The sequence below is a fragment of the Leucoraja erinacea genome, chromosome 25 (assembly GCF_028641065.1).
Source record: "Leucoraja erinacea ecotype New England chromosome 25, Leri_hhj_1, whole genome shotgun sequence".
In the NCBI taxonomy this organism is placed as follows: Eukaryota; Metazoa; Chordata; class Chondrichthyes; order Rajiformes; family Rajidae; genus Leucoraja; species Leucoraja erinaceus.
Genome location: NC_073401.1, coordinates 6,093,072 through 6,165,160, shown reverse-complemented (window position 1 = coordinate 6,165,160; position 72,089 = coordinate 6,093,072).

The following is a 72,089-nucleotide window of genomic DNA, read 5'->3' as shown; positions in this document are numbered from 1 at the left end:
ACGGCTGTATCTGTTCTATTCTGGTTCCCTTATGCATCTACCTGATCTACCTAGACTATGTGCGTCTACCTGATCTATTGCTCTCGTGATTGTATACACCTTGATAAGATGGGGATCATTGAGGAATGGTGGTGGAGCACTGCTGCTGCTGCTGCTGCTGATGCGGAGGCTGCTACTGCGGGTCTGCGGACGGCGGCACCGGGAGCCCGTGGCTCCCTGGAGGGAGACCGCTTTTCAGGGCTCCTGCAACGGTGACTTCTCCCGCCCAAGTTGCGGGGTCGAAGAGCTCCTGGAGCGGGGCCTAACACCACTGCCCCGCGCGGCTTGGAATGGCCGCGGGACTCTGCGAGCGCACACCGGGGGCTCTAACATCAAGACCCGGTGTGCGACCTTGCACCACCCGGCGTGGCTTTAATGGCCGCGGGACAATCGCCATCGCCAGCCGGGGCCTTTGACTTTGACTCTGTCATCGGGGGGGGGGGGGGGGGGGGGGAGAGTGCAGTGGAGAGATAAGTTTTTTTGGCCTTCCATCACAGCTATGTGATGGATGTTTATGTAAAATTTAAATCATGTTGTGTCTTGGGTCTATTTGTTGTAATGTATGGCTGCAGAAACGGCATTTCGTTTGGACCTCAAGGGGTCCAAATGACAATTAAATTGACTCTTGACTCTCTCTCTTGGAAGGAGCAGATAGAGAGGGAATGGAGAACACCCTGTGTGCAGATGGGAGAGGATTACGTTCTCAGATTGATCCATGGAAGGCTGTGGGAGGTGTAGATCATGAGCTAGTGGGTGTGTTGATGAAACAACCTGGGCTACATGCCATTTGTTCCATTCATTTCTCTGCGTGTGAGCTTGTCAGGCACAACCTGATCCTCCTGAAATGTTCACCCTACCACTGCTTGCAGTACTCCAGGGGTGGTCTCACCAGGGCTTTATGAAGCTGGAACATAACATGTAAACCAGTCCTTCGCTTGCATACGCACGTATCCCACTTGCATTCTGATTATTTTCTGCCCCTATCCATGACAGTTCAATGATTAATTAGCTTCCACTGCTTGTAGCTTTTCATCATTCTTTTCTACACTTTAAGGTCCTAAGTCATGAGCTCATACTTGCTTAAGTTCAAATCCATTTACCACAATTTTGACCTGTCAAAGTTTCCATCTATACCAGTTACATTGCCATAGCTTTCCATGATTAGCAAATCTAGTTACATGGCTTTCTGTTCATTAATACAATGACCAGTTGCTGCGTGAACACAGGTTCTTGCTTGACACCACTAGTCTCATTAATTTCCCCGTTATTGGCCTCTAATTCCACAAGTGTATCATTCAGCCATTGGGTTTATGTGAAGCACTTTATCAAAAACCTTGCAGTGTCTGCAGATATTTCCACTGTTTTCGTAACTGCCTCAACGGGAATCAATCTGGTGCACCTTCATTGCCTCTCCTTTACAAATCTCTCTTGATTCTCCCCACTCAACCCAAAACTTTCAAAGCATTCTTTCTTTAATTCTAGACCCGTGTAATTTCCCAAGTATGAAAATACATGTTCGGAAAGGGTGTAGTTACTCAGCGTCTTGAGCCTGCTCCGCCATTCAATGAAATCATGGCTGATTGTAACCTCAATACATTCCTGTCTATTTGTGGTAACTCTTCACTCATCAAGTATTTATCTAGCTCTGCCTTAAAAATATTCAAATACCTTGTTACCACCACTCTTTGAAGAACAGAATTCCATAGACTAATTTGGGAGGAAATATTTTACCGCATCCTTGATTTAAGTGGGCAATCCCTTATCTTTAAACAGTAGCCCATATTTCAAATGTTCAAAGATTCAATGATTCCTTTATTATCATGCATACCAAAGTACAGTGAAATCATTTTTTTGTAAACAGATTAGAAGATTATTGCCAAAACATGTACGATTCATACATAGATTCATACAATTTTTTTTTTTGTTTTTTGTTTTTTGTTTTTTGTTTTTAATCGACTTGATTTTTAATCAACTTGATTTTAATATTGATAAATGTATTGTGATTTTATGTCCTGTAAGGTGTCCTTGGGTGTCCAGAAAGGCGCCAGCAAATAAAATGCATTATTATTATTATTATAGAAACAGCCCGCTGAGTCAAAATGCAATGGTCTCCAGGTTTACTTACACGATTTACTCACACGAGGATGTATCCTCTCAAGACTTTTTCCAACACTTACGTTTCAATCGTCCCTTCTCACTCTTCTTAACGATAGAGGGTACAAATCTAGGCTGGCCAACTTCTCCACATAACATAATCCTCACACACAAGTACTAGTCCAGTAAACCTTCTCTGAACTGCTTCCAGTGTAACGCCATCCTTTCTTAAGTAAGAATACCAACACTCTACCTTGTACTCTGGATGTGGTCTCATCCTATGACTTACAAAATAAAAGCATAACTTTTCTACTTTTATATTCAAGAATCAGCTACATACGTAGACATTCTGAATTTCAAGAGGAGACAAGATAATGTGAATACATTGCTCTCAAAGGGTTTGATCTAAATGTTCCACAACTGAAGAATAAGACAGAGAAATATTAAAAACGTTTCAACATTTTCAACATTTCAATGTACTCAAGGGCATTTATCAGGGATTGGAAATCACGTACATGTTCTCTTTACATTCTCTACACATGCACTACACATGCAATTAAGGGCAAGGAATGATTCATGGAATCACGCAGTGAAGATGCGTGATATCAGTTATTAATATTGGCCTGGACATTGCAGTGAGCAGCAAAAGACAACGTTTTGCTTTGAGCTTTGTGTACAGTTTCAATAGACTTGTGTTTCGCTGGCAACAGAGGCTACAGCTCCTCTGTGCTTGTTCAAAATTAGCATCTTCTACAGGGGATCTTTGAGCTGTCAAAACAACGACAGTTTTCAACTAATCTAATGATAAATCCTCAATGTGATGCCCAGACTTTAAATAGGAAGCAAAAGGCATGCCTGTGGTATACCATGAATACTGAATCCAGCTCTCTATGGGGAAGAATGCTGAGAATCTGGACCGAACACATAAGTTGTCAATTTGATAAAACCACCAAGGAGATACTTCCATCTAATCTATTTCTTACAAAATAGTACTGAACTAGTAACAGAAAGACATTTAAATCAACAAATGGTAAATCATTTGAAGTTATACTATCATCAACAGGTGATTTTTAGTTCACCTACTATCCATGACTCAGTCAGAAGCAAAAATGATATAATAATGATTGTTTGAACCAAAAGGCAGTCATTGTATTCAATCTGCTAAAGCAGCAGGTTGCTTAATGTTAAATCAAACTGTTAATGTGCAAAAGTATTGGAATCATTTCATACTTCACATGGCTCCCTACATCACTGAAACAGTGCACTGTTTTGATAATGGTGAGATAACTATTTGCCTTCAATCCTACCAAGAATTGAAAAATTACAGGTCTGCCTTACCAATAAAATAATGGTTCTTCAGGACAGAGACTGTAGAACACTACAGCATAGGAACAGGCCATTCGGCCCACTATATCTATGTCAAGCATGATGTCAAGAGAAATGCTATGAGCCTGCAAATAGTCCTTATCCCTCCATATGCCTACTCCAAATGCCACTGTCGTATCTCCCTCAACCATCATCCCCAGCAGCATGTTCTAAACACTCACCATCCTTTGTGTAAAACAATCCGTCTTGCGCATCTCCTTTCAACTTTGCCCCCTTCAACTTAAAGCTAGTATTTTTTTTTGGAAAAAAAGTTCTGATTGTCTACACTATCTGTGCCTGTCATCATTTTATATCGTACAATCAGGTCTCACTGCAACCTCTGGCATTCCAGAGAAAACAATCCAAGTCTGTCTGACCTCTCCCTGGAAATACCTCCTAATCCAGGCATCATTCTGGTAAACCTCTGCACCCCTTTTCAAACCCTCCATATCCTTAGTGCAATGGGGCGACCAGAACAATATACAATACTCCAGATGCATTCTAACCTAATTCCTATGTCATAACTTCCTGACTCTTATGCTTAATACCCCATCCAATGAAGGCAAGCATACTATGTACCTTCATTATCACGTTATTCACTTGCATTAACATTTTTAGAGGGTTTAGGGATGAATCTGTGCATGGATACTATTAAAGGCTGTGCCATTAATTGTATATTTTCCATTTACACTCGGCCTCCCAAAGTGCATCACCTCACACTTGCTTGGATTACATTCCTTCTGCCATTTCTCTGCCCCTTTCTGGAGCTGATCTATAATCTCACTGTATACTTTGACTGCCTTCCTTTACATTCCATGATCCCAACCATCTTGATGTCATCTGCAAACTCAGCAACCTTTACGTCCAAGTCATTTATCAGCATCTCAAACAGCAGAGTTCAGTTTAGCTGAGAAATACAGTGTGGAAACAGGCCTTCGGGGCCATCAAGTCCATGCCAACCAGCGATCCCCACACACTAGCACTATAACAAACCTGAGACAATTTCCAATTTCTATCTAAGCCAATCAACCTATAAACCTGTACGCCTTTGGAGTGTGGGAGGAAACCGGAGCACAACGGAAAACCAACGTGGTCACAGGGAGAACGTACAAACTCCACACAGACAGCATCCGTAGTCAGGATCGAACCTGGGTCTCTGGCGCTGTGACGCAGCAACTCTACTGCTGCACCACCGTGCAGAGATCCCTGCCGAACTCCACTGGTCACAGATCTCCAGCCTGGATATTATCCTTCAAATTGTTAATCCCTGCTTCCTATCAGTAAAACAGTTCTGAATCCATACAACCAAGTCACTGTTAATCCCATGCATCCTAATCTTCTGGACAAGCCTACCATGGGGAACTTAACATATGCCTTCAATAAAACTCATGTACTGTAGAGGTTAAGGGCATTGATTGTCTCCAGTTATATATAAAAGTATGATTCCCTAGACTTTGGCTGTGATTCTGACATTCCATGATAAATTCTAACTTGATCCAAACTTCCCGATCCTGACAAATGCTTTAAACAATTTAGAAAAACGGTCAAAATATATTTTCTTTCCTCAACAGCTCATTGGCTTACTAACTGCCTCTCTGTTAAACGGATGGTACACTGACTCTACCACTGCAGGGTGATGTACAGTGAAATTCACCTACCCTTATGAAGTTACTAATGCAAAGCAAATATTCAGATGTGGGTCAGCCAGCATCGATAATACCCTGTAGAAACAAGGGACTACAGATGCTAGTTATTGCACAAAGTGCTGGAGTAACGCAACAGGTCAGGCAATATCTGTGGAACAGAATCCACATTCTCCAGAGATGCTGCCTGGCCCGTTGAGTTACTCCAGCACGTTGTGTCCCTTAACAATAATGACCTAATCGCCAATACACTTAAAACAAGGCCACAAAGAACAATCTCTAGCCCATGTGATTAAATTAATTTCAGGAATCAAATGCGTTTCCCAAAATGTAACCACTGTAGACTTAAAGCCACTGGTCCCCATCGACGTTATATATGAAAGGGCATTAAATGTGTGTGCCCATCTGCAGCATTACCAACTGATCCATCACTGTATTGCAGGAACCAGCAACATGAGAATTACCACCATAAATCCCAGAGATCCAGCAGTATAAGCGTTGAGAATATTAGTGCTATCTTTAAAAGATGCAGTAATACCTCTACCACAGCCAAAATTCTACGCCTCTTCCTTTCTTCTTCCATTTAATGAAGGGCTAGAATGGTTTTTGTGCAAATATTTTTTTAAACTAGATTTTTTTTTAAACGTGCCAATTCTGTTAACATAAATATCAGAGGAAATTTTAGAAAATTAGAAAATTACACTAATGATTACCTGCAGATTGTTATATAATAACTTGGGCGTGTTTTCAAACCATGTATACTACGATGAACCTTGTGCTTCCAAATTACTATGAAAAGGCAAGCATATAATGGTACCAATTCCATTGACAGCAGCAAAATAGTGTGCAGCACAATACAATCTCTGTTTTCATAGATCATATATCATGTCTGTTCGTATGTACAAGCTAATCCAAATATGATATAATTTAATAAAGAATGATAAAGGTGGAAGGTTATGCTGATTTTACATATTGTGTCAAACCTGTGACCACCACGACCAAAGATAGACTCAAAATGTTGGAGTAACTCAGCAGGACAGGCAGCATCTCTGGAGAGAAGGAATGGGTAACTTTGCATATTGAGACTCTTCTTCGGACTGATGTCAGGGGAGAGGGTGATAATAGACAATAGACAACAGGACAATTGGTGCAGGATAGGTCATTCGGCCCTTCAATCCAGCACTGCTATTCACTGTGATCATGGCTGATCATCCACAATCAGTACCCCGTTCCTGCCTTCCCCCCATGTCCCTTGACTCTGCTATCTTTAAGAGCCCTATCCAGCTCTCTCTTGAAAGCAACCAGAGAATTGGCCTCCAATGCAGAGAATTCCACAGATTCACAACTCTTTCCTCATCTCAGTTCTAAATGGCCTACCCCTTATTCTTAAACTGTGGCCCATTGTTCTGAACTCCCCCATCATCAGGAACAAGTTTCTTGCCTCTAGCGTGTCCAAACCCTTTACAATCTTATATGTTTCAATAAGATCCGCTCTCATCCTTCCAAATTCCAGAGTATACAAGCCCAGCCGCTCCATTCTTTCATCATATGACAGTCCCGCCATCCGGGGAATTCCTATGCTGCACTCCCTCAATAGGACGAATGTCCTTCCTCAAATTAGGGGACCAAAACTGCACACAATACTCCAGGTGTGGTCTCACTAGGGCTCTGTACAACTGCACTGCCTGTACACATAGATAAGGAAGTGTAAGGACAGTAGGTTCATGGGATACATCTCCAGCTACCTGCAGGTTCCCCTCCTGACCTGGCCGTGTCCTTTATTATCACCGGGTTGAAATCCAGGAATTTGCCCAATGGACTGCGACTTTTCAGGAGGACAGCTCCCAACTTCTCACAAACATTTTGGGATGGGCAGTAATTGTCGGCCCTGCCAGCAATGCCCTGATCCCAAATGCAAATTAAAAACTACGTGCTGGCGACCAATTCACACCTCGTTGTATCTACTGGCTGGAGTTTAGGTGCCTGAATAACAGCAACATTAAATCAGCACCTAATCCTGTGAATGGTTTGCCTCCAATCTCAGCTCTGAAATCGACTTATCATGGCATCAAAGTTATAAAACAGTCATGTCGCCTGCACTGAAAGTAATTACTGACATTACAGATTCACCATGGAGATAAAAAATATAGATATCAGAAAACAATTTTAAGACAATAACTTCATTTTAGGATTTGAATGCAACATAAAACTATAAGGGAAAAATCATCTTTCCTTGATCTACTCTTTAATGGTCTACTCTTTCCTTAGTGAGTGCAGTGAGTCGTATTGTACACACTATTACAAGAGACCGCGCAAAAGGTCACTATGTCTTTTGCAGAAGTGTCATCCAAACCTGTGGACTTCACACTATTAAAGGCCAAAGCCAGTCAGCGCATGGAAACACTCTCCAATTTAGTTCAGTTTAGTTTATTGCCACGTGTACCGAGGTACAGTGAAAAGTTTTTGTGGCATGCTATCCAGTCAGCAGAAAGACAATGCATGATTACAATTGAGCCATTTATAGTGTGTAGATACATGATAAGGGAATAACGTTAGGTGCAATGTAAAGCCAGCAAAGTCCAATCGAGGATAGTGTGAAGGTCACCATTGAGGTAGATTGTAGTTCAGCACTGTTCTCTGGTTGTGGTAGGATGATTCAGGTGTCTGATTATAGCTGGGAAGAACCTGTCCCTGAATCTGGAGGTGTGTGTTTTCACACTTCTATAACTTTTGCCTGATGGGAGAGGAGAGAAGAGGCAGTGGCCAAGGTCGACTCGTCCTTGATTATGCTGTTGGTCTTGACGAGGCAGCATGAGTTACAAATGGAGTCAATGGAAGGGAGGTCGGTTTGTGTGATGGTCTGTGCTGTGTCCACAATTACTTTTAATCCCGTCATCTAAATCATTGATGTATATTGTAAATAGCTGCGGTCCCAGCACCGAGCCTTGCAGTGCCCCACTAGTCACTCCCTGCCATTCTGAAAATGACCCGTTTATCCCTACTCTTTGTTTCCTGTCTGCCAACCACTCCTCTATCCATGTCAGCACCCTACCCCAAATACAATTTGCTCTAATTTTGCCCACTAATCTCCTATGCTTATCAAATGCTTTCTGAAAATCCTGGTACACTACATCCACTGGCTCTCCCTTGTCCATTTTCCTAGTTACATCCTCAAAAAATTCCAGAAGATTAGTCAAACATGATTTCCCTTTCGTAAATCCATGCTGACTCGGACCGATCCTGTTACTGCTATCCAAATGTGTTGCTATTTCATCTTGCTATTTCATCTATTATAATTGACTCCAGCATCTTCCCCACCACCGATGTCAGGCTAACTGGTCTATAATTCCCTGTTTTCCCTCTCCGCCTTTCCAACAGGAACTGAAACAATTACAGTATGTGAGCATCAACCAACTATCCCTATTCTTCACATGTGTATGGGTAAACCGTCTGATGAGAATTGCTATCTAAATCATAATCCATGCATATTCATATACAGACTGGATAATGGCGGTGAAACATTTGGAAACATAGAACATAGAAGCATAGTAAAATAGGTGCAGGAGTAGGCCATTCGGCCCTTTGAGCCAGCACTACCATTCAATATGATCATAGCTGATCATCTAAAATCTGTACCCCGTTCCTGCTTTCCTTTGATTCCTTTAGCCCTCAGAGCTAAATCTAAATCTTTAAAACTTTCTTTGCGTACATTCTCTTTTATAAACTGGTATCCATGAAGCTGGTTTTATCTCTACTCATAGTCATAGAGTCATAGAGTGATACAGTGTGGAAACAGAACCTTCAGCCCAGGCAATTACAATGCCCAGACCAGCCAACATGTCCCAGCTACACTAGTCCCACCTGCCTGCGTTTGGCCCATAACCTTCTAAACATGTCCTATACATGTACCTGCCTAATTGTTTCTTAAATGTTGCAATAGTCCCAGCTTCAACTACCTGCTCTGGCAGCTGGTTTCATACACCCACCACCATTTATGTAAATAAGTTACCCCTCAGATTCCTATCAGATCTTTTCTGCTTCACCTTAAACCTATTTACCAGCAGACATTGGTAAATCGAAGGTAGACACAAAAAGTTGGAGTAACTCAGCGGGTGAGGCAGTAGCACTGGAGAGAAGGAATTGGCAACGTTTCGGGTCGAGACCCTTCTAAGGGCCTGAAGAAGGGTCTTGACCTGAAACGTCGCCAATTCCTTCTCTCCATAGATACTGCCTCACCAGCTGAGTTACTCCAGCATTTGTGTCTCCCTGCACTTCATGTCCAGTCAGGTCTGGCTGTCCTGGATGACCTCCCAGTAACCAAAGTGCTGCTCCCTGTGTGTGGGACCCATCTTTATAGAGCAACATGTAAAGTGATCCCCATCACTCATCTCATCTCTAACAGAAATATAGGGAGCAACAGTGGTCGGTAGAAGGGTCTCAACCCAAAATGTCACCTATTTCTTTTCTCCAGAGATGCTGCCTGACCCACTGAGTTACTCCAGCATTTTGTGTCTATCTTCGGTTTAAACCGGCATCTGCAGTTCCTCCCTCGCAATAGCAGACCTCTATATAGCGGATTTTGGTTATAGCGGACCGAGGCTCCCATTGGACCGTGCCCCCACTTCTGTCAGTTACCATTTTTTTTACCCAAAAAAATTTAAATCAAATATTTACATGAATAATATGTACAATACAAGACAATACATTGGGCTGGCAACGCATGGCGGGAGCTTCTGTCCCCCGGCGCACTGCGTGTGAGGCCCATGACTCTGTGGGGCCTTGGCTTGTCAATTCCCACTGCTGTTTACCGGAAACCCCCCCCCCCGGACCCCCAATGTCCCATGTTTCCTCCCTCCACTTCCCCCGCCTGCGGGGTTGAAGAACTTTACCCCTAACTCACTCGGTTTAGCTACGGGATAATCGAGCGCAATAACGGACACCATCTCGGGACACCCCATCGCCAGCCGGGGCTTTCCTTTGACTTATAGCAAGGGTTTACTGTACCCAAGTTACACCAAAGTGAAGCCAAATTAAATTTACTTCAAGAAAGACAAGAAAGAGTATGGTGTGCAACTGATCTTTACAAATGACGTTGCTGTAGCTACTATCAGTGTGTATTAATTTCCTTATGAATTATGGCCATCAAATGAACGAGCAGACATAAGGTAGTCAAAGCAAAGAACATAGTGTATCTGAAGATGGACACAAAATGATGGAGTAACTCAGCGGGTCAGACAGCATCTCTGGAGAGAAGGAATAGGTGACATTTCAGGTGGAGACCCTTCTTCGGACAGAGTCAGGGGAGAGGGAAACGAGAGATATAGACGGTGATAGAGAGAGATACAGAACCAATGAATGAAAGATGCTAAAAAGTCACAATGATGAAGGAAACAGGTGATTGTTAGCTGTGTGTTAGGTGAGAACAAGTACAGACAATGACTCAATAAGATGACTTTGAAGCTGGTATGACTTGGGTGGGGGAGGGGTGGCTTGAAGTTAGAGTGATCAGTACATACCACTGGGCTGTAAGCTGCAGAGGCAAAATATGAGATGCTGTTCCTTCAATTTGCATTTAGCCTCACTCGGACAATGGAGGAGAGCTCGGGCAGAAAGGTCAGTGTGGGAATGGGAAGGGGAATAAAAGTGTTTGGCAACCGGGAGATCAGGTAGGTCCAGGCGGACTGAGCACTGCCCCTCACTGCTAATCATGTAAAGCTAAAGATATTAACCCACCTGTAAACCGCGCTGACTAGATTGTGTACAGGAAAATCACAAATGCCTCTGCACAGCCTCTCTGTCTTGATTAGTTTCCCATTCAAACTAGAGTTGAATAAAGATGCTAGCCTGGAATGGAATGAGGGATGTGGTTTGCTGGACAAATTGAGCAAAGAGAAATTGCAAAAATGCACATGTGGGCGAAGGAACAGATGCTTTCATTTCTGTCTCTCGCATGCAAGGTCACTGAAGCATGTCTGCTGGAGAATTGTCCTTGAACAGTTTGTGTTCTTGGAAACCCCGCACTCTCCCACTGAGAAAGCAAGGCCGTCCCCTTGGATTTTGTAATTGAAAGTCAGGACATGAGAACATTGCTGCCTCCTGCTGTCACACCGTCACCCCGCCCTACCCCACCCCACCACATGGTGCAGGTCAGAGTGAGTACCAGCAGCCCTCACCAAGAACACATCAGCCCAGTGTCCATACTTCCCGACAAATCTTTACGGCTTGCAGCTAAGCTGGCATGACAGATACATAGCTGCACCATAGCAATTTTCTTTCTCCTGTGAGTACATGAAAATTGCCTTGCTTGTAAAAATTGAGGGCAGAGCATAAGGTCCAAAGTTGGTTTTAGTTTAGTTTAGAGATACAGCGCGGAAACACCGAGTCCGCAATGACCAGCGATCCCCGCACATTAACACTGTCCTACACACACTGGGGATAATTTCCATTTATGACGAGCCAATTTCCCTACAAACCTGTACATTTTTGGAGCGCAGGTATATGGGACTAGAGGAGAATATGTGTTCGGCACGGACTAGAAGGGTCGAGATGGCCTGTTTCCGTGCTGTAATTGTTATATAAGTGTGGGAGGAAACTTGAAGATCTTGGAGAAAACCCATGCAGGTCACAGCGAGAACGTACAAACTCCGTACAGACAGCACCTGTAGTCAGGCAGCCATTGGTATTTCAGGAAAGTAAAGCAGCCCAGTAACTGATTGGCAAACTTATCCACCATTATAGATCACAAAGCTACTTCCATAGAATAAATCCTTCAGGAATTCAGTAGGATGCAGAGTGGGCAGCATTAGGATCTCCGTATCAATACATCTTAAACCACCACACAGATTCTCCCTCAGATGAAGTCTTCTGACCAGAATCAGATCACATAAAATTTCAAGGGTTTTAAATTTCAATTTCCATTCACAAAAACAGTTTTATCGGCCAACTAATTTCCAGATATGGAGACACAAGAAAATGCAGATGCTGGAATCTTGATTGGGGCATAAGAGTGCTGGAGGAACTCAGCAGGTCGGTCAGCATTTACAGAGGGAATGAATCTGAAGAAGGGTACTCACCCTGAAGAAAGGCTGTACATTCCCTCCCCAGATGCTGCCTGACCCACTGAGTTCATCCACCACTTTGCGTTTTTTTTAATCAAATTTCATGACATCTGTATCTAGCACTCCAAGTGTGGCCTAACCAACCAAAGTATTAAAAATATTAAAAAGCTGCACTATGACTTCCTGAGTCTTATACTCTCCAACTTTTATACTCAATAACCCAACTGTTGAAGGCAAGCTTACGTTACACCTATGTCACCCTACACACTTGTGTTGCCATTTTCAGGGACTTGCACACTTTCCTCTTGTATTGAACCTCCCAAAATGTTACACTTGTCTGAATTATACTGTGTCTGCCATTTCCTGGTCCTAGTTTCTAACTGAGTATCATTTGGCAAACTTTCTTCAATATCCACAATTTCACCAATCCACCAGCATTGCTCATCAGACGAACGACTTGTTTTGTCCCAGTCATCTATGTAAATTTCAAACCACAGAGGTTTTAAGCACCAATCCTTGTCAGAAAACCATCCTTCCACCATTAACTTCTACCTACTGTGAGAAAGCTCATTTTGAATCCAACCTATCACTTACTGTGGATCCCATATTACTTAAGGGCCTGTCCCCCTTTCACAACCTAATTCACGACCTCTTCCGAGTTTGCCCTTGACTCATTCTCACAGCATGGTCGTCACGAGGTCGTAGGAGGTCATAGGAGATCATAGGAGGTTGTAGGTAGGTCGTAGGTAGGTCATGATACTAGTCGTAGGTACTTGTGGCATCAAGTAGGTCAGGGCGTTTTTCTAGCCTGATGAAAAATGTCCACGAGTAAAAAAGGTTATGAATTACGTTGTGTAAGTGGGACAGGCCCTTTAATCTTCTACTTCAATCTACCATGGGGACTTTGTCAATGCTTTACCAAAGTCCATGTAGACAACATCTACTGCCATGCTCTCGTCAATTATCTTCACCACCTCCTCAAAAACCTCATTCAGGTTTGTGAGATTCGACATCCCCCATAGGTAGCCATGTTGTCTCTTCCTAAGTCCATGACTTTCCATATACAAGGAAATACCAAAGTTGTTCTCCAATAATGTTCCTACTATTGATGTAAAGTTCTCTGGCCTATAATCTGCTACGTTAACCCCATTGCCCTCCTCAAACAAAGGAACAGCATTAGCTGGACTGAAAAAGCTGGAATAACTGAGCGGGACAGGCAGCCCCTCTGGAGAGAAGGAATGGGTGACGTCTTCGGGTCGAGACCCTTCTTCAGACAACAACATTGGGGGCTGTTCTGAACTCATCGGGGACTTTGCCTCAGGCCAAAGAGATCTTTGTCACAGCCCCAGCAATCTCCTTCCTTGCTTCCTTCAATATTCCTTCAGGACCTGAGCACCTATCCACCATAATGGTTTTTCATGAAACCCAACACATCCTCCTTCCCCTCCTTAATATCAACAGGCCCTAGAATATCAAGATACCCCTCCCTGATCTCACCATTATCCATGTCCTTCCCCTTGGTGACCATCAACACAAAATATTGATTTCCTACATTTCCCACTTCAATGGCTCCAGGCATAAATTCATTCCTTTGTTCTTGAGTGAATTTCCCCTTTTCCTGGCTACCGTTTTGTATATGTATAAAATGCTTTGGGATTTTCCTTAATCCTACTTACCAAGGACATTTATTGGTCCCTTACAGCCCCCTAGCTTCCTAGTATAAATGATTTCCTGCATCCTGTATATTTCTCAAGGGCCTTGTATGGTATCAGCTTCTTCAACCTTACAAATGCTTCTCTTTTTCTTTTTGATGAAGACTATAATGTTTTTTGTCATCCACGCTTCATGAGCCTTGCCAACCCAAACTTCCACCTTCACAGGTCCACGCTGGACCTCCGCAATGAGATCAGGCCTACATTTAATCAGAATAGACATGTTGGCCAATTGGCCTCCTTTGCACTGCAATATTTTTTGATCCCATGATCCCATAAAACTGTCCTAAGATACCTCAGCAAATGAAAGGCATTTGGACCAAACTTCTGCCATCGTTGTGACATTCCTCTCTCTCACCCAGGAAACTTTGCTACAAATCGACGTGCATTTCCAGGGCTGTGAACTTATTCTGTAAACTCAAGACACACATGCAAAAAGACCCTGTGACATCAACCTGTTACATACGTATACTCTATTCACGGCTCCTCCAACTCCCTGAATATTTGGGAAGCGTTGTGACATCCCTCTCTCTCACCCAGGAAACTTTGCTACAAATCGACGTGCATTTCCAGGGCTGTGAACTTATTCTGTAAACTCAAGACACACATGCAAAAAGACCCTGTGACATCAAACCTGTTACATACATATACTCTATTCACGGCTCCTCCAACTCCTGAATATTTGGATGGTCAATCCAAAAGGACTTCGTCAGGTTTCTGCATTGAACCAAAGTTCAAAATGTTGGTTTTCTGCCTTGTCAAACTTGACTTTCATTCCACTATAACTAATGGCTTTTAGAGTGGTTGTCAATCCATGAATCCAGTTCTGAATTAATTCCGGAGTTTTCATATTGTTCACCATTTTAAAATGGACAAACTAAGGTCAAGCCGAGGACTTACAGATGTTATAGTAATTTTACATTACATTGGAACGTCAAAGCCATATTTCCTAATACTCCATTACTCTTTGTACCATACTCCAGGCGTTGATTACAAATGCTTGGAGAATTAGTCAATATAACAAACCCAGTTCCACCACTTGTGAAAATACCTCCCTCAGCTTCACTTCAGACAGTACATTCCAGATTTCAACCACAAAGATTTGTACTGGTGAAAAACCTCATACTCAGACACCCCTGTCAACTCCTCACCTTAAGAAAAACGCAGCACAACTATATTTCAATTCCATTTAAAATTAAATGTGGTGTTATTTAATTTGAGCTTTCTATCCAGTGCTTCTTAAAAAGGAAATTTCACTGGAGATCTTCAATACCTCTGCTTTGGGGAAAAGTCTCTCGCTATGTATTCCATCGTCATCATGTATATTTCTATCAGGTCCCCTTCAATGACCTCTGCAAGGAAGACAAACCCAGCCTCTCTTATCCCTCCTCATTTATGAAATATTCCACCTTAGTGAATCTCCGCTGCATTCTCTCCAGTAAAAACCTTCCTGTTGAGCGGTGATCAGAACTGTGCACAATCTTCCAGTGATGGTCTGGCCAATGTGTTATAATTATAGACCAAGAGCCCCAGGCATATTTCATGCCTCAGATAATGAAGACAAACACCCCTTACATCTACTTCACCTGGGGTGTTAGTTTCAGGCATCTTCAGGCTGGTACACCAGGGTCCCTTAGTTCCTCAATACCACCATGTGATCTACCATTCAACGTGTATGTTGTAACCTTATTAGATCCCTCAAAAGGAAGCACCTTAATTTTTTTAGGCTAAAATTCTATCTGCCATTGCTCTGTTCAACTTACTACCAAGTGACTCGAGATAAGTTGATAAGAGATCAAAGTAACTTCAGTTTCAGTTTATTGTCACGTGTACCAAGGTACACTGAAAAGCTTTTGTTGCGTGCTAACCAGCCAGCAGAAAGACACAACGTGATTACAACCGAGCCATTCACAGTGTAGATATACATGATAAGGGAATAACGTTTAGTGCAAGGTAAAGTTTAGCCAAGTAAAGTCCGATCAAAGATAGCCCGAGAGTCACCAATGAGGTGGATAGTAGTTCAGCACTGCTCTCTAGTTGTGGTAGGGTGATTCAGCTGAAAACAGTTGGGAAGAAAGTCCCTGAATGTGCAGGTGTCCATTTCACACTTCTTTACCTTTTGCCCGATGGGAGAGGGGAGAAGAGGGAGTGGCCAGGGTGCGACTCGTCCTTGATTATGCTGCTGGCCTTGCCCAGGCAGCGTGAGGTATAAATGTAGTCAATGGGAGGGAGGTTGGTTGAACTTAAATGTCGATCTGTGATCTATAACCAACATATGCTCTGCCCAGAATATTGTCATCTGCAACAGAATAATGGTGAGTCCTAAGCAGAGCTCTCCATTAAATAAAGTATTTTTCAACGTCATTCATCGCATCATCATTTTTAAAAAATTGTTTAGTGTTAGTTAATGCAAAGTTTTACCACAGTGCTTCAGAAAAGAAAGTTTCACAAGAGAATCAGTATTCCATAATTGCATAGTTATCCAAAAGAAATGAATATACAGAAAGAAAACGTTTTGGATTCTGTTATGGGATTCTGTGGCTCTTTTAGATGCCATTGATAAATTTCCTACGATGTAAACGATTAATATTGCCACCAAAACCAGGAAACAATTCAAATTAAACCACAATATTAATCCCAAAACAATCTGGGGCTATAACCTCCAGTGATTTGTGAAAAAGTGATTTGTGAAAGGCAAAACAAAGGTCCAGCTGCAGCAAGGGATTCAGATGGTAAATACTATGCTGGCCTTAGATGTAAGTGGGTTGGAGCATTGAAGTTAAGAAGTCATGCTGTAACTATGGAGAGCTTTAGTGAGACCAATCCTGGAGTTTAGTGTAGGAAGGAACTGCAGATGCTTGTTTAAACATTTCTGACAGCATTTCTGGATTGAAGGAATGGATGATGTTTCTGGATGCTGCCTATCCCACTAAGTTACTCCAGCATTTTGTGTCTATCTGGAGTTTTGTGCATTGGATATTAGTATCAAAGGAAGGACAAACATGTCTTGGAATTTATACATTATAGATTCATTGGATTAGGCAAAACAATATTATATATACTTGACAATTATTGAGAAGTTATTCTATTTAATATTGAAGTTAAAAAAATCTCTTGTTTACCTTTCCCCTGACTTCCAGTCTGAGAAAGGGTCTCTATCTGAAACGTCATCCGTTCCTTCTCTCCAGATATGCTGCCTGCCCCGCTGAGTTACTCCAGCATTTTGTGTCTATCTTCGGTAAAATCACGAACTACTGTTGAGTTTCATTGAAGGATTAAAATGCAATACACTTTGCCATTCCTACCAAATGTTTCATGATTATGATGACAAATCTCTTCAGCTGTGGATCAATATGGCAATACTGCCACCAGCCAAGCACTTTGACAGCCTGGAAAGGCAGGGGTTAACTCCAGCCCGTGACATTTACCCGTCAAGGAAGAACGAACAAAATTGGAAAATACGGGGCAAAGTGAAGAACAAAACAAATGCATAGAAATTGAATGATAAGGCTGGTATTTCTTCACTGTTTTTTGACTGAACGTGCTTAACCCAGAGTAAATCATGTTTGTAACCTTTTCCAGGTCAAATCCCACCAATCATGAAATCCGCCAGCCACTTCACGTTTTAGGCTGACCTTCGACATTGATAGAATTTCCATGTCGGAAGAACACATATTATTTTTCATGCAACGCTTGAAAATTACAGGAAATTGGGCAACATTGCCTTGGGGGGGAAGTTGCCTGTAATTGGGCACTCTGGGGCAATATGGTCCTAATCTTGAAGAGCTAACCTGAGAGGTAGGTTAACACTTCAACCCTTGGACCCCTTCAACCCTTCATCGCACTGGGAATCTTCCCCCAAACTCCTGCTGCCACCAACGTGCAGCCAATCTTCAACCCCATGACTAAAGCTTCCTCTCTCCTTTGACTGCACAAACTACCATTCTGGCTTGATTTCCCAATTTGATGCCTGTTCCCCTAACCCTCACCTCAATTACAGTGTGATCACTTTAGTCTAGTTCGGGTATACAGCTTTGAAACAGGCCCTTCGGCCCACTGATAACATGCTGACCACCAATCCCTGCACACTAACACCATCCAATTAACTAGGGACAATTTTACCTGGAGAAAACCCATGCAGGTCATGGGAAGAATGTACAAACTCCGTACCGACAGCACCCATAGTAAGAATCAAACCCAGGTCTCTGGCGTTGTAAGGCAGCAACTCTACCACTGGAGTAAATCAGGCAGCATCTCTGGAGAGAAGGAATGGGTGACGTTTCGGGTCGAGACCCTTCTTCAGACAGATGTCAGGGGAGTGGGCGGTATAGAGATAAAATGCAGTCAGATACAGTAAGAGAGGTGGGTATGAGTATGTGTGTGTATTGAGCATGTGTGTGTATTGATTGTGTATATGTGGGTATTGGGTATGTGTGTGTATTGTGTATATGTGGGTATTGAGTATATGTGGGTATTGAGTATATGTGTGTGTATTGAGTATATGTGGGTATTGGGTATGTGTGTGTATTGAGTATATGTGGGGGTATTGAGTATATGTGGGTATTGCGTATGTGTGTGTATTGAGTATATGTGTGTGTATTGAGTATATGTGGGTATTGAGTATGTGTGTGTATTGAGTATATTGTGGGTATTGGGTATGTGTGGGTATTGAGTGTGTATGCGTATGTGTATAAATACACATTGAACTTTTTTCTTTTTTTTCCCGTTATGTACTATGCTGTGATGCAGCAAGTAAGAATTTCATTGTCCTATCTGGGACATATGACAATAAAACACTCTTGACTTGACTTGACATAAAACCCTACTGCAGCAAATTCAGCACATTCACCTCATTTCAGGTTATCCTTGAGATTTCTGGGGAAAAAGTTCGTTACGTTAAGGGTAATCAACATACTGCCAACAAATGTAAAAGCCAGGAGACGGCATTCATGTACACAGTGCCGGCAAGACTGTTAATGTACCACCGGTGACAGGAATATCTGACATCCTATGAAAATTTGTTGGAAAAAAACCCACAAAGTTGTAACTGCACAGCACATTTTTCATGTTAAGTAATAACAGTTACACAATTATGCTAATGTGATACCTTCACCAGGAACGCTGCCCTTGTACAGGACGTTACTGAAGAATTTCATTAATCACAAACCTGACCTGACAATCCAAAGGCCAAGCCTATTCTTTTCCGCATCAGTCTGAACTCTGATTAACAAAACCCAAGGAACTAGGGATTCCTACTTGAATTTCAGGATGATGGATTGTCACTGTGCAAAACTGTAATTTCCAATGGACTTGCACTGCCCTGAGATATTCCTGGCTTGGAAATCCTCTTTAATTTCACACTTTTACAATGAAATTTCCCACACTAGATATGTAACCACACAAAATACTACTCGATATCTTCTTGGCTCAAAAATTGGAAATTTCACCCATCCCACCTCAACAGATATTTAACGACCCCTCCCATTCCCACGCTGACCTTTCTGTCCTGAGCCTCCTCCATTGTCAGAGTGAGACCCAGCGCAAATTGAGAGAACAACACCTGATATTTTGCTTGGGCAACTTACACCCCAGCGGTATGAAAATTGACTCCTCTAACTTCAAGTAACCTTTGCCTTTAATCTCTCTCATCCCTCCCCCCTTCCCAGTTCTCCGACTAGTCTGACTTTCCTTGTTTACATTCTATCTCTGCTTGCTTTGTTGTCACCTTCTCCCAGCTAACAATATTCTACATTTTCCTTGATCTCCATCCCCTTTGTCTCCTTTCCACACCATACACTTCCTTATCTATCTCCCTCTCCCCTGATTCAGTCTGAAAGAGGGTCTCGATCCGAAATGTCACCAATTGCCACCCATTCAGAGATACTGCTTGTCCCGCTGAGTTACTCCAACATTTGTGTCTATCTTAGATCCAAGATGTTACTATCTTAACCAGGAGTGGACCACTTCAGCCATGCAGGCACCTTCTGCCATGTGGGAACTTGGTTCACAGCAATATCATTGCATCTTGCAGGGAATTCTGCATAAATGCCTTGGCCTAACCATGTATTCTCTGGTTTTTATTTAAGCATCTTGCTGGAAAGCCTCTTTTCCAACTTGCGAACGAACTGTTCGGTTAATGAATAGTTTAGTTTAGAGATAGTGTGGAAACAGGCCCTTCGGCCCACCAAGTCTGCACTGACCAGCGATCCCCGCACGCTATCACTATCCTACACACACTAGAGACAATTTACACATACGCCAAGCCAATTAATCTGCATACCTGTACTTCTTTGGAGTGTGGGGAGGAAACCTAAGATCTCGGAGAAAACCCACGCAGGTCATGGGGCGAACATACAAACGGACGTACAAACGTGGAGTGGTGTGGTGAGGGTGGTGTGGTGGGTGGTGGGGGGGGGGGGGGGGGTGGTGTGGGGGTGGAGTGTTGAGGTGCGGTGTGGTGGTGGTGTGGGGGGGTTGGGTGGTGTGGGAAGGTGAAATGGTATTGGGAGGGTGAGGCGGTGTGGGGTGGTGGAGGGGTGGGGGAGTGGGTGAAGGTGGAGGAACGGGGGAAGGGTAAGGGGAGGGGTAAAGGGTGGATGTGGGTGGAGAGACTCCACTCAGCGGCCACCGGCTGCGACACCCCACAGCACCTCCCTACTCCACACACCAGCTTTTCCAACTCCAAACAGCGGCTTTCCCAACTCCACACTTGCGGACTCAATCAGCATGGCACACAAACTCATTTTATTCTCCAGCGGGTGCCGGAAGGGGTGTTATCTTCATGGTGACAGACAGGTGAGAAGACCAATCTGCTGAACTCACGATTTTTTAAACCTTCATAACTTTTGTATAATTCCACCGATCGCAACAAAACCTGGTGTGCTTGGAGAGAGGAGAACGGTGATTAAGGTGGCAAAAAAATCCTAGTGATAAAGGGTACCGTTTTTGCTCAAATTTTTTAAAAAGCAAACCGGAAGTGGTCACGATGAGAGGATAGATAGATAGATAGATAGATAGATAGATAGATAGATAGATAGATAGATAGATAGATAGATAGATAGATAGATAGATAGATAGATAGATAGATAGATAGATAGATAGATAGATAGATAGATAGATAGATAGATAGATAGATAGAACAAACGCAATCAGGTGGAACTAGTGTAGCTGGGATATGTTGGCCGGTGTGGGCAAGTTGGGCCAAAGAGCCTGATTCCGCGCTGTTAAAATCAACAGATTATATAAAATTCATATATGCAAGAGTTAAAAAACAAATCCTCTGTCATTTAGCAAAATAAATTAACCAAACTATTTTTCACTGTGCTGAACGTAAATCTCTCATGCCGCCAAATATTAATGCCTGATCACGTGTGTTGCTGGGATCAGTCAGAAGATATTATTCATTGGAGTAGACTTACATAATTCAGAAAAATGATTGTTTGTAAATTAATTATATTTCATCAATGTGTAAGCATGTGTAAGTTGTAGTTCCACATTAAAACAATCCACCTCTGGCACATACAAGACCTTTTCAATTTTCCAAACTGAATTAAGTTTGCATAATTTTTCTTTGGTAATGTGGCTACAATCTGGCCTGTATTCTTACTTCAAGAAATGAAATAGATAAAGGCTGATTTTGCTCACCCTCCATACTTGCTATAGAATGGCACCTTTCTCCCATTTATCTTTGGTTATCCACCATAATGAAGTTTTATCATTTTAACTCCCCTTCCACATCTCATACTGACCTTCCTGTCCTGGACCTCCTCCACTGTCACAGTGAAGTCTCATGCAAAGTGAAGGAACAACATCTTATATTTTGCTTGGGAAGTTTATAACCCAGTGTATCGAATGTTGATTTATTTAATCTTTCATCAATTCTGCATTCCCTCCCCCCCCCCCCCATTCTTTAGTCATCCTACCAGTTTGGCTGTTTTCAACCATTGTATCCCTCATGTTATCTCACCTTCCCCAGCCAACAATGGGCCATTGTGGGCTCCACCCTTCCTGAGGTCATCTGTTGCTGGCCCTGAGTTGTTCTGGTCTTTTCTCACTTCCAGTTTATACCCTCCCCCCCATCCTCCCCACCTCTACTTTCAGTCTGAAGAAATGTTCCAACCCGAAGCATCTCCTATCCTTTTTCTCCAAAGATGCTGCCTGACTCGCTGAGTTAAGGGCCTGTCCCTCTGCGGCGACCTAATTCGCGAGTTTAGAAGAGTTTGCCCTCGACTCATACTTGCAGCATGGTCGACAAGGTCCTAGGAGGTCTTTGTAACTCTCCTTCATGCTTGAGAGTAGTCCCCGCGTACTCGAGGCCTCAGCTTGGTCGCGGCGTTTTTTTCAACATGCTGAAAAATGCCCGTAAGCAAAAAAAGGTTGCCATGGAAAAAAATCGATACTTTTTTACTCGTAGGTTTAGTCGAGGTAGGCCGTAGTAGGTCATAATGCTATCGTCGGTAATCAAAGGACAATCGAAGGTTGGCGAAGGTAATAGCTCATTGAGAAAAAAAAGGTGGGTAAACCGACTGGTAATGTTAAATGCCCGCTAAACTTTATTAAAAGTTGGCTGGCTTCTTAAAAGTGTCTCCACTCTTTCTCACCCCCCCTCCCGTTCCTCCCCTCCCCTTTTCTCCCTCCCCTTCCTCCCACTCCTCCCCTCTCTAAAGGACCTACCGAACTGTGCAAGCCGTCTTTTACCTTCCTGTTCATCGCGGGTGTGAATTTCAGACAGCGCTCCCCCGCTTTCCCTGCCCCCCACCTTTGCGTGTGTGTGTGTGTGTGCAGACGGTTGACCCGGCTCGCGGTTTCATCGCTGACGGTCGATCCAGCTCGAGGTTTTTCAGGCGAGTGCCCTCGAGCTTGAAGGTTGAAGACAGTTGCTGAAAAGTCGCGTCAGTGAGACGGGCCCTTAACTCCAGCATTTTGTGTTTATCTTCGGTATAAACCAGCATCCGAAGTTTCTTCCTACACACGGCGAAGTGCCTTCCTCGACCTGCTCAGAGAGATTGTGCAATGAAGTAATCTGATCCCATGGTCAGGCCAGAGTAAGCCTCACCCACAAAACTCCTGGGAAAACCTTCAGATGATGGCCAAGAAATGCACCCCCTCCCCCCAGCAGTTTTAACTTCTGCCAAAGCTGTCATTCTTTCAACAAGTTGAACTGTGCCAAAGCTGAGAGTTCATAAAGAATTAAGCATGAAAAATAAGTTTTAATATGTGATTTTTAAAAATTCAATAAGTACTTAAGTCAAATTGTCATGAAACATATTGGGACATTCTCAAATAATAACATAACTACAAACACAAATAATTAAAGGATTATACATTCCAAAAAAAGGAATAACAGACTCATCTTTTTTGTCGGAGCAGGAAGGAACTGCAGAATTCAGACTCTGATAAAGGGTCCTGACCCGAAATATCACCCATTCCTCTCCAGAGATGCTGCCTGTCCCGCTGAGTAAAGGGCCTGTCGCACTTACGCGATTTTTTTCGTCGACTTGCCGGCACCCGCCATAGTCGCAGCAGGTCTCAGAAAATTTTCAACATGTTGAAAATCCAGCGGCGATCAGAAAAAGGTACGACTCTTTGGGCGACTACTCATGACCATACAGGCTTCACCCTGCGAACTGGATTTTCAACATGTTGAGACCTGCTGCGACGATAACGGGTGCTGGCAAGTCACCGAAAAAAACGCGTAAAGCCCCTCCCTGTCCCACTGAGGCGATCTAATTGGCGAGTTTAGAAGAATTTACCCTCGACTCATACACGTAGCATGGTCAGCACAAGGTCCTACGAGGTCTTTGTAACTCCCCTTCATGCTCGAGAGTAGTCCCCACGTTTTCGAGGCCTCAGCCAAGTCATGGCATATTTTTCAGCATGCGGAAAAATGCCCACGAGGAAAAAAAGGTTTGCCATGGAAAAAAATCAATATTTTTATTTACTCGTAAGTTTAGTCTAAGTAGGTCGGCATGTTATTCATAGGTAATCGCGGGTAGTCGAAGGTAATCAAAAGTAGTCGAAGGTAGTCGTAGATATACTTCTTCAACATATATGTCTTCAACATAGTCGAAGGGAGGTCGAACGGAGGTCGAAGGAGATCGAAAGAGGTTGTCTTCACTCTCCACTATTCGGTGTCCAATTTTCCTGAAGCTAGTCGTGGCTAGTCGTGGCTAGTCGAACCTGGTCTTCAACATAGTCGATGGAGGTCTTCAACATGACACTTTTTCAAACTCTCCTAAACTCTTCTAAACTCACCAATTAGGTCACCGCAGTGGGACAGGCCCTTCAGTGGGACAGGTCTCAACTACAGCTTTTTAAGTCTATCTTCGGTTTAAACCAGCCTATGCAATTCCTTCGGACAATACCCATGTTCCTGTCGAACTCTTTCTTAAACGTTGGGATAGTCCCTGCCTCAACTACCTCCCCTGGCAGCTTGTTCCATGCACCCACCACCCATTGTGTGAACGTTACATCATTCTAAAGATTCATTGCCAATGATGGAGGAGCATTGATGAACTGGTCAGTAAGGATTCCCAACCACCTTGACCATTGCTTCCACCGAATCTACATCATTTTCATTTACTTATCAATTTGCCCTCATCATTCTTGTCTCATATGTGACATTCTGGACTGGAGAAATAGACAAGTATTTAAGCACAATTTTTATGAAGAAAACAACTATCAATTATCGTCCACAAATTCTGCAGTGGAAGAAAATAAAAAATGGTTGCAATCTCCCCATTTATCAGGCCAATGGAGGTGTTAATCCTGGCTAAAACAGAGCAGCCATGGCATCAACATTCAGTACGGGCTTATGTACTGTTAGGACATTTTGGTGAAGTCTAATGTGCTCCATAGAGATAAGACAAGCTGCTGAAGGGTGCGGACAAGTCTGGGGCCCAGATCAGTGTTGCAGAGAATGAATGGGACATCTGCAGTGATCTTACAATGAGGTGGAAATTGCGTAGAGTTGATTAGATCAATGCAAACTGAGTGTACATAGTATAAATAATGTGGCGAGATGGTTACCCTGTTAATTGTTGATTGGTTGAAATGTTGAGCCTTGGAGGAACTGTTTGAATCCCAGGGCACATGTTGCACTATTCATTTGTGTTGGCTTCCTTCTGGAGGCTTCTTCCAAATACAATGTATTCAAGATTGTATTATTGGGTTGGGGAATTGTCAATTATGTACTGTTATAATTCAAATGTTTAATTGGATTATCAAGAGACTACCCCCATGTGGTTCGGCCCCTCAAGGTCCGGGGACCTATAAAAGGCAGTCCCCACGAGGTCCTTTGTCGATCGTCTGGAAGAGCGCTTGACTGCGTGACCTTTTGGAGTGTCTCTGCTTGCGGTGTTTAGGTATCGTATAAGGGAATTTGTTGTGTTTTACAAATATTAAGTTTAGTTGCTCAAGTGCTTGAATCAGTATTTTATTGACTGAACTAGACTGCGGGGAAGCATAGAAAGAGCTATTTACAAAAGAAGCTATTTACAAAAGATTGCAAAAGGAATGTTCTTGGGGTAGCTTTTATAACCGGCTCAACAGCACTCCTTTCAACTTCAGGATGCCTTTGGAACTATAATTACAAAATACCCTGCAATTTGGTATGCCAGAGTTATCAGTTCCAAATATAAAGCTGGATGCAACCTCGAATATACTTATTCAAATGGTTAGATTAGGCTGAAATGCCTGACAGGTTCAAAGGCAGACAGCAGATTTTGAAACCTTGCGCACATGATTCTACATCCTGTCAATAAACTACCCCACGGAGGAAGTAGTTATTCCTCCTGAAAGGAAGAACCATGAGAATCTTAAATGTTCAACCTGAACCTTTTTGTTCTTCATTGCTGGGAGTTTTGTTCAGTGTCACACTCTCATTCTAATGAGCATCATGGAAGTGAAGTAGTTATTCCTCCGCGGAAAGGAAGAACCATGAAGCTCTTAAATGTTCAATGAACTGGGTTTTGTTCAGTGTCACACTCTCATTCTAATGAGCATCATGGAAAAATGACTTCACAACACAAGTTGGGTATTAACATGATAGGAGACTACTGTGACGACATATAACTTAGTTGTGTTATCCTGAATTTCAAGAGGAAATTTTTACCCTGGATGACTTGTTATCTTTGTACACTAAGTGGGTGAGTTGAATCCCATTCAACTAATTGATCCTTACAAACAATTTACCAGCGTAGAGTATGGAGCAGTATATTGCAAGGTCAGGCCCTCAATGTCTGGATCGAACATGATGCCAGCATGGGCTCCATGTCCCTCCATTCTCTGCACAGTCGTGTGTCTGAAAAAAGCCTCTAAAATGCCACTATAGTGTAGTTTAGAGATACAGCGCAGAAACAGGCCCTTCAGCCCACCGAGCCTGTACCAACCAGCGATTCCCACACACTGACACTGTCCGACACGCACTAGGGGCAATTTACATTTACACCAACCCAGTTAACCTACACACCTGTATGTCTTTGGAATGCTGGAGGAAAGTGAAGATCTCGGAGCAAACCCACGCAGGTCATGGGGAGAACGTGCAAACTCCATACAGACAAGCACCCCTAGTTGGGGTGGATCCCGGGGGTCTGGTGCTGTAAGGCAGCAACTCTGCTGCTGCGCCACCGTGCCACACGGCTTATAACACCACTCCTGGCAATGCATCCAGGCACTCACAACTCTCTGTGTAAAAAAAACTTGAAGTGTTGATGCAATCATTGGTGGGACATTTGGAAGCCCCGACACACATTGGCTTTAAACTTTCTCCCTCTGACCTTATGCCCTCTAGTATTTGACTATTTCACAATGGAGATAAGGTTTTGACGGCAGATCCTATCTATGTCTCTCCTCATATTACAAACTTCTGTCAGACCTTCCCTCAGCCTCTGAGGCTCCAGAAAAAACAATCCAGATCCAAACTCTCCTCATAGCTTATCCCCATTCATCCAGGCAGCATCTTGGTGAAACACTTATGCAACTTCTCCAAAGACCTGAGGGGACGTCTTAGACCATGAACTGATGTTTTGCTTCCTCTAACGCTAGTGAATGTTAATCATTCACACCAGAAAACATTCTTGGCACAAAGTTAGGTTTACAGTTCTAGACAGAGGAATTCCAGCTATATTGCTGAAATAACAATTAAAGGCACTATTCAAGATTCAGGCATGAAAAGCATTTGGGGAAAATTAAACTAGTATTAACATTTCACTCATCTTAAAATAGCCACCTGGTTGGTGGATGCCTCATTAACAGCAAGCACTGAGCGGGGGTAGAATTTTATCACCATCCGTGACATGTGGGAGAGAGTTTAGTTTAGTTTAGTTTGGAGATCTAGCGCAGAAACAGGCCCTTCCGTTCACTGAGTCTGCGCCGACCAGCGATCCCCGCACATTAACACTATCCTACACACACTAGGGATGATTTATATTTATACCAAGACAATTAACCTACAAACCTGTACGTCTTTGGAATGTGGGAGGAAACTGAAGATCTCGGAGAAAACCCACGCGGTCATGGGGAGAACGTACAAACTCTGTACAGACAGCATCTGTGGTCGGGACCGAACCCTCGTGCTAAAAGCTCTGTAAGGCAGTATCTACCGCTGTGCCACCCTCAAATCCAATACAAGTGGAGAGAAGAGATGAGTAAAAGGAAACCTTGGAAACATAAAGAGAAATAGGTCTCAGAAGGAACCCCATTGAAATCACTGAGGAAGTAGCGGAAGAATCAAAATTTCCCAGAGCACCATAGTTCAACCAGCTGTATGCTCTTTGGAAGAAAATCTTTGATTTGACCACACAAAGAGGCGTCTCAAGAGCTTTGTGTAAAATGTTCAGACTACAGTTCAATGTCTTTAATCAAATCCATGTGCCAAAGTTCCAATGGGTAGGAGTGAATACAATGCTATTCCATCGCATTAGCATTTAAAGTTGGAAAACTTGGGGAAAATAAGCATGCCGGCAAATAAATGTTAAAAAGTACGTTTTTTTAAAAACTTGCTTTTTCAGCTTTGAAGACACTGTCATGCATGATTATTATTCAATCGCAGATGTTCCACCTTACAAAGACACTTTTGTTAGTTTGGGAAATGGTGCAATGTTGGATAAACACCTACCGCATATATAGTTTATTGAGCTTTTGAATACTGAAAGTATATTGGTTTGAAATTGGAACACAAGAAGATATAGTGGGAACTTCATCTGTAATCGGACCTACTTGAATTGGTATTTAAAAAGGAACTGCAGATGCTGGAAAATCGAAGGTAGACAAACGTACTGGAGAAACTTAATGGGTGCAGCAGCATCTATGGAGCGAAGGAAAAAGGCAACATTGCCTATTTCCTTCGATCCATAGATGCTGCTGCACCCGCTGAGTTTCTCCAGCACTTTTGTCTATTTGAATTGGTAATTTGGTCCACCATATATGTGATGACAGCCAATAAAATGTTTTTGAATTAGAGTCACTGTTGTTATGTATCTAATTGCCAACATCAATGTGCACATTTTACAGAGAGCATTGAGATAAGTTATCGGATATTGGGCATTAATTCATCCTCAGTCAACAGTGTTAATCAACATGGAGATAGACACAAAAAGCTGGAGTAATTCAGCAGGGCAGGCAGCATCTCTGGAGGAAAGGAATAGGTGATGTTTCAGGTCGAGATATTTCTTCAGACTGAGTCAGGGGAAAGGGAAACAAAAGATATTGGTGGTGATGTAGAGAGACAAATCAATGAAAGATATGCAAAAACGTAACGATACAGGAAGCAGGCCATTGTTAGCTGTTTTTTAGGTGAGAATGAGTTATTGACAATGAGACTCAACAAGACGACTGAAACTGATGCGACTTGGTTAGGGGAGGGATGGAGAGAGAGGGAATGCAAGGGTTACTTGAAGTTAGAGAAATCACTATTCGTACCACTGGGCTGTAAGCTGCCCTAACAAAATATGAGACGCTGTTCCTCCAATTTGGGTTTGGCCTCACTCTGACAATGGCTTGAACAATGGATACAGTACATGAGGTTAGAGGAGGTGCAAGTGAACCTCTGCCTAACCTGAAAGGACTGTCGGGGTCCCTGGGCAGTCGAGGGAGGAGGTAAAGGGACAGGTTTTGCATCTTCTGCAGTTGCATGGAGCTGCAGGGAACGGAGGAGACACATGTGAGGGCCTAATCTATGATGGGAGAGGGGAACCGCCGTACCCTAAAGAATGAGGACATCTCGGTTGTCCTGATATGGACCACCTCATCGTAGGCTCAAATACGGTGTAGACGGAGGAATTAGTAGGGGATAGAGTCTTTGCTGGAAGCAAGGTGGGAAGAAGTGTTGTCTAGATAGTTGTGCAAGTCAGTGAGTTTGTAATAGATGTCAGTTGATAGTCTATCTCCTGTAATGGAGACAGTGAGATCAAGAAGGGGAGGGAGGTGTCGGAGATGGAGCAAGTGAATTTGAGTGCAGGATGGAAATTGGTGGTGAAGTTGATGAAGTCCACGAGTTCTGCATGGGTGCAGGAGGTAGCACCGATGCAGTCATCAATGTAGCAGAGGTAGAGTTTGGGGATAGGGCCAGTGTATGCCTGGAACAGGGATTATTCAATATACCCTACAAAGAGGCAGGCATAGCTAGGGCCCATGTGGATGCCCATAGCAAAGCCTTGGGTTTGGGGGAAATGGGAGGAGTCAAAGGAGAAGTTGTTAAGGGTGAGGACCAGCACTGCTAGGCGGAGGAGAGTGTTAGAGGGAAATCAGCTGGTTCTGCGGTCGAGGAAGAAACGGAGGGCTTCCTGGTGGGGGATGGAGGTGTAGAGTGACTGAACGCCCATTGTAATGAGGGAGTGGGGGCTCGGAAAGTGGAAATCATTAAAGAGACAAAGGGCGTGTGAGGTATGTTGGACATAGGTCGGGAGAGATTAGACCAGGTAGTCGAGGTACATGGAAATGATTTCAGCGGGACAGGGGCAGGCAGAAACAATCAGGGCAGTAGTGTTTATGGATTTGGGGGAGAAGATAAAACTGGGCTGTGCGGGGCTGGGAAAGGCAGACGCACATACTGGTATATACCAAAGATAGACACAAAGTGCTGAAGTAACTGCGAGTCAGGTCGAATCGCTTGAGAAAAAGGATGGGTGATGTTTCAGGTCGGGACCCTTCTTCAGCCTGAAACATCCAAACACCCGAAACATCACCCATGCTTTTTCTCCAGGGATGCTGCATGTCCTGTTGTCTATTGATCATGTAGAGTTGTAGAGCACAGCAGTCAAGCATCATCTCTGCCCAATATGGTTTAATGATATTCATAAACACGGCATTATGAGATTCCTGGGAATTTATTTTGCTAGCACCAGGAGAACTTTTTCCGACCAAGTGCACTGATCATTCGATAGATATGCAGAAACTCAGTCCAATTGAATTTCCTTCAATTCTCCCTGGCGTGACTTGATTACACATCACTCTGATGGAGGTGACGGTTGTACCTATCAACCAAGGCAAAGACTTAGGAGTTCCACATTTAATAACACTTTGTGAAAAAGTTGTCTCTTGATATTCAGATAGCCTAATACCATCACCAATACAGTCCTTTAAAACCTACAGGCACTTCATAAACAACAAATGATTGAGTTGTTTGTCCCAGATATATCCAGCTACATGCAAATCTCTTTCCTAAATTAACGATTCAGGTTCACAACCAAGCAGCAGAAGTGACCAGTTACCTTTTTAAAATTAATAGTTAATTGATGACATTAAGTAATTTTGTAATTTTAATGCTAAATCTTCAACCTGATGAAAAATTAAATAATTATATATTTCAGCACAGTGATAGTAGAGTTGCTGCTTTACTGCGCCAGAGACCCGGGTTCAATCCTGATTACGGTTGCTGGCCGTACAGAGTTTGTACGTCTTCTCTGTGACTGTGTAAGTTTTCTCCGAGTGCCCCAGTTTCCTCCCACATTCCAAGGACGTGCTGGTTTGCAGGTAAATTGGCTTCTGAAAATGATCCCTAGTGTGTAGAACTAGAGTACCGATGATCGATAGTTGATGTGTACTTGGTGAGCTGATGGGCCCGTTTCAGCACTGTATCTCTAAATTAAACTAAACTAAACTAATTTCTATTTCACCAGAACACAGAACAATTATCCAAAAATAATCATTTCAAATCCAGCGCTGTTCGCATATTTAATTAATCTGCTGATAACTTAAAACAATAATTACTATTTGGAAACAAGGTTATAATGGCAAATACTATAAAAGTTAAAAAAAAAACATATACCGGATCTATTACACATTGCAAAAACATTAGAATAACATTGCATCGGTTTTGATATCGAAATATACCAGGACTCATAAGGAAGAGGGAACATAGAATATTGGGATGTCAGAGACTCACCAAACTCCTTGAATAGTCGGAGCAACATCGGAGACTTCTGGCCTGAACTTGTATAACTTGGAGGAATACACTTTTCCAGTGCAGATGTCAAGAACTAGCCATCCAACCTCAACACACAATTGTAACCAGCAGAGTTGGGGGGGGGGGGGGGGGGTTCGGGGAGATGGTGAGAGTTTCCAGCATCTGCTTTTTGTGTGTTGCCGCTTTCCAGAAACATATGAACAAAGATGTTTTTTTTTAAAGCAGGGGGTTTATCTGCACAGGACAGTCCACATTGCTGTTCCAAAGGTAACGCAGCCCGCATAAGAAAAATATCATCGCTGTGCAAACCGATGCAGATTGTGTCTCCTGCACTCATGTCAACCCATCAGTTAAATCTGAGCTAACATTGATTATATTATTGATAAAAGTATCAAGGACCGTAAAATGAAATCTGTAATACAGCGTTTGTGAAATTTGCGTAGAACTGTTCAGTTATTTCACGGAGAGGGAAATGTGAAATTCTGCCATGCTCTAATTTAAGGTGTTACGTACTTGCAAAGTGTTGCTAAAACACTCAATTACTGTTCATGGTTCATTGACAGTGAAATTGGCCGACACCTCGAAAACAAAAAATTAAAGCCGTAGGTGCAATAGTGTAAACGTTCTTTAAACAAAATATATTTTTAAACGAGCATCAAAATTGCTCTCGCCCGTGAAAATGTATATATTTATGAAAGAATTTTCATGATTACTTGAACTCAAGCCTTGTATAGTATTGAATATTTAAGGGTGTGGATAACAGAGGGACTATCGTGGGACTGAAATTAGATCGCATTCACAGGGAACAAGTTAACACTTTTATTACACACAGCATGAAAATAAATCTTTTCCTGTATTCACAAATAGTTTTAACCAAGTAGAGGAAGGATGTCTAAGATCCATATGATATTTAGCTAGCAGCCTAGAGTCACCTTTTAAAACAATTTCTGGAGGAAGTTTCCTGTTAGTTATAATATTATATGCTGCACCAGAAAATGTTCCATACAGGCGTTAGGTAAAACAAACACAGATTGAAATGACCTTTGGTTATGGGTATGTTGAAAAAAAATACTTTTTTAAACCTATCACTGATCAAATTAAACTATTCAGGGTGTTTAACCCATCCACCAATATTTGTTTTTGAAAATGATTGAAGTTACTCAACATTATTTGAAACCTTTCTCAGATTTCTGCCTGCCTGGGGAAATGTGGTCCAGGAAAAGAAATGCAACCTGATTCCCCAAATTAAATGAAAATTAGCTGCACATTAGTACGTTGTGGTTTTGAAATGCTTCCAACAGCTTCATCGAGAAGCTTACAACTTTGAGAGAAATGTAAAGCGTAGGGTCATCTGAAGGGACTCTGTGATGTCGTCAGCTGGAAGGTTGCAAAGAGGAGTTGGTGGATTAAGGTAGACTTCACGGCCCAGCTTGGAAAAGCAGACAACATAATCAAAGTGTTCACCACCCCAGTCATTCCTCCTTCTCCTTGCTCCCATCTGGCAGAAGGTACAGAAACGGACTGAGAAACAGCTCCTTCGCCTCTGTTGTCAGGCTTCTGAATGGTCCTTCCATAAGATGTGGTACAGTCCGATTCACCTTTACCCCATTGTGGACATTGGACTTTGTGGAACTGATGTGCTACAATGTTGAGAACTATATTCTGCACTCTGTATCTTCCCCTTTGTTCTATCTATTGTACTTGAGTTTGATGTGATTGTATTTATATCTACAAATAATCTGAACTGTGGTATATATGAACTGTTTGGATAACATGCAAAACAAAGCTTTTCATTGTACCTTGGTCATTAACAATAATAATTCTAAACCCAACCCTAGAAATGATACGATCCATGGCTTTTCAAGAGATAGTTAGATTTAGCTAAGGCTAAGGGAATCGAGGGATAGGGGGAAAAAGTCAGGACAGGGTACTAATTCTGGATGATCAGCCATGATCATATTGAATTGCGGTGCTGGCTCGAAGGGCCGAATGGCCTACTCCTGCACCTATTTTCTATGTTTCTATGTTTCATGTTGGATGTTGGATGGGATTTGCACTGCATGTCGTAAATGTAAACTGGCAATGATAAAGTTCAACATATTAGCTGACGTTTCCAGAGACCAGTTTTTATTTGAGATACAGTGGGGAAACAGGCCCTTCTGCCCACCGAGTATGTGCTGACCAGCGATCCCAGCACATTAACACTATCCTGCACACACTAGGGAAAATTTTTCACTGATACTAAGCAATATGATCATGGCTGATTAACCTGTACATCTTTGGAGTGTGGGAGGAAACTGAAGATCTCAGAGAAAACTCACATGGTCACGGGGAGAACATAGAAACTCCGTACTAATAAACCGGGATGACCACCCAAGTCCTAAAATTCTGAGGTATTTGGTTGCACCATATGATTCAGGAATATTACCCTGATTACAATGCAAGACGATAGACAAATAAAGAATGGAGGAATTACATTTTGTAGTTGGAATATAAGGGGTGCCAACGAACCAATTAAGAGGGGTAAAATTTTTGCCCAACTAAATTCGTTGAAAGGCGACATAATGTTTTTGAAGGAGACCCACATGAAACAACAAACACAAATAAGATTAAAGGTGAATTGGATAGGCCAAACATACTACTCCTCATTTACTTCTAAATCTAGGGGTACAGCTATTCTTATTAGGAAAGGTATTCCTTTTAAATTAAAGAATACTATATCAGATAAAGAGGGAAGGTATATTATAGTCTCGGGTGAAATTTATGCAACCCCACTAACTTTGAGAAACTCCGTACAGACAGCACCCGTAGTCGGGATCGAACCCGGGTCTCCGGCGCTGTAAGGCAGCAACTCTACCACTGCGCCACCGTGCCGCCCTCATTAGAATTCACCTGCCAGGTAATGTTGCCCAGTTTCAATTTGTCTATAGTATATAAGGATTCTCCAGTGTGCTTCACCCTGTTGGGGACCCAAGAATCTAATCCTCTCTTTGCATCCAGTCAAATCATATCTACTATAAGAAAAGTGGTGGGGATATTGCCTCTTTGCAAAGAAAAACCCTGACTCATTTGCAACAACTTTGCAGAGCTGACTGATTCAGTCACCAGTAGTGTTTGTACCCAATACAATTCCAATGAATTCCCATCATCGCTCATGTGCCTGAACAATGGCAGGCATCCAGACAAACATTCCTTGTGCAGAAATAGATTGATGACTATTAAGAAGAAAGAAAGAACTGTAGATGCTGGTTGGTACACAAAAGGATGCAAAGTGCTGAAGTAACTCAGCAGGTCAGGCAGCATCTTTGGAGAGAAGGAATGGGTGATGTTTTGGGTCTAGAATCTCTTCAGACTGAAAGCCACGGGGAAGGGAAACAAGAGATATAGACGATGATATAGAGAGATATGGAACAAATTAATTAAATTTGAAATTATCCCGCGGTTTAAAAAAAATTCACAGGACGGCAGTCGGAACAATTCTTCAGTATTAGCTAGCAGCACGAGAAAATAGAACTCCGGCAGGCAGGAAAAACCGCATTTTAAATCCCGCCCTCCCCCCTCAAAGGCGCCAATGTTGTGCACACGGCCAGTGGCAGAACTGCAGTGCCGCTGAAGGTATGTTTTGTAACATACCTAGTGAATGCATTATCTGAAAACAACATATGGCATGCCTTCATTATCACTGCTCTTTTGCCTCTTGGCTTGTACTAAGGTCATAAGGTCATTAGTGATAGAAGCAGAATTAGGCCATTCAGTCCATCGGCTACTACCTGGCTCCCACAACTCCATTCTCCTGCCTTCTTCCCATAGTCTCTGACACCTGCACTAATCAAGAATCTGTCTATCTCTGCCTTCAAAATATCCATTGGCTTGACCTCCACAGCCTTCTGGCCGTGGCAACGAAATCCACCACCCTCTGACTAAAGAAATTCCTCCTCATCTTCCTAAAGGAATGTCCTTTAATTCTAAGGCTATGACCTCTGGTCCTAGACTCTCCCACTAGTGGAAACGTCCTCTCCACATCCACTCGATCCAAACCTTTCACTGGCCAGGTTGCATTTGGATGCATGAATATGGTAGGGCATGTGAGTTGAGGTTTTGGTACGGGGTTCAGAGGCTGTAGGAGCTAAACGTGTGATCAGTCTGAAGCAGGTTCTAAACCAAAACTACACCTATTCATTCCTTCCACAGGTCCTGCCTTTACCTGCCTTTGTTCCTCCAACACTTTGTTTAGTTTAGTTCAGTTTAATTTAGAGATACAGCGCTGAAACAGGCTCTTCATCCCACCGGGTCCACACCGACCAGCGATCCCTGCACATTAACGTTACCTTACACACTAGGGACAATTTGCATCTATACCAAGCCAATTAACCAACAAACCAAGCTTTGTGTTTTGTTTAGGCCACCCACAGCTTATAATTCAGAAGAGTGTCTAAGATGGGAGAGGAGAGAAATGGGAGTTAAGAAGAATTCGATACCTAGATATTTACCGAGCAAATGTGTCGGTGAGTGTAGTGCTTTGTGAATGGAGCTTAATATGGGAGCTTAGTTTGAATGGTATGCAAGATGTAAAATTTTAATGTGAGCCTCGCAGCAGATCAGGCTTTTATTCTGGCTAGGCCCGGCAAGTGATAGGTGGATGGTAGACACAAAATGCTGGAGTAACTCAGCGGGACAGGCAGAAGGAATGGGTGATGTTTCGGGTCGAAACCCTTCTCCAGGGCTTGGATTCAGGAGATGAGAAGTGACTGGAAGATGGGTGGAGACTGTAACAAATGCTAGAGGTGGAATGGTGTCAAAAGGGTGCAGACGTGCAATCAGGTAACCCTGTCTGATACAGATTGTTGGGAATGTGAATGTGGGATCGCTGTGTAGCATCTGCAAATGTGATGGGACTGGGGGGAGAATAAAGGGGGTTACCATAGGTGCTTGTTGGTCACCACACATGTACTAGCCCAAAGAACTTGTATCCAGGCCCTCCATGATTGAGTTACCATAACCAAATATGGCATTGGAAGATGCCTTCATTGACCTTCTTCATTTCTTTGAGGTCATTGAACTTCTTGTAGCACAGTATCCTGGTGCTTGGGGTTTGACTCCCGCTACTGGCCTCCACGGCTATCTGCTCCATTGCACTTTCATCACATAACAGGGGGGATTCTGCACTGCCATGACCTCTCTCCTACTCCTCACCTCATACCGCCTGCACAGACCATCTGAAGACCTCGGAAACCTTTCTCGCCAATGCAATAGAAACCTAGAAACATAGAAAGTAGGTGCAGTAGTAGGCCATTCGGCCCTTCGAGCCAGCACCGCCATTCAATATGATCATGGCTGATCATCCACAATGAGTACCTCATTCCTGCTTTATCCCCATAACCCGTGATTCCGTTTGCCATCCTTCAATGTTTCTCTGGCCAGACGCATTGTGCTCCTGGCTTCCAGCAACAGCTTCAACCAGAACACACCTTACCCTACACGAGATATAGACTGACCAAAGTGAATTGGAGCCAGGCACTCGTAATGTTGTCTCTCTTACCTCCTGCTGATGTACCCAACCAATTGAAAGTGCAGCTAGTGAAGACTAGATGCTGAGACCATTACAATGAGCAGGTGAGTGTTTTGCATCCATGGCAGTTGGTGGTGGAGGGACTCATTCTAAATCATGATCTATTTAAGAATAAGGGAAGAAGCTTTCTAGAATGGAGATGGGGATATACTTTTTCACACAGAGAGTTGAGAGTGTGGAATTCTCTGCCTCTGGAGGCCGGTTCTCTAGATACTTTCAAGAGAAAGGTCGATAGGGCTCTTAAAGAGTGCAACAGCATCTATGGAGCAAAGGAAATAGGCAACATTTCGGGCCCGAAACATTGCCTATTTCCTTCGCTCCATAGATGCTGCTGCACCCGCTGAGTTTCTCCTGCACCTTTGTCTACCTTCGATTTTCCAGCATCTGCAGTTCCATCTTAAACACAGGGCTCTTAAAGATAGTGGAGTCTGGGGATATGGGGAGAAGGCAGGAACGGGTTACTGATTGTGGATGATCAGCCATGATCACATTGAATGGCGGTGCTGGCTCGAAGGGCCGAATGGCCTACTCCTGCACCTATTGTATATTGTCTAAACCCCCCACCCCCCATCCCGCCCCCTCGCTTCCTAATAATGAAGGATAGTGAAGTGAACCCTTTCAGTTCTTAATCCATAGGATAGCTGGGGTCACTCTACATCAGTAACAGTGGAAATACTGTGCAGGCCCCTAACAAGTTGTATGCATACAGCTATTATCCATCTTCAGAATGAGGGAGAGGATGGTTCAGACACATCTCTGAAATGCAGGAAGAAAAATAACAATAACTACTTTGGGTCACAGCATAACACCAATTACCGCAAGACATTGGCATTTTGTGATCACAGTCTAATTTCAAATAAAATAAGCCAAGGTTCATGTAACACAAGGCTTCCCCGCACGTCATTCTTTCCTTGAGTAATTAACTATTCTCTCTGTTTCCATTTAACTTAAGCTGCCGTGGCCTTTTATGTTTTTTTTTTCCCCCTGCAAAAAAAAAGCAAGAATCACAAAGTCTAATTGCCGGATGCCAACTTAAGAACGCAGCAAATAATTCAACAGGAATTACCATAAGAGGCAACGTCAAAGCAATCAGCACAGGAGCATTGCCACGGAATTAATATTACAAAGTCCTTTAGCTCCACTTTCCACGTTGTGACTGGCCAACGCAGAAATGTTTGACATCAGGCTTCATAATCAGTGGATTAAGAGTTTAAATCATTTTATAATTAGGGTTTGAATACAACAACGCATCAGGGCAGTTAAACTATAGCCTTTTAATATTTAAAATAATATTCACCCAATTGAGAAAGTCAATAGCAAGCATTTAGAGCCACATTGATTTTGCATGTGACATCCACAGAAACAGTAAGTGTGTTGTTTAATGATATTATTTAAGACTAAAAGGTCTGGTTAATATTCTGTATCATATGGTTTTAATTTGCCGGAAAAAAAAACTAGACAGCAGCTGGTCTTGATATGAATGTTACATATAGCTGTAAATATTAATGATGAATGAAGAGTATTCTGGGGTCTAAAATTCCAAGACGGAGCTGTTATCCTATAAATGCTTGCCCAATGCTTACAGTGTTCAGAGCACTGCACCGCCACGAGGCTTGGTCAGCTTTTGATGTCGAGGTGTTCTTAGATGTGAAACAATATATCCAGGTCTTCGTCCATTGCAGTGAAGTAAACTGCGTGTTCACAGCCGCTAAAAGTCTCTGCCCTGGGGCAAACGGGCCACTTATCACGATTAGATCAAAGTTATGGACACCTCTGGAAAAGTCAATCCAATCAAAAGCAGGAGAAAATGTCTGTCGAATGTCTGTGCTGTTTGATCCAGAGAAAGTTCAAAGTTGAAATGATCACTGGATCCATGGCATTGTACTAACCAACTACAAACTGGTGGAACTATGCACTGCAGGTTAACGCATGTTGCTTTTGATGAATCATTGCGCACATTCTTTACAGCAATCTGTCTTTGCTCTTCACACATTTAAGCACGCAGATTCAATTGGAAATTTTGGTCGAGGATATACCTTGTGATTGAAGATGTTTATCAGGTGCGAGAGAGAAGCGAGGCGGTCATTGATCATCCCGCAAACTATTGACCTCATGATGTCATCGTTCAGTCTTGGGTGATGGCATCGAGGCATCTGACACTTGTAGCGAAAACACATGTGGAAATATATTAGTTCAAGTTCTACAGTAACTCTGGCGATGCAGCCTCCAGTCACCATCAATTACGCAGGCCGGCAAAGACACGGAAGACCAGGCACACGTACACAACTTGAGGAAGCAATTAGAACCATGGAGTCATAGAGTGATACAGCGTGGAAACAGGCCCATCAGCCCAACTTGCCCACACCGGCCAACATGTAGGGTCATCGAGTGATTTCATGTTCATAGGTTCTAGGAGCAGAATGAGGCCATTCGGCCCATCAAGTCAACTCCGCCATTCAATCAGGGCTGCTCTATCTTTCCCTCTCAACCCCATTCTCCTGCCTTCGCCCCATAACCTCTGACACCCATGCTCATCAAAAATCTGTCAATCTCCATCTTAAAAATATCCACTGACTTGACCTCCAACAGCCACCCGTGGCAATGAATTCCACAGATTCACCACCCTCCGACTAAAGAAATTCCTTCTCATCTGTCCTTTTATTCTGACTCAATGGCCACTAGTCTTAGACTCTCCCACGAGTGGAAACATCCTCTTCACATGCACTCTAGCCAGGCCTTGATCGATGGATAGAGGATGTTGGGATCTGTCTTTTTGGGCTTGGTGGAAAGATCAGTGAGTGGGAGAATGGGGTTAATATCAAGGTGAGTTGTTGGGTCGGGAGATAGCGATTTAAATGTGGTGCTTCTTTGTCACACTGTGCAGTGAAGACTGTTCTGTCCCATGAGTAACCAGGAAGAGTTGCTCCCACACAAAGCCTAATTTATCCTGTAGCAGTGAGCAACATGTAAACATAGAAACATAGAAAATAGGTGCTGGAGTAGCCATTCGGCCCTTCAAGCCTGCTCCGCCATTCAATATGATCATGGCTGATCATCCAACTCAGTATCCCGTACCTGCCTTCTCTCCATACCCCCTGATCCCCTTAGCCACAAGGGCCACATCTAACTCCCTCTTAAATATAGCCAATGAACTGGCCTCAACTACCCTCTGTGGCAGAGAGTTCCAGAGATTCACCACTCTCTGTGTGAAAAATGTTCTTCTCATCTTGGTTTTAAAGGATTTCTCCCTTATCCTTAAGCTGTGACCCCTTGTCCTGGACTTCCCTAACATCGGGAACAATCTTCCTGCATCTAGCCTGTCCAACCCCTTAAGAATTTTGTAAGTTTCTATAAGATCCCCTCCCAATCTCCTAAATTCTAGAGAGTATAAACCAAGTCTATCCAGTCTTTCTTCATAAGACAGTCCTGACATCCCAGGAATCAGTCTGGTGAACCGTCTCTGCACACCCTCTATGGCAATAATGTCCTTCCTCAGATTTGGAGACCAAAACTGTACGCAATGTAGTATGATCTGTGCATTTTGTGGAAATTGGGTCAGTTGCACAGGCTTGAAATGCCTGGTCAGATGTCTGGAGTAATGTGAAGAAATGGCTACTATCATGACTAACTCCATAGGGCATGGTGGTGCGGCAGCAGAGATGCTGCCTTACAGCGCCAAAGACCTGAGTTTGACCCTGACTGTGGGTGCTGTCTGCACGTTCTCCCTGTGACATTGTGGGTTTTCTCCGGGTGTTCCGGTTTCCTCCAAAGACGTAGAGGTTTGTAGGTTGATTGGGTTTGGTAAAAATTGTAAATTTGCCCTAGTGTGTGTAAGATAGCGCTGGTGTAGGGGAATCGCTGGTTGGCGTGGACGCGTTGGAAAGTAGGGCCTGTTTCCACGCTGCACCTCGAAACAAAAAAACCCGTACGTAAACATTGAATACAGATGGTTGCAAATGAGGACTATGTTCACAAATGACATATCATGATTCGACAGTAGACAAAAAATGCTGGAGAAGCTCTGCAGGTAAGGGCAGCATCAATGGAGAAAAGGAGTAGGCGACGTTTCGGGTCGAGACCCTTCTTCAGACTGATTTGACACTAAATTCAAGATTTAACCTGGAGGCACAAGGGTATGAACTCTTCTAATTTGGAGATGAAAACAACCGTATGGGCCAGACTGTATCTATGGGGGTAGAGGGATGGAGGGTTCTAATGTAGGGTCTGGACCCGAGACGTCAATAGTCCCTCTACCACAATAGATGCTGTCAAACCTGCTGAAGTCCTCTCCCAGTTTGTTTCTCGTATTTATATTTTAACTCTGCTATTTACATCCACAAATGGGTCCAGATGCTGTGTACCATCCTGCACCAACACCTTGACCCATCATCATAGTTTAATTTAGTTTAATTCAGAGACATAGTGTCGAAACAGGCCCTCTGTCCCACTCAGTCCATGCCGCCCGGCGATCGACCATAGGTTAGTTCTATCCTGCACACTAGAGATAATTTACAGAAGCCAATTAACCTTCAAACCGGCACATATTGGAATGTGAGTGGAAACTGGAGTACCCGTAGAAAGCTGACGTGGTCACAGGGAGAGTGTACAATGGAGATAGGCGCAAGAAGCTGGAGTAACTCAGCGGGTCAGACACCATCTCTGGAGAAAAGGAATAGGTGACGTTTCAGGTCCAGTCCCTTCTTCAGACGGAAAGGGTAACGAGAGATATAGAAGACAATCTGGAGATATATAGAACAAATGAACGTACACACTCTATACACACAGCACCTGTAGTCAGGATCGAACCCGGGTCTCTGGCGTTGGAAGGCAGCAACTCTACCGCTGCTCCAATGCGTTGCCAGCCCTCTGTAATGGACAAACCACATTCAGGCACCTTGTCCCACTCCCTATTGCAACCAACCGCACTTTACTTTTACAGGTTGAAATGAGTTCATAGCTGTATTCCTTCTATCTATGTAATTGATTCCAGCACCACTTCCTCCTCATACATTCCTGTACCCCTCAGCCTAGCCTCTTGGATATACACTACATTCATCATCTATAGATGACTCTGCCTCCATCCACTGAGGCCTCATGCTCTGGTGATCCTCTCCATTTCCCTGTCCTCATTGAAACCTTTCTTCAAAACCTTTAATCAAGGTTTGGGTCACTTCCTAACTGCCTTCTTTCCCATTTCCCCCCAATTATAGTTCTGCTTGTATTTGCTCACTGGAGGCACTAAATACATTTAGGCTACTGTAGCCGGCAATGTCTTCATGACGATCACTGAATCCCATTGCAATATTCTCTAATCTTAACATGATGAGCCATGTGAGTTCATGATTTTGTATTTATGAGAATTGTTTCGGTTAACAGGTCAGTTCACACCACATTCCGCCTCCTCTTTATTCTAGTGAACACCACAGCCACATTTAGACATGAGGTCATAACAACAGCACCTGAGTCTGTTCCATGTGAAGTCAGGCAGCAAGCCTCAGCAAATTACTCATCTGTCATAATTGTCAAAAAAAACTGATGTCCTTTTCCAGTATAAACAACACACACACACACACACACACACACACACACACACACACACACACACACACACACACACACACACACACACACACACACACACACACACACACACACACACACACACACACACACACACACACACACACACACACACACACACACACACACACTCACACACACACACACTCACACACACTCACACACACACACACACTCACACACACACACACACACACACACACACACACACACACACTCACACACAGACACACACACACACGCACACACTCACACACACACACACACACACACACAATCACACACACACACACACACACACACACACACACACACACACACACACACACACACACACACACACCCACACGCACACACACAGACACACACACACACTCTCACACACACACACACACACAAAGACACACATATTGTAGGTGTCCAGTACACACACACAAACACACACATACACACACACTCTCACACACACATACACACACTGTATGTGCCCTGTGAACAGGAGTAGGAGATTTTCCACTTTGGAACATTGAGCATAAAACGTGTGAAAATACAGTACAGGAACAGGCCCTTTGGTCCACAACATGTGTGCCGACATGGTGCCAAGCTAAACTAACCTCATCTGCTGCACATGATCCAGTCTCTTCCCTCCTTGCACATCCATGTACCCATCGAAAAGCCTCTTAACCATCACTATTATATCTGCTTCCATCACCAACCTTGGCAAAGAGTTCCAGACACTCACCACCCTCAGTGTAAAAAAAACTTGCCCTGCACATCTCTTCTAAACTTTCACCTTCAACCTATGCTCTCTACACTTTGACATTTCCACTCAGGGTTCAATTTTCAATTTTCAATTTCAATTTCAATTTTCAATTAAAAAAACTTTATTGGCATGATAAAATACATTGTTATATTGCCAAAGTATAAAACATGGCATACATATTTAAAATGCATAAGTATAAATACAAGTATATAGTGCATGGATAGATATGTCCCCGTACATAAACTCGCAATAGACCTATAGCCCTTTATTGATTGCTACACGTTCTTGCAGCTGTAAGCAGTACAACAGAATAGCAAGTTTAGCAATTCAATATTAGTTTCTTAGTGTCAGTTCAAACTCTCTACCTTATCTATGCCTCTCATAATTCTGTGTTCGCCGATCAGGTCTCGACCCCTCAGCCTCCGAAGCTCATGAGAAAACAGTCCATGTTAGTCCAACCTCTCCTCACCGCTAATACGTGGCAGATTTCTGAGCAAGAATCCACCAAGTGGAAGAAGCGACAAGTCCACTCTCACTGCCTAGTGTCACTAGTAACTCACCATTCATCAGAGTTCAAAACTGGGCCCTTCCTTCCCATATTAATCAACAATGAACTCGATGGCACATTCAATGACAAGAATGATCACGATAACTTACACATGTCCTTGTTATCATTGCATTAACTAGATCCGAAAAAACCCCGTAAAACACAGGGTTTCGGGGAAAATATATTCTAAGCATTTAAGTAAACAACTAAAACCTTCTGCTTAAGAAGGAACTGCAGATGCTGGAGAATCGAAGGTACACAAAAAAGCTGGAGAAACTCAGCGGGTGCAGCAGCATCTATGGAGCGAAGGAAATAGGCAACGTTTCGGGCCGAAACCCTTCTTCAGACTAAAACCTTCTTCTTGTTATGTCGCTACACTTTTCCAAGCCACTGCATAACGCAGGCTCTGGCACAAGGGTCGGAGACCTTGAGATCTTCTGGTTTGCGGGGCTAAAATGAGCATGCATGGTACAAAAATCCCTTGGTGGCATATGAAAGGGTTACATATGAAAATGTATTTGATGGCTAATCAAAGTTTGTCAAGGGTCATTCATCACTTAATATAATGATGAATTGTGTATGTAAAACGTCACTTGGAAATGTCAGTAAATTATCGCCTTGAACTTGTGCTCTACAAATATCTTTTGATGCTGATATATTTCACATTAGCTATCACCCACGTTTTGTGCACTGCTATTTAAAATATCGTTCAGGTTCATTTTAATGTACGTAGAAATATTTAAAAAAAAACTCCTTTTAAACTTCCACAAGTGTTCAGCGCTTGTTTAGTTTAGTTTTAGTTTTAAAGATGCAGCTCAGAAACAGGCCCTTCTGCCCACCGAGTATGTGCTGACCAGCGATCCCAGCACATTAACACTATCCTGCACACACTAGGGAAAATTTTCACTGATACTAAGCCAATTAACCTGTATGTCTTTGGAGTGTGGGAGGAAACCGAAGTTCTCGGTGAAAACCCACGCGGTCACGGGGAGAACGTACAAAATCCGTACAGACAAGTACCCGTGGTCGGGATCGAACCTGGGTCTCTGGTACTGCAAGCGCGATCTCCTGTAAGGCTACACCTCTACCGCTGCGCCACCGTACCGTTCACCATTGCTCCCCATCTTCCCACAGCAGTTAAGGAGAACCCAAGGCGAATTTTTATCCATCCTAATGAGGACAGATTGACATTCAATGGCAGTGTTTACTCAACTAGCTGCCGAACAAATCTAGGAAGAAAGGACACTTTGGAGATGACGAACATAAGAGTGAAAGGGACAGAAGAAAGACAATTTGCGAAAATATTACTTGGTGTGCCTCACTTGCGGGAACTGGGATAGACAATGCTATATGTAACTTAACAGCGTTTTAAATCCGCAGACAGGAGCTATGGAATAAATGAACATGTGATTTTCTGCAAAGAAGGGGCTGTCCCACTTGGGCAACCTAACTGGCGAGTTTAGAAGAGTTTAGGAGAGTTTGAAAAAATGACATGTTGAAGTCCTCCTTCGACTATGTAGAAGATCTCCTTCAACCTCCTTCAACTATGTTGAAGACCAGCTTCGACGAGCTACGATTAACTTCGGGAAAATTGGACACCGAATAGTGGAGAGTGAAGACGACCTTCTTCGATCTCCTTCGACCTCCTTTTAACTATGATGAAGACTATCTACGACTATCTTCGACCTCCTTCGACTACCCTCGATTACCTATGACTAACATGCCGATCTACTATGACCTACTACGACTAAACCTACGAGTAAAAAAAGTATTGATTTTTCCCATGGCGACCTTTTTTTACTCCCAGGCATTTTTTAACATTGAAAAAAACGCCGTGATCTACCTGAGGCCTCGAGTACGCGGAGCCCACTCTCGAGCATGAACGAGAGTTACGATGACCTCCTACGACCTCATGTCGACCATGCAGTGAGTATGAGTCGAGGGCAAACTCACCAGAACTCGCAGATTAGGTCGCCCAAGTGGGACAGGCCCTTTACTTGTTAATCCCTAATGATTTTAACCCAGTGTTAATACCTGTTCTTCATTAAAGAGTACAAAGTAAAATGCAGCATTCACATATTCTGGAATGGTATCAAGCAAATACAGATAAACGCTCAGACAATAAAGCCCAATTATAGCCCCGTAAAAGAGCCACAACATTATCGTGAGGTGGATGCTAACTAGCGGCTTCAGCAACAGATGGAAAACAGATTTCCATCTTGGATTCCAGATTACAATAAATGATGACTTCCAGTCAGAAATCCGACTCTGCAATTAAATGCAGTTGATGTGTCTGCAGTTCAGCACTTCACAGAAGGGCAGGCTCCACTTTTCTTTTAACCTTATAGGAAAACATTTATTACGGGTCTGCGTGCCAATTGTCTACTGTGTGAGCAGTATATTTTCCTGCTAAATATGAATTCACAAACTTTGCCTCTGTGCAATTATTATTGATGAGCGTCACACTGTGAAAAAATAACCCTGCCAATTAACCCAGTGTTATATGTTGTAAATGAACATCACTTTTTATAACAAATTAACACCAGCAATACAAAGTGCTAAAGTTAAAGAAAATCCATGACAATTAGACAAAAGTAAAACCTTTCCTACATTTCCAACTGTGTTAAGACTACCTCATCAGCAAATGATAAAATGTTAACATTATATGTGAACACACAACTAGATCCATTTGGACTTAATTGGTAGAATTTTATTAATTTGTATTTTTTTGGCTCAATATATCTTTTTGTGAGTTAATTTTTGTTCTATGACAGCTTCAATTTTTTTTTCACTAAGAGTTATTTATTCTATTGCAGACATTAACGACTCTCAGTAGCTGTCGTGTTACACTCCTGGGCAATCTCATGCTTCTGAGAGAGGGGTTGCCTTCAGGATTGACCCTGTTTAGTTTCTCTTCCAGACCAACGCAATAGTTGTCACTGCTGAGTTTTATGACCCATGGCCCCATCTGCTCTCTCTGATGGATGTAAAAAAACTATTCCTTGGCACTATTTTGAAGAAGAGCAGAGAAGATTATCCTGGTCGGCATTTACCATCTGATCAAGATTTCCAGTAAGAGCGGATGGTCGCGTCATGAGGACTGGTATTTGTTAAGAAATTAGCTGTTGCATTTTCTACATTATAACAGTGAGTACACTCAAAAAGACTTTGTTGCCCATAAAACGCATTAGGATGATCTGATGTGGACAAATGCTCTTCATGTAAATACACCCCAGAGTTCTTGTGTTCAGGAGGTGTGCTGCCTGGTAATAAAAGTGACAGAAAAAATATCCATCACAACTTAAAATGCACAAAATGTTCTTCCAGTTTAAGAGTGGATGTAAGAAATACAAAACCAAAGAGCCCATTCCATCCAATAAACTATGAGCAATGTACAGTTGTGAGATATTCTTTCATTGTTAGCTTCATGGAGTGTTAAATAACTAAAGGTCACAGTTCTCTCCATCCCCACTCAAACACATATGATGAAAGTCATGAGCTTTTTCCCTGAAGTCAATTCAGCAAAAAACCCCTTAGAATTTGTAGTCATTACTCAACTCTGTCCTTTCAAAAGGAACAAATGCAACTCATAGGGTTCAAGCACAAAGGAAGTGATGCATTCTGTAATTTACTTGTCAGAACGCATAGAGCCATACAGCATGGAAACAGGCCCTTCAGCCCAACTCATCTATGGTGACCAAGATGCCCCATCTATGCTAGTTCCATTGCTCAAGTTTATTATTGTCATGGGTACCATGGTACAGTGAAAAGCTTTGTTAATGGCATGCTGTTTATGGCATGCTATACATGATTATAATCAAGCCAGCCACAGCGTATAGATACATGATATGTAGGGAGGACCTGCAGATGCTGGTTTAAACTGAAGATAGATACAAAATGCTAGAGTAACTCAGCGGGACAGGCAGCATCTCTGGAGAGAAGGAACGGGTGACATTTTGGATGGAGACCCTTCTTCAGACTCACGTTTCGGGTTGAGACCCTTCTTCAGACATGATATGGTTTGACAAGATTCTAGATACATGATATGGTTTGACCCATATTCCTCTAAAATGTTCTTATCCATATGCCTGAGAAAGCGTACATGACTAAACTTAACGTGGTGGATCCTTAATTCAAGTGCGCACAATCTGCCTCATTGCTGCTTGGAGTATAGCAAAGCTTACAGTTCCCAAATCCTGATTGAGTATAGAGACACAAGAAACTGCAAATGCTGGAACCTTGAGCAATAGAACTAACTGCTGGAAGACCTCAGTAGGGCAGGCAGGATCTGTGGAGGTAATGTACAGATGACCTTTCAGGTAAGGAGTCTTCTTGGGACTAATGGAATAGGGATAGGTAGGAAAAAACTGGAAAAGAGAGGTCGGGTGGGCAAAGCCTGACAAGTGATAGAGAATATAAGTGAAGAAGCCCGCTCTAGTTGAAGGCACGGATCCAGTGGAGGATGAAATGGAGGTGAGGTCCTATCACTTGCCAGGCTTTGCCACAACCCTACCTCACCTTTCCAATCAATAGTCAATAGTCAATAGTCAGGTTTATTCATCACATACACAATGAAGTGCAGTGAAATGAATTTGCCAGCAGCGGTACAATAAAAAAAAGAACACACAATACACAATAAAGATTTAACACAAAACATCCACCACAGCATTCATCGCTGTGGTGGAAGGCACAAAGCACAGTCAGTCCTCGTCTATTTTTCCTTGTGATCTGGACCATAAACCTCCGCAGTCGCCGCTGTGGGCAGCCAGATGTACAGGCAAGGTAAGTCCCGAACCGGTGCTTCCCTACCGGAAACCGCTGCTTGAAGATGACGCGGTCTTCCAGTGAATTCTCCCATCAGTTTGTGCTGTGCTTCAAAATCTCTATCCACTGTGGTCAGGATGGTCATATTCAGGCAGTCACCTGAAGTCTCTGTAGATCAGGTAGTAGCAGCAAAGGAAGAACCACATGTAACATTTCAGACCAATGGCCATTTATCACAATAGGTTGTGTATATTTTTCTCAGCGTTTTGATAACCAGCTGTTCAAGGCCCATGAACCACTTAAGGAGTAGAATTTAAGGAGTAGAATGAATTGAACAATGTTAGCTTGGCTAAAACAGTTTGTGTGGCATTAGGAATAGAGTTGTAAGTAGCATAAGGGTAAAGCCATTGTCCATCACCCACTACCTCTGCTGAATGTCCCACCAGTGGACCTTGATAGGATTAGTATGGGTGTCAATGGATACGGGGAGAAGGCAGGAGAATGGGATTGAGAGGGAAAAATAAAACAGCCATGATTGAATGGCGGAGTAGACTCGATGGGCCGAATGGCCTAATCCTCCTCCTATTCTTTATGACCTTATGACCCTTCTTCAGACCAATTGTAGTGAGGGCAAGAAAGCCGGAAGTATGTGGGGGAGCGCAACAAAGCCTGGCTAATGATAGATGGATACAGGCGAGGTGGTGTTTAAGTGGCAGTTTAGATTCCAGCATCTGCAGTTCCTTGTGTCAACAGTCATAAAACCATGAGACATAAGAGCAGGATTAGGCCATTCAGCCCATCAAGCTGACTCCACCATTCAATCATCGCTTATCTATCTCTCCTAACCCCATCCTCCTGCCTTCTCCCCATAACCTCTGACACCTGTACTAATCAAGAATCTATCTATCTCTGCCATAAAAATATCCACTGACTGGGCCTCTATAGCCGCCTGCCATCCAGCCAACCTGCTATCTTGAGGGTCCCCACCCAAAAAGCTCTAGAGGACCTCCCGTGCCCTGCAGAAATGCTACCTGCCCCCCTGAGTTACTCCAGCACTTAGTGTTCTGGCCAAAAATCATTGATTGATGGAGGTGTCCCACATCAGTATTGTTGGTTGAGGAACATTGACTCACCTGTGCTAGTGGGTATGGGACATCGACCTACTTGTGCTATTGGCTGAAGGGCATTGGCCCTGGGCATGTTATTGGTTGATGGGCATTAGCCGACCCGCTAAGGCCGTTGGCTATTGGTTAATTGATGAATAAGGTCCTCACATTAGACAAAAACAAAACTGGTGTGAGGATAACAAGAGTGTTGTGATGAGTGGATGTTTTACAGCCTGAGAGTTGGTTGATAGAAACATAGAAACATAGAAATTGGTGGTAGGCCATTCAGCCCTTCGAAGCCATTCAATATGATCATGGCTGATCATCCAACTCAGTATGTACCTGCCTCTCTCCATTTGATCCCCTTTCAAGGGCCAGATCTAACTCCCTCTTAAATATAGCCAATGAAACTAGTCAGAGAGTTCCAGAGATTCACCACTCTGATGGTGGTGTTCCCCAAAGATTAATGCTAAGCTCATGTCTTCTGTAGTTTGTTCAGAGATGACCGAAATTGAAAGCAAAATTACTCCAGCTGCTACCAACCGCGAACTTGGAGCTGGGATAAACTGTAAGTGGGATAGTAGCAAGCTGGAAGACAACATAGATTTGCTAAAGGAATGATCAAACAAGTGGCAGATTAAATTAAAAAATAGTTCATAAATCCATAAGTTATAGAAACAGAATGTGGCCATTTGGCCCATCAAGTCTACGCTGCTATTCGATCATGTCAGATCTATCTTTACCTCTCAACCCCATTCTCCTGCCTTCTCCCAATAACCCATGACACCCGCACTAATCAACGATTTGTCAATCTCCACCTTAAAAATATTAATTGACTTGGCCTCCACAGCCTTCTGTGGGAATGAAGTCGACAAATTCACCACCCTCTGACAAAAGGGATTCCTCCTCAACTCCTTCCTAAATGTACATCCTTTTATTCTGAGGCTATGGTCTCTGGTCCTAGACTCTCCCACTAGTGGAAACATCCACTCTCTCCAGGCACTTTCAGTAGTCGGTAAGTTTCAATGAGGTCTCCCCTCATTCTTCTAAACTCCAGCGAGTACAGGCCCAGTGCCATCAAACGCTCATCATATGTTATGAGCAAATTGACGTGATACTCTTTGGCAGGAAGAATAAGGAAACACTGTGTTGCCTGGCAGCTCTAAAGAGTGCGTGGAACAGCTAGTCCTGGAAATACAAGTACATAAATCTTTGTAATTGGCAGGAAATGTGAAGGGAGTAATTGACAAAGAATTTGGATCCCAGGGTTTATATAGAGATGACAAAGGCAGTGGGATTAAATTGAACAGTTTTTAATAAAGTTTGGACAATGAGAAAATTGTATCTACGTCTGGTCACCACAATTTGGAATGATAGCAATGTCGAAGAGAGAACAGATTTAGAGGAATCTACTTCCTGAGTGACTTCAGCTACAAGGTTAACTCTGCAGAGATGAGGTTGCTCTGAATCAAAGGATGTTGATGGGAGATTTGATGAAGTTGTGCATGATCATGAAAATTCATGTCGTTCCCAGTGGTGGATGGTTCATGAACTGAGGCAGATTCAATGATATGGATAAAAGATCTGGCGGAATTTAGAAAATATTTCAGTTTTTCTAGAGAGGGTAGATACGGTCTGGAACTCATTGTGTAAAAGTCTGATGAAAACAGACTCAATTTTCAGAACAGACAGGCACACATAATTTGTAGAAGTATAGGGAAAAAGTCTAACTGTAGAGAGCTGGCTTGTACTGAATGGGCCGAATGGCCTTACTAGTCTATACCACAGCTATTTTAGTTTAGTTTAGAGATACAGTGCAGAAACACGCCCTTTTGGCCCACTGAGTCCGCACTGACCAGCGATCCCCAAACACGAACACAATCCTACACACACTAGGGACAATTTACCATTTCACCAAGCCAATTAACCTACAAACCTGTACGGCTTTGGAGCGTGGGAGAAAACCAGTGCACCCAGAGAAAACCCACACAGGTCACAGTGAGAACATACAAACTCAGTACAGTCAGCACCCGTGGTTAGGAGCGAACCTGGGTCTCCGGCGCTGTAAGTGATCTGTGATCTGCAACCTTACTGTGGCACGTAAAATCAACTTAACACTGAAGTAAGACGTTTCCGTTTAGACGTTTACTGGCATATTATCTAAGTGTAACATTACATTGTTTCCTCAGAAGGAAATATTTAAAGAGGCCCATTTTGATTATAAAAATGTACAACCAAAAATGTTTCTATGATTGCTTCACAACGACCAACAGAGGATTTTAACTGGGTCTTTTCTAATTCTTTCCCTTCTCCGCCTCACCCATAGCCCAATGACCAAAATAATTCTCTACAAATTCTTCTATGCTTGTTACATCTCTTTGATATAAAAAAAACGACTTTAATTTATACAGCGCCTCGGATGTTGGAGAATCTCCAATGCAATAATCACTCAGAAGCTGGCACAGAAGCATAGGAATAATCACTCAGAAGCTTGGGACAGCTTGGTTAAAAATGTTTGCTTTAAAGAGCGGAGGAAAAGGGAATGGAGAGGTAGAGAGGTTCTGGGAGGGGATTCGTGGAGGACTGGGGTATATGAAAATTGGGGGCACACCAGGAATGGGAGTCAAGGAAGAAGCTGTTCTCGGAGGGAAATAAGAATGAAGGAGCATAAAAAATATAGAGAGGTATCATCATCGGTGTTCACTCGAAAAGAGTATGACTGTCCTCTCCTCTCCATAGGGTTGTCTACTTGTGGGTCTGCAGATGTCTGTAGAGGCCGATCCACGATCCGCGATCTACACACCGTGGTGCAACATGGGCACTGGAGACTGGCGTTGGTTGGTAGTTGTCGAGCCCCCTTCTCTCTCTCCATACTGTGCTGTCGCTTTGTCTCTGCGACACACGGCGTAGTTCCATTTTGTGAAGTGCAGCTCCTTCCTGCACGGATTTCCTCCAGGAGCACCTGTCCAGTGCAATGTGCTCCCAGTTGCTCGATGTGATGTGGAATTTCTTCACGATGATCATGATGATCAGGATGGCTGAAGATGGAGATGGTAAATCTGTATATTCGCACGCTAGAGTTCAATCACGATCAGAGAACACAGAGTGTACGTAAGAACTTGATGCAACTAGAATTCTCCGAAATACTTCACTCAAAGTTAAATACAAAGACCTTCATGTCACAAATATGAAACTTATTGCAGAGAAAATGCCGAAGGACTTAAGTTCACTGTGCTGTAATATAGTCATAAAATGGCAAAATCGACACAAAGTGCTGGAATAACTCCGCGTGTCAGGCAGCATCTCTGGAGAAAAACGATGGGGCGACTGAATGCTGCCTGAAGAAGGGTCTCGACCCAAAACAACACTAATCCCTTTTCTCCAGAGATGCTGCCTGACCCGTTGAGTTACTCCTGCTCTTTGTGTCTATCTTCGGTATAAACCAGTGCCTGCAGTTCCTTTTTATACATAGAACGTCAAGAAATGTGCTCATTATGATTGTCCATTGCAATTCAGGCTGTATGGTATCCTTGCATGGTTGTCCAAGGATTGGTATTGTTTCTTTATTGCCGTGTATCGAGATACAGTGGAAAACATTGTTTTGAGTGTTATCCAGGCAAATTATACTATACTCAAGTGACCAATGATGGTCTTTCCTGGACAATGAGTCTATTTTACAACTTAGTACAAAACAAATATCATTGAGTGATCTGGACAAAAGTTTTTTTTGATGTGTCCTTTATAGTTTATCCTTTAATTAAATAGTACCCTGACTGAAACCAGTTCAGTGCGAGATTCAATCTGCAGTTTGCGTTTGAGGTAAATGATCTCAATCTGGGGGCTGGAATGACAGAAGTGACCTGTGGGCCAGAGGGAAGAACATAAAATCATAAACCACAGTGTACAATGTCCGATCTGTTGATTTCAATAGAACAAAACATCAGAAACTCACTTCCATAGAGGGTCGCTAGGAGTGTGGCCAATTAATACCAGCAATCAAAGGTGAAATTCACCGCAGCTACTCTGACTTGTATTTTAGAAAGTAGCCAGAACCTGGTCTTAAGAATAACATCACTCAAAACCTCTGGCTGTGTGGTGAAACCCATCACGAATGACAAAAAAAATGGAATCGTGTCTGAGCAGATTGACTTTACTTTTTAAAAGATTAGTGAGGTGATCCGCACCAATGTCCCGAATGATTTTGTACAGGGTTTCGGAACACATTTAGCAAAGTATTTCATATGACAGTGAGCTAAAGTGTAGGCTCATTGAACCAAATGCCACGTACTGTGATGGCTGGGGATTGATTGTCAGGGGCAGCACGGTGGCACAGCAGTAGAGTTGATGCCTTACAGCACCAGAGACCCAGGTCCAATCCTGACTACGGGTCATGATTTTTTTGTCTGTATGGAGTTTGTACGCAAATTCTGGGCATTACAAAAAAGCTGTGATCTTAGATAGTCAAAAGCACATTTCTTAAGGAAAGATAACATTTTTAAAATAGCCCCCATGACCTGCTCCGGAAGATCCAGATTCCTCCCACACGCCAAAGATGTACAGGTTTGTAGGCTAATTGGCTTTGGTAAAAATTGTAAAGAGTCCCTAGTATATAGGATTGTGTTAACATGCGAGGTAACATACCTAATCTTTGGTCATCATGGTTTTGGTGGGCCGAAGGGCCCATTTCCGTGCTGTATCTCTAAACAAAACTAAAAGGAGATAGGAGGGACAATGGCAGGTACCCAGACTGGGAGGTGAGTTGCAGATATCCATGTCGGAATAGCCTGATTCTGTGAAGGCAGGACAGGGAACCATGTATCCACTTTGCCAAGGTTAAAGTACTGAATATGAGACGCATGGATAAAGTCATGAAATTACAAAGCTGCTAACAGGTTAACAATGAACAAAGCTGTGGTTGGTGTAATCAATACAAACAAGTACCTGTATAAAGATATATTGACCTTGGAGAGCGTCCAATGCAGTTTTACAAGAGTGATACTTGGAACCAATGGTATCAACGAGGAAGAGAGATTTCGCAACATTTCCTGTAACCTGGCAAAATAAGGCATGATCCTATTTGAAAATGTTAGGATATTGCTTAGCTAATTGAGGAGGTTGATGCCAATATTTAATTTTTAGTTTCAGGGATTCTGGTGTTCAGGAAACAGGATTTCAGAGAGGTAGCAGGGATAGGGGCTAAAAATTTGGAACTTTCCTCTGCGAATATAAACTAAAGCTGGGCCTTAGAATCACAGAGCCTTACTGCACTGGAGGAGGCTTTTTGGCCCCTTGAGTCCATACTAGGCAAATGGGACTTGATATGAATCTCACCTCTCAGCTCTTGGTCCAGTTTCTTGTGGGTTGCAACCCTTCTGGAGGGGTTGCATGTACTTCATAAGTGTTTTGGGGGTCCTTTCAGGCCGTGAGTTGCAAATTAACATCACTCACTGAGTGAAGTCATTCTTTCCTAATTCCACTCCAATCGTTCCACCAAATAACTCACATCTGTACTCCTGGTTAGTAAGGTCTCTGCTAAGGGAAATAAACCACATCAATTGGTTCACAAGTTCCAGGAGCAGTTTAAGGCCATTCGGCCCATCAAGTTTACTCCACCATTCAATCATGGCTGAACTATCTCTCCCTCTCAACACCATTCTCTTGCCTTCACCCCATAACCCTCGACACCGTACAAATCAAAAATCTGTCTATCTCCGCCTTAGAAATATCCATTGACTTGGCCTCCACAACCATCTGTGAGAATGAATTCCACAGATTCACCTCTGACTAAAGAAATTCCTTCTCATCGCCTTTCTGAAGGTACATCCTTTTATTCTGAGACTATGGCCTCTGGTCATAGACTCTCCCACTGACGGAAACATCCTCTCCACATCCACTCTATCCAGGCCTTTCACTATTCGGTACATTTCAATGAGGTCCCCCCTCATCCATCTAAACTACAGTGAGTACAGGCCCCAGTGCTTTCAAACGCTCATCATATGTTAACCCAATTCCTGGGATCATTCTTGTAAACCTCCTCTGGACCCTCTCCAACACCAACATATCCTTCCTCAGAATTGGGGCCAAAACTGCTCACAATACTCCAAATGCAGCCTGACCAGTGTCTTATAGAGCCTCAGCATTACATCCCTGTTTTGGTATTGTAGCCCTCATCAATTAAATGCTAGCATAGAAATCGCCATCCTTACTACCAATTTAACTTGCAAGTTATCGTTTCGGGAATCCTGCACCAGCACCTTCCAAATCCCTTTGCACTACCACCTTAATTTAGTTTAGAAAAGCTGCGCACCATCAGGCCCTTCGACCCACCAAGTCCGCACCGACCAGCGATCCCCGCACATTAACACCATCCAACACACACTCGGGACTATTTAAATTTATACCAAACCAATTAACCTACGTATGTCTTTGGATTGTGGGAGGAAACTGAAGATATCGGAGAAATCCCACGCAGTCACAGGGAGAACGTACAAACTCCACACAGCACCCATAGTCGGGATCGAACCGGGGTCTCTGGCGTTGTAAACGCTGCAAGGCAGCAACTCTACCGCTGTGCCACCGTGTTGCGTTGTTAGATGGCTGTTTAGTATGCAGAGTTACGATGTGGTGGGAGGTAAATCGGAACAGGACTCAGGTCAGCTGAGGTCTCATTGAATGGGAGAACCTGCTTCAGGGACTGAAGGATGGCAGAAGATACATCAGGACCTCAGCCTTCCTGTCCTCTATTCACCGTCTTGTTTTCTTCTGTAAGTACAGACGTCAGGTGAAAGCAGTCCACCACAGTCAATGACAGGTCAACATCTGGTATCAAAGCTCATAAAAGAATGATTACTTGTTCGAGGTGCTGGAATGTGTCCAATTGTCCTGAAGCTGTAACCGCAATAACGTCTTCAGCAGAGCAGGGGAGGGAGAAATGGGCAGAGGCTCTGTTTTATTTCTCGTCTAATAACATATCATAAAACAAAGCATTGAGAATGTTATTAAGAAATGTGATAATGGACAAAGGTGTGCATTCACATATTTAGTTTAGTTTAGAGATACAGCGCAGAAACAGGCCCTTCGGCCCACCGAGTCCACACACTAATGGGCCTGTCCCACGTAGGCGAATTTTTAGGCGACTGCCCGCAAATGTCAAGTTGCTGGCAGTCGCCTGAAAAACCGGCAACTGGCGACTGTCAAAGTGGAGCACAGACACACACACACACACACACACACACACACACACACACACACACACACACACACACACACACACACACACACACACACACACACACACACACACACACACACACACACACACACACACACACACACACACACACACACACACACACACACACACACACACACACACACACACACACACACACACACACACACACACACACACACACACACACACACACACACACACACACACACACACACACACACACACACACACACACACACACACACACACACACACACACACACACACACACACACACACACACACACACACACACACACACACACACACACACACACACACACACACACACACACACACACACAAACACATTGATTCATTCACCAGCCCGTTATGCAGGCGGGGAACAGGGCAAGCGCCATCTAAAACATTCACACGGTACAAAGCTAAGGTGAATCAGAAACACACCGCGATGAACAGGAAGGTTGGCGCTGTAAAAAGATGGCTAAAGCACAGTGTAAGCCCTTTAAAAGAGGTGGGGGGAGAGGTGTGGAGACAACTTTCAAGAAGCCAGAGATACACGGCTGTGAAGCTCTGCGAACATTTAACATTACCGGTCGGTTATCTTTGGTTCTGAAAACTACTGCTTACATTTTTTCCCACAATGAGCCAATGAAATTCACCGGTCAGCACCGGCTACAACCTACGAGAGCCTCCGAGAAACTTCGACCTCCCGGCGACCCACTAGGGCCATCGTGCGACCCACCTACGGCACGAGATTTCTCGCTACTCTCCGTGGCGGCTTCATTCTAATCGCCGCAAATTATTCAACATGTTGAAAAATTCATGGCGGCCATAATGAGGCAGCGACTATTTCCCAGAATGCCTCACGAACGCCTCACGATCATGAAGGCGACTCCCCGCAACCACCCACGAACATGCGGCGACCATGTGGCGACTGCACAGTGTCCTGCAGTCACCTAAAAGGACACCTAAGTGGGACAGGCCCACAAACACTATTCTACACAGACTAGGGACAATTTACACTTATACCGAGCCAATTAACCTGCAAACCTGTACGTCTTTGACTGAGGAGACTGAAAAAAGTCCATCTGTCTCCTCAGATCCTGGTGAACTTCTACCGCTGCACCATCGAGAGCATCCTTACCAACTGCATCACAGTATGGTATGGCAACTGCTCTGTCTCCGACTGGAAGGCATTGCAGAGGGTGGTGAAAATTGCCCAACGCATCACCGGTTCCTTGTTCCCCTCCATTGAGTCTTCTGTCCAAAGCAAGCGTTGTCTGCGGAGGGCGCTCAGCATCGCCAAGGACTGCTCTCACCCCAACCATGGACTGTTTACCCTCCTACCATCCGGGAGGCGCTACAGGTCTCTCCGTTGCCGAACCAGCAGGTCGAGGAACAGCTTCTTTCCGGCGGCTGTCACTCTACTCAACAACGTACCTCGGTATCTGCCAATCACCACCCCCCCCCCCCCCCCGGATACTTATTATTATTTATTCAAATCATTTGCTATGTCGCTCTTCCAGGGAGATGCTAAATGCATTTCGTTGTCTCTGTACTGTACACTGACAATGACAATTAAAATTGAATCTGAATCTGAATCTTTGGAGTGGGGGAGGAAACTGAAGATCTCAGAAAAAACCCACGCGGTCACAGGGAGAACGTACAAACTCCATACTGACAGCACCCGCAGTCGGGATCACTGCAAGCGCTGTAAGGCAGAAATTCTACCTCTACTCCACCGTGATCAGGAAGTGAATTTTCGCTCAAAAGAACTAACATGAAAGAGCAACTGTTGGCACCGTTTTAAAGTTGCTGTTTTGTGTCATTATCCAGAGAGGGGTTTGGACAACTGCCCCACAAACACGAACAGGACATACCAACTATTTTGTTGCAAGGTTTCGAGGACAATTAATTTTAAGACCAGGTGAATGGCAAGAGGTGGAAAACCATCAGCCTGAGGAAGTGTCCCGACCCGAAAAGTTATCTCAGGAGTAAAAAGTGTTTTATTGTCATATGTCTCAGATGGAACAATGGAATTACTAGTTGCAGCAGCACAACAGAATGTGTAAATCTGGACATTTCATGTTGATTTCTTTAGTGTACTGTTCTGTGTCTTTTTTTCTTTTTCTCTTTTTTGTTTTGTATGGATTTATTGACATTTGATCTGTTCAATTAATTTAATCAATCTCTGTAAAGCACTTTGGTTCAAATACTGGTTTTGTTGAAAAGTGCTATATAAATAAACATTATTATTATTATTATTATTATTAAACATAGTGTAGGATGGAACTGCAGATGCTGGTTTAAACCGAAGATACACACAAAATGCTGGAGTAACTCAGCGGGACGGGCAGCATGTCTGGAGAGAAGGAATGGGTGACATTTCAGAACACAAAATGTTACCCGTTCCTTCTCTGCAGAGATGCTGCCTGTCCCGCTGAGTTACTCCAGCATTTTATGTAAACAAAGTACTCTGTAAACAATATTATAAACAAAAATGTTTGGAGTGTGGAAGGAAACCGAAGATCTCAGAGAAAACCCACGCAGATCACGGGAAGAAAGTACAAACTCAATACAGACAGCACCCGTCGTCGGGATCGAACCCGGTTCTCTGGCGCTGCATGTTGCTGTAAGGCAGCAACTCTACCACTGCGCCACTGTGACCATATATATATATAATATATACACATATCCATGCACACATACGTACACATTAAAAACAAACAATAATAGTGCAATAATAACAGTAATAGTCTATGTAATTCAGAACTAATTAGAAGTTGTAGTGTGTAATAGCCTAATGGCTGTAGGCAAGAAGCTGTTACTGAATTGCATTTCCCTCCACAGATGCTGCCTCACCCCGTTGAGTTCCTCCAGCAGTTTGTTTTTTGCAGGTGGAAAACCTTTTTGCAATAAGGCAGAACAACACGGACCTCATTAACGCCTGAGTAATATGGAGCTTGATCGCGGAGAATCATCCCTGCTTGCATTCTGTTGTTGGACCACACATAGAAGACAAGGTGAATGATGCTGAACCCTATGTACAGGAGCTCTGTGACAAAGCAAGGAAAGCAATGACTGGAAAGCTTCAGGTATGGGACGAGTCCAATGAAAAACCACTGCAAAAATCAAGCAGTTGAAGAGATCCAGGTGCCATATCTTGTGGTCTCCAGCCTAGTTCTTGTACAGAGGGGACCTGTTACTCAGCAAATAAAGTCCACATAGCTGATGCACTGTCCCCCTGCTGCAGCAGAGTGTACAGCCTCAGAGTCACGATGACTCAGACAGTTTCAGGGCAGGATACGGTCGGGTCTGCACTGGTGTGCCGTTAATGATGGAGTTGTGCTGAGGGGAGGTGAGAAGAGGGGAGCTCTAAGCCAGCTGAGTGCGAGAGGCTAGTCATTATTTTTTGTATACCATGTGTGTGTGTGTATGTGTATGTGTGTGTGTACGTGTTTGTGTGTGTGTGTGTGTGTGTGTGTGTGTGTGTGTGTGTGTGTGTGTGTGTGTGTGTGTGTACGTGTGTGTGTGTGTGTGTGTGTGTGTGTGTGTGTGTGTGTGTGTTTGTGTGTGTGTGTGTGTGTGTGTGTGTGTGTGTGTGTGTGTGTGTGTGTGTGTGTGTGTGTGTGTGTGTGTGTGTGTGTGTGTGCAAAATTACAGCACATGGTATTGGGGGTAGGATATTAACATGGATAGAAAACTGGAAGCAATGCGTAGAAATTAACAGGTTCTTTTCAGAATGGCAGGTAGTCACTAGTGGGGTGCCTCAAGGCTCAGTGCTGGGATACCAGTTGTTGACAATATATACTAACAAGTTGGGCGAGGGAATCAAATGTAACATCTCTAAGTTTGCAGATGACACAAAGCTGGGTGGCAGTGTGAGCTGCGAGGAGGATGCTATGAAGCTGCAGGGTGACTTGGATTGATTGGGTGAGTGGGCAGAAGCATGGCAGATTCAATATAATGTGGATATATGTGAGGTTATCCACTTTGGTGACAAGAACAGGAAGGCAGATTATTATCTGAATGGTGTCAGATTAGGAGAAGGGGAGGTGCAACAAGACCTGGATGTGCTTGTACATCAGTCACTGAAAGTAAGCATGCAGGTACAGCAGGCAGTGAAGAAAGTCAATGGCATGTTGGCCTTCATTGTGAGAGGATTTGAGTTTAGGGACAAGGAGGTCCTACTGCAGTTGTACAGGGCCCTGGTGAGACCACACCTGGAGTATTGTGTGCAATTTTGGTCTCCTAATTTGAGGAAGGACATTATTGCTATTGAGGGAGTGCAGTGTAGGTTCACCAGGTTAATTCCCTGGATGGCGGGACTGGTATGATAAAAGAATGGGTCGACTGGGCTTGTATTCGCTGGAATTTAGAAGGATGAGGGGAGATCTTATAGAAACAGATACAATTCTTAAAGGATTGGGCAGGCTAGATGCAGGAAAAATGTTCCCTATGTTGGGGGAGTCCAGAACCAGAGGTCACGGTTTAAGAATAAGGGGTAGGCCATTTAGGACTGAGATGAGGAAAATCTTTTTTGACCCAGAGAGTTGTGAACCTGCGGAATTCTCTGGCACAGAAGGCAGTCGAGGACAATTCACTGAACGTTTTCAATAGAGAGTTAGATTTAACTCGGAGCTAAGGGAATCATGGGGAAAAAGCTGGAAAGGGGTACAGATTTTGGTTGATCAGCCATGATCATATTGAATGGCGGTGCTAGCTCAAAGGGCCGAATGGCCTACTCCTGCACCTATTTCTATGTTTCTAAACAGCATCAATGTCACTGACTCTGCTCAGATTTTCCAGCCTTTGCTTAACAATGTCTTTCTTGTAACTCAACAAATTATTTCCCAACAAAATTGCCATCAATACTCGATGGCCGTCAAAAGATAGCAGGTGGTGATTTATCTGAGAGCCTGCTGATGCTCACTTCAAGTGTTTAAGAGGGAACTGCAGATGCTGGAGAAAAGGTTACACAAAAAAGCTGGAGAAACTGGCGGGTGCAGCAGCATCTATGGAGCGTCATTCAAACCCTTGTTTGAAAAGGGTTTCGGCCCGAAACGTTGCCTCTCGCTCCCTGATGCACCCGCTGAGTTTTCTCCAAACCCTCACTTCAGTGTGGCTGGAAATGGTGGCTTCAAGGTCATTCACACCCTTAAATACTCTGCCTGATGGAGAAAGACAGAGGGCCAGAAGGGGTGTTCAAGCCCGTGAACAAGACCAAGACCATCATTCCTATGCTCAGTAGATGCCTGTCCCTCTCACACAGGTGAGTGAGGCGCCTAAAAGAAGGCCTGTGCTGCTGGCTAACATGTGAGCTTCAAACCCAGGAAATGGGTGTGCAAAACCTAACCCCTGGTGCTTAGAGCTCATGGAAGAGAGCTAAAGCAGGTGTCAGGAACTCCGCATTCAGTCTGGCTGTATTGGTGCAGAAGGGTGTAAAACCACCCAGAGGATAACAAAGCAACTTAAAACCACTCCATTTGTGAAAGAGAAAGCCCTGAAGGTAAAGACTGGGTAATTAAACCAAAAGTCTTTAACCAAAACGGTAGAGTTGCTGCCTTGCAGCGCTTGCAGCACCGGAGACCAGTGTTCGTTCCTGACTACGGGTGCTGTCTGTACGGAGTTTGCACGCTCCCCCCGTGACCTGCATGGGTTTTCTCCAAGATCTTCAGCTTCCTCCCACATTCCAACAACGTGTAAGTTTCTAAACTGTCCCTAGCATGTGTGTGTTAATGTGCGGGGATCGCTGGTCGGCGCGGACTCGGAGGGCCGAAAGGCTCGTTTCCAGCGCTGATGAGGGGAGTTTTCCAGATATTTCTAAACTAAACTAAGCAAACTGCTTCTTTTGTATGTGATTCTTCGGGTCACTTTAGTAGAGGGTCAAGACTTTTCAATTGTGCTTTAAAATAAATAAATAAATAAATAAATAAATATATGCTTTTCAATTAATTCCAGGAAATCAACATATGGGGAAAAAGCGGAGCTGAGGTCAAAGATCTGCCAATCTAATTGAACGGCGGGGAAAGCTCATGGGGACACGAGGCAGATTACTGGACCCATTTCTCTGTTTTTGCGCTTCACTTTGGGGGCTGCCGTGCAGACTAAAATGGAGTGGGCCCATGCTAATGTCAGCCACTTCCTGGCAGGGAGCAGAAGGCAGCATATTGGCAGTGACCTTGCAGTTGTATGTAATTGATGAGGAGCCTGAGGGAACCAGGAAAATGGGAGTACATTACCCATAAAACAAAGACTTCAATTAGCCAGTGATGAAAAGGACATCTGGAAAAGAAGAACTGTTTACCAGCTACAGGCATTTCTATAACGTCGTCTTCCTTACCCAGCTAATTATTTATGACCAATGTGGCATGTTTGTTTAACTGAAAACAACACAGTGATTGTTCACTGATTTGAGATTATAATGATTTATCACCTTTTCCTGCTTTGAACTGCCTTTCACTGGATAGTGCTCTGTGTGTGCGGACACTTAGGGTGAAATATCAATTATACAAAAGTGTCATCGTTTGTTGTGTTTGATCACATAATAATTAGCCTGTCTCCTGCAATGAGGGCATTCGGATCGGTGAAGAAAGATGCTCTAAACAACCGCAGCAAGCGTGAACTCAAGTGATCAGCTGGAGGATTGCGAGCTCAGCACTAGGCCCACAGCCTCCACTCTGCAGGCTTCAACACCATGTGGTATGTCTCTCCTGGTTCTTACTGCCCCCCCCCCCAGCCAACTGGAAACTAGTAATGATTCAACTGGATCTTCCCATTCCCCTTCTTTTAACCAGTCTGTAGAAGGGTCTTGACCCGGAACGTCACCTATTCCTTTTCTCCGTAGATGCTGCCCAACCCGCTGAGTTACTCCAGCAGTTTGTGTCTATCCTCGGTGTAAACCAGCATCTGCAGTTCCTTCCTACACAATCAGATAGAAAATTTGCCTTGGGTCTGCAATGATTTTTTGGTACATTGTGGCGGGGACTGGCAGGAGTCCAGCCACAACATGTTCATTTCGACTCTCAAGTTGAAATGCACCTGTGTGAATTTGTGAGGAGTGCTGTTAAGTCACACGGATGTTCATGGTAAAGATGAGGCAATGTGGGCCTGGGAATGAAACGTCATTGAAGAGTTGGAGAACGTGTGAGGAGTCTCGGATGCAAGTCGGAAGGGACTGGAATCCTCTTCGATGGAGATGATAGACACAAAATGCTGGAGTAACTCAATGGGACAGGCAACATCTCTGGAGAGGAGGAAAGGGTGACGCTTCGGATCAAGACCCTTCTTCAGACGGAATCGACCCGAAACATCACCCATTCCTTCGCTCCAGAGATGCTGCCTGTCCCACTGAGTTACTCCAGCGTTTTGTGTCTAACTTCGGTGTAAACCAGCATCTGCAGTTCTTTCCTACACATTAGATGGAGATGAGTTCAGTGGGGCATTAGCAGGCAGAAACAATGGGTCTGCCAGGGCAGTCCTGTTTGTGGATGTTGGGAAGGAGATACAAGTGTGGGGGTGGGGTACTATCAGGTTGGAGGGCGTGATTGTGAGAGATGATGAGATCGGTGAGGGTCTGGGAGATGCTGTCCTGGTTTTCGTCTGTGGGGTAATGGTCGAGGGGTAGGTATAAGAAGGTGTCTGAGAGCTGGCGCCTGGCCTTAGCACGGCAGAAGTCAGTACGCCGGACTACAACAGTACCTCACTTGTCAGCAAGTTTGATAACAGTATTTGGATTATTACTGTTACTGATTACCTGTGCATCAGAGGGGTCCACGCTCCCCTGAGTGAGGCAGTGGAGAAGCAAGCGCTGTTGCTCGCGGAGGGCGCTCAGCATCGCCAAGGGTAAACTGCTCTCACCCCAACTCCATGAGGACCCTCCTACCATCCGGGAGTGGGGCTAAGGTCTCTCCGTTGCCTTATCAGCAGGACACACAAAGACTCTTTTTCCAGAGAAAAGCTGTCCGGACTGGACTCAACATACGTACCCCCGGGCAACTGCCAATCATGCGTAAAGACGCCCCTGGCTGCAGGAAATACCCCCGAGACACAAAGATGGCCAAGCGAGGGGTGGAGAGGGGCGTCGGTTCGTGGGAACTGCTCCATGTACATCGTTGTCGCTGTACTGTACACTGACAATGGCAATTGAAAATTGAATCTGAATCTGAATCTGAATCTGAATACTGCAAAAGTGAGGTGTGGCCTGTGCCTTCAGAGATAAAGAACCATTGAACCATTGAACTACAATGTGCGTTTAGCTCAATAGTGCAGTGTAATTTGTCAGGAAAGTGATACATCCATTCTACAGGAGAATCGATGCCCTCAGCAGCCTGCTCTGCACACTTCCACACACAATGGGGAGAATCCATGAGGACAGCAGATAGCTCAAGGTGCACTGCAATATTGCACACTAAATTCACCATGGAAATTCCAATCAAATCTGCATTCAATTACTAATATATGCAACATTAGGTGAACCAATTTCTAGACCTTAAGAAGATGAATCATGATGTGTCAGATTTCTTTCAATCTTCCAATAGTAATTTAATGTGGATAGACTCCAAGATTTGCCCCCGAGACACAACGGATGGCCAAGCGACCAGTGGAGATAGGTGACGGTTAAGGGTTAAGGAATTGCTTCAGATTCCACATGGATCATTCACACTCAAGGTATTTTGTTTTATTTCGGCCTTCCGCAAAGACCGCTCCCTCCATAATCCCGTCAAATTCTTCCCTTTGGGCCACTGCATGTGCACTTATATGCAAAAAAGAAAGAGACCGTGCAGTTGTCCCTTTGTCCCCCCAGATAAAGAACCATTGTTCCATTGCGACAGAGGTTTACCTGCATCTCTTCCAACCTCATCTATTGCGTCCGCTGCTCTAGATGTCAGCAGATCTATATCGGTGAGACCAAGCGGAGGTTGGGCGATCGTTTCGCTGAACACCTCCGCTCGGTCCGCAACACAAGCTGACCTCCCGGAAACTATACACTTCAATTAATCCCAGCAGATAGCTCAAGGTGCACTGCAATATTGCACACTAAATTCACCATGGAAATTCCAATCAAATCTGCATTCAATTACTAATATATGCAACATTAGGTGAACCAATTTCTAGACCTTAAGAAGATGAATCATGATGTGTCAGATTTCTTTCAATCTTCTAATAGTAATTTCATGTGTAGATAGACTCCAAGAGTTGGAGTAACTCAACGGATTCTCTCCGGAGAAAAGGAATAGGTGACGTTTAAGGGTTAAGACCTTTCTTCAGATTCCACGTGGATCATTCACACTCAAGATATTTTGTTTTATTTACATCACTTTCAAATTTTTCTGATCAAATTGAATGGCTTATCCTTCCTGAAAACTAACCATGAACCAGTAACCAACAGTGCGTTGCAATCTCAATACCTACGGAACCATTTACAAGCAGCAGCTGCTGCACTGAAAACGTTCAGCTAACGTTATAAAGACAAGGTCTTGCCACGATGATCAAACACATCGTGCAGTTCCTATTCAGAACCTGTACAAAACTCAAAACAGATGCTAAGAAGTAATGTTTTAGACCATCCCGTTGGAAAGCCAAGAAGATTTACCGTGGATCAAAAGAGGATGGATTCACTTGGAGAATAAATTCACCATTTCCAGATATCGCACGATAACTCTGAGCACTCACATTCACAGGAAAATAGGATTATTTTAGATTATTATCTAACACCTAATTCAAGATGGAGCAAAAAAGCATATAATAAAGGTAGATTAAAGGTGATTGAAACTGAACTTATACCGAGTGCACCATCGTGGGGTTTTTTTACAAATACTTTTATTCATAAAACAAAAACAGACATCCAGAGTATTAACACGATCAAAGGCTGCCTATATTGGCAGTTTGCAAACATGCAGTCATCAAGTTAATTAATCATCAACTTTATCAATAATATACTCAACCTCCCGTGGTGACCAGCGATCACGGAAGACCTCCAGAGTCCCCATGGGGACCGCGTGTTCCTTCTCCAGGGAATCGTGGTGGGTCTTTGGAGGGAACAACTTATTTGGAATGAGAAAGCATCTACTGTGAAGGCCCACTGAAATACAGATGCTGAATGTGAAGAACAGCTGAGCTAGATGACGATTGCCAACCTGGAGTGGCCAGAATACGTTACCCTACTGGGTGACACAGTGGTGTCCCAGATAGAGCTGCTGTCTTACAGTTCCAACAAAGTAAGTTCATTCATGGCCTCGAGTGCAGTCTGTGTGGAATGTACATGTTCTCCCTGAACCCGTCTAAAGAATGGTTCTGACCCCATAGTGTTTAGTCAGAGGGTGGTGAATCTATGAAATTCATGGCCACAGAAAGCTGTGGAGGTCGTCAGTGGATATTTTTAAGACAGAGATAGGAAGGTTTGGGTTTCAGGGTTATGGGGAGAAGGCAGGATAATGGGGATGAGGGAAAGATAGATCAGCCATGATTGAATGGCGGTGCAGACATGATGGGCCGAATAGCCTAATTCTGGTCCTATCACTTGTGAACTTAAGAAACACCACTGATTCCTTTCCTCCAGAGATGCTGCCTGACCCGCTGACTTACTCCGGCATTTGGTGTCTATCTTCGGTGTAAACCAACATATGTTACTTCCTACATATGTTCTCCCAAGTCCCACCTTTGACTACACTCCCTCCCCCACACACCTCTCTGCCGCCCCACCTCCCCTCCCCCTCTCACACACCCCTCCTTCCTACAACCCCTCCTGTCCCACACACCCCCTCCCCCACACACCCTCCCCGCACACCCCTCCCCCATACAAACTCTCTCCAAAACCCCCCCCCCCCCCCCCCCTGACAAAGCCCCCCACAAAAACCCCCCTCCTGCCTCCACAGGCCCCCTGCCCCCGCATCCCTCCTCCCCCCCCCCCCCCCCCCCACACACACACCCCTCCCCCACACATTTGGTGTCTATCTTCGGTGTAAACCAACATATGTTACTTATATAATATATAATAATAATAATAATCTTATTTATATAGCACATTTTTAGTCAACTTGCATTGACCCCAAAGTGCTTCACATAATTACATTACATTTACACATAGGCAAAGGTGGGTGAAGTGTCTTGCCCCAAGGACACAACGACAGTATGCACTCCAAGCGGGATTCGAACCGGCTACCTTCCGGTCGCCAGCCGAACACTTAGCCCATTGCGCCATCTGTCGTCCTACATATGTTCTCCAAATGACTACGTGAGTTGTTCCAGGGTACTCCAGTTTTCCAACATTACAAAGATGTGCAGGTTGCTAAGTTAATGGGCCCCTGTAAATCGCCCAGGTATTTTGGGGAATGTGGAGAGTCAGTGGTGGTGGGTCGACGTTAATCGATGACAATGGGGAGTTGTGTGGAGGGGTGGGGAGAATAGGTTACAAGAAAAAATCAGCAGGAATGGGTTTGATCTGTGGCCTGGCATAGATTCAATGGATTCAAGTTGTTTTCTTAAATGTTGTATGGAGATTTGATTTATGGTGTAACCAGAAAACACTGTCCAACCTGTAGAATATTTCCAAGGCAAAAAAAACCTCTCACCTGCCATCAAAGTTCCACAGCAAGCACATAGGGTGATATTCTATTATATAGTTACAATTGGGGCCAGTGAGTCTCCCATCTGTGGTCAGAAAGTTACTAGACTGTATTCTAAAGAACAAAATATACATGTGTTTAGATTAACTGGGGTTGATTAGGTGTAGTCAGCATGGTTGATTGAGTCTAATGAATCTGAATGAGTTTATTGAAGATGGAACCAAAAAGGTTAGAGCTGTAGACATTGGCTTTCAACAAGGCAATTGACAAGGTTCCGCATGTGATTCTTCCCCTGGAAGGTTAGATCGCATGGGATCCAAGGCGAGATAGCAGACTGGATAGAAAATTGAGGGAGGGATCTCATTGAAACTTACCCAAGTGTGAATGGTCTGGATATCCTTTTATTCTAAGGCTATGGCCTCTGGAGAGGATGTTTCCATTAATGGGAGAGTCTACGACCAGAGGCCATAGCATTATAATAAAAGGATATATCTTTAGAAAGATGAGGAGGAATTTCTTTAGTCAGAGGGTGGTGAATCAGTGGAATTCATTGCCACAAACGTCTGTGGAGGCCAAGTCAATGGATATTTTTAAGGCGGAGATTGACAAGTTCTTGCTTAGTAAGGGTGTCAGGGGTTATGGGGAGAATGCTGGTGAATGGGGTTCAGAGGAAAAGATCGGCCACCAGAGTAGACTTGATGGGCCGAATAGCCTAATTCTGCTCCTATAACTTGTGACCATATGAAAGGGAGCAGAGAAGTCTTGTGAACTTGCTCAGGTACTTCTGGTGTTGACATATTTTGTCCAATTATATTGAACATGTGTGAGCTGAGCATGTTCAGAATGCACAAAATGATTCTATACTGGTCCCTATTGTCAAGTACAATGTCACAAGGACTGATGTACTGATGGTTCACACCTGCACTGTCTGTGACGAGCTTGCCAATTTGCCGAGAGAATGTTACCTACCTGGCTCATCAATGCTATCTTGCTCTGAAGACTTCCTCAAGTTAGGGTTCAATCCAGGGTTAGCCCATGGTAATCTGGATATGTACCGTTTGGACAATATATAGAACATATTGGACCTTTATGGTTATGGGAAGAAGGCAGGAGATTGGGGTTAGGAGGGAGTGATTGAATGGCATAGTAGACTAGATGGGCCACCTGGCCTATAGGGCCTGTCCCACTTTCACGACTTAATCCAAAACCTCTGCTGAGTTTAAAGGACCTAAAAAACAAAATCAAGATTTTGATAATCTACGAACTCCTATGACCTTCTACGAATATGCTCACGAACTGGCGTGACAGAGGTCACATGCTGATGTTGACTTAAGCTTTTTTTTCACTCACCTTTTTTTCTCTGTCCAGCTGCCGAGCTATGAGTACCCACGAATATCTACGGGTACACATGACTACCTACGGCTACCCTCACGGCCTACTACGGTCTACCCACGAACAAACTACGGGTAAAAAGTCCCAACTTTTTTCATCCAGACTATTTTTTTACTAGTGGACATTTTTCATCGGGCTGGAAAAAATGTCCCGACTTACCTGATGCCCCGAGTACCTACGGCTGGCATAAGGAGCCACTAAGATATATCTATGAACTCCTGCTGACTCTTTATGAACGTTCTGCGGGTTTGAATCAAGGGAAAACCCGGGAGAATTTGTGAATTACCTCGTGAAAGTGGGACAGGCCCTTTATTCTATTCCTATTCCTTATGAATTTATGACCTTATGACCTTTGTGTGTTGTTTGATTTAATCAGTACAATCAGGAGGAAGACTTTTGCATCAGGCTGGCTTTTCTGCATTTTATGATGTTTAGTTCTGTGGTGCATATGACAATACATTTCATTTGACTTGGCTTTCCTAATAATGGTGCCGTGAAGATGGGGTGTATGAGGGACTGATACTAATCCCATAACCAAAGTGTCATGTCCCGAAGTGGCCAATCACCTGTGGAATGTAGTCAATTCAGGATCATCTCCAGCTCAGGAGAAGGTGCTACCTGTAGAACAGGGGTTTGCAACCTTTTTCATCCCATTTACCCCAGGCAACTTTAATAGCACATAACAATGTAATTTCACTTATTTATGAACAACTAATGATGAACAGATACCGGTGTACCAGAAACAAGCACAGTCAGTCAATGAGGAAAATTATGTACAAATCCAGAATCAACAAATGTTCTCCCTGGGTAGGCGAAGTTTACCCCCTGGGTAAATTTACCCCACGTTGGTAACCCTTGCTGTGGGACGAAGCAGGTATAAATCCTCCAAGTGCTCCTAAAACTCCTTGCCACACCTGCACAATCTTGGCAAGTCCAATTCTTTACAACAGTCGCCACTAAAAAAACACCTAGCCCGATTATCAAAAACCGAGTAGTGACTCATGCAAACGTTGTTGTGTATCATGCAAAGGTCCACTGCTCACAATATGCTTCAAAATCTGCCAGCACATAGTGCATGGGAAAATAATGCCACAGATGGCATTCAAGGGTGGCAAAGTGGCGCAGCGGTAGAGCTGCTGCCTCACAGCGCCAGAGACCTGGTTCGATCCTGACTATGGGTGCTGTCTGTACGGAGTTTAAACGTTCTCCCTGTGACCATGTGGGTTTCCTCCGGGTGCTCCGGTTTCCTCCCGCACTCCAAAGACGTACAGGCTTGTAGGCTAATTGGTATCAATAGTAAAATTGTCCCGAGTGTGTAGGATAGTGTTTGTGTATGGGGATCGCAAGTTGGTGCGGACTTGGTGGATGGAAGGACCTATTTCTGGGCTGTATCTCTAAAGTCTAAAGTAAAGGTTAAAAAAATCTTTAATGAATGGACTTCAAAAATGTGGATCAAGTATTTTCATTGAAACATATTCAATAAAAATCAGCTTCCAAAGAAATTTGTAAGCAGGTACTATTTTCCTTGACCTGAAGGCAGCAACGATACAGTCTGGCACACAAACCCTCTGGGCAAAATATCAAGGGTTCTCTCTCCATGGGTCATTAATGTCGCTCAACTACTGCTCCGGAAATACTATCAGATAAATGGAGTGAGCATTGGTGCCTGGAGAAAGCACTATGTTATCTCCCAAATCTGTGCTAGTTCCAGCCTTATTCATCTAACACACCAATGACTTTGGATAAAGAGAATGATTAAACTTAGCTTTAAAGGTTCCTTCTCCCAACTTACCTGCAAGTTGAATAGCCTGCAGAGTTTCATTGTTCATGATTACATGCACATTTATTATCCCTCAATGGGGGGAAAGTGGCAACGAATGGATAAACAGATAGCACTGTGTCGGGAAGAGCCTCGGATGCTGGTTTAAACTGAAGATAGACACAAAATGCTGGAGTAACTCAGCAGGACAGGCAGCATCTCTGGAGAGAAGGAATGGGTGACATTTCGGGTTGAGACCCTTCTTCAAACTGAAAAGATGTTTTAGTATCCGACAGATATTTCTCACAAGTGCACCACAAAACCGTTGGTAAATAACACCTTCAGTTCCTGATTTAACAATAGGAAAACAAAGAGAAGATGTACATAAATAACCTTTTTTATTCAGAAACCTGAACGAAATCAAAACAAGTTTACTTTGAAACCACTGCAGCGAATCTTCATTTTGACATTTTACGAAACTGAAGCAAGT